The sequence below is a fragment of the Triticum urartu genome, chromosome 7, assembly GCF_003073215.2.
Source record: "Triticum urartu cultivar G1812 chromosome 7, Tu2.1, whole genome shotgun sequence".
Taxonomy (NCBI): domain Eukaryota; kingdom Viridiplantae; phylum Streptophyta; class Magnoliopsida; order Poales; family Poaceae; genus Triticum; species Triticum urartu.
The window spans coordinates 137209612-137281554 of NC_053028.1; the positions used below are offsets into that span (position 1 = coordinate 137209612).

Genomic DNA, 71943 nt, shown 5'->3' on the forward strand with positions numbered 1-71943 from the left:
GGCGTATGAAGAAGTCCTGTGCGTTGAAGCATTTGCCATGAAGGATACAAAATATCAGAGTCTTCATTGTACCCTCGATCTTGGCATTTGGAGAGTGCCCTTTGATAGGCCAGAGAGTCCGCCGGATAATGTGATAGATGGTTCTGGGCAGGTACTCAAAGTCTTCAACGAAGAACTCTGTTGGATAAGGAGCATCGTGGGGAAATGGCTTCATCATGGAGAGCATCTGACTCATATTCGGTTCAGGCCTCTGGAATATGCTCTCAAGAGCTTCAGTGTGTAGTGGACAGCCTTCCTCGAAGAATTCGCCAGGAGTGGGCAGGCCGGTGAGCTCAATGATATCAAATGCATTGGCTTCGTGATGGACATTGCCGGTCATCCACTCCAGGGCCCAAGTCTTCGGATCTCTGTTGTATCCTTTGATGTGGAGGGTGGCATAGAATTGCAGCAGAAGCTCTTCATTCCAGTGCTCTTCATCAGTTACAAACTGCAGCAGACCCACTTGCTTGAAGCAATCCAACGCTTCCTCTAAACAGGGCAGACCAGCAATGGCTTCAACATCAAGGCGCTTGTGCGGGAAGATGCGACCTTGGTTGTATAGGATGCATGAATAGTAGCTGCGCTGAGGATAGCTCCAGAACCTATCTGATGAAATCCGTTCCCTTGAATAGGGGTTCTTGGAGCTGTTGAAGAACGTATTATCTGCCTTGAAGCTATTAATGTTAAAGGAGCCAGGTGCTGATGCAGGACCTGGGAACCTCGGCAGCCTTGGGACTGACTTCTGGACATGAGGCCTGTGCTCAACATGGTAATCAAATTGAGGACCTGCAGCAGACTCAGGAACAGAAGTGTCTGGATCAGTAGCTTCGCTGTCTTCTGAAGCTTTTGGTGGGGAGGGCTCCACATTGACTTCAGTGTTGGTTGTGGCAGCCTCAATATTTTCAGCCTCCGCTTGACGAGCTGGAGGGTCGGTCACAAGCACGTTCTCCTGGAGAACTGCTTCTTGGTGGAGCATAGGAGTGGGCTCTTGTGGTGCTTCTTCTGCGGCTGATGCAGCCGGAATGTCTTCAGCATAGACTTGAGGCCTTGGACCTTTGCGAAGCCTGCGAAATGCAGACGACGCCTGTGGGGTTGGAGTGGGCTAGGCCTCATTGTCTTCTTCCTCTTGAGGGCGATCCGCCCATGAAGCATCCTGTGCAATTGGCGTCAGTGGACGACCAATGCTGATGAGTTCGCTGTGTTCTAATTGAGGAAGGGCTGCATCATCTTCTACATTGTCACGATGACCAATGTCTTCAGCAGCGATGGGATCAGCTGCTGGAATGTCTTCAGGAACAGGAGCCTCTGTGGAAGCAGGCTCATGCACCGTCAGTTGACGTTCTGCGTCAGGGTGAACCATAGAAATAGGTTCAACTATCAAGGGCTCTGTGGGAGCAGCCCGAGATTTCTTGGTCTTTCTCTTTTTCTTGCTGGGGGCAGTAGGAGAGGCTTCAGAGCTTTTCCTCTTCCTGGCTTCAGCCTCAGCAGTTCTTGTCTTCTTGAGCTCTGAAGCTGTTGACTGGCTCTTTGGCTTCGAGCCAGTCGTTGCAGTTGGGAAGACAAGCGGAACTGCTTCCTGCCTTGGTGCCTCTTGTTCAGCTGGAACAGTCTTCTTCTTTTTCTTTGCGGCCATCTTGGGGTCGATGCCAGGACGCCCAAGTGCCTTGCGCTTCTCAGCCTCATTGTAGGCCTGCACACATCTGTCTGCCAGAGTCTTCATTCGCTCCCACGAACCTTGAGCTTCTGCACGCTTCTTCAGAAAGTTTTCCTTTAGTTTGTGCAACATGATCTTGAAGCTCTTCACTTCTTGCACGCTGAGCTTGGCCATATGCTTCTTGAACTGAGCCTTTTCATGATCAATTTTCTGCTTCAGTTCAACAATGCACTGGGCAATTGCAAGTTCTAAAGCAATAGCGCCTTGGAAGGCGACGCTGAGGCCAACGGGCAGCTGCAGATCTTCGAAGCTGATGTTTGGTGTGGCAAACCATTCGTCGATGAAGTTGTGGATGATGGCGACATCAAAGAGAGGCAAATTATTGAAGATTTCAGCTTCTTCTTTGCTCTTGATGAGCTGCTCGAGAGCGTCATCTCCAAGATCTTCATCACTTGACAGATCAATGGCTTCGCTGCGCAGAATGGCAGCAGCTGTGAGCTCTTTGCCGGTGTGTGGCTGAGGCATCTTGGCCTTCTGGGGCTTGGAGACGCGGGATACGTCTTCAGACTGCACACTGTCTTCAGGAGGTGCAGTTGCCAATGGCTTCGCCCTTGAGATTTTTGGTGAAGGGGCCGGCTTTGAAGCTTTTGGCTTCTTTGACTGCTTTGGCTTCGGTACAGCAGGAGGTTCATCAGACTCAGAGTCAGCTGGAGGGTCATTCACGGCAGTCCCTTGGACTAAGATGCGGGTGATGAGGCCCTCGAGGTTGGCATACGGACCGATGATATTGGGTTCTGCGTCGCGTGTGCCATCTGCCCTTGGTGCTGAGGGACCAGGGTTGAAGTCTAACCCAAATTTCTTCTTGTTCTGCTTCGCTGATTGTTGGGCAAACTGGAAGTTGCGCTTGAACAAATTGTCGTCACGACACCAGAGTAGTGACGACGGATGTGCATCATCAGGCTGTGGCCCACGGACCATGCATGGATAGAAGCTTTGGGCAATGGCTTCATCTCTGGACCTGGATACAAGGTTCTTGTATAAGATGTCTCCCCACGGTCTTTTGATGGCACTTTTCTCAGCATACTCTTGGGTTGTGAAGTGGTATTTGAACCATTGTTCTGCCCAATAGCCTCGAATCCATTGGATTCTGGTCTTGCGCTGCCCATAATTCTCTTCAGGATCTGTTTTATACATTTCTGCCAGTTCATCAGGCAGATCTTTGGATGTTCCTCCACGTCGCTGTCTGCACCCCTTCCTTGCTGCTGTTTCTGAAGCCATAAACCTTAACTTGGAAGGCTTCAAGACGTTCAAAGGCTTCAAAGGCTTTCTTTTGCTGGACCAACAGGAACTGGCTTCAGGAGAATTTATGTGATGCTGTAAGAACTCTGCAAATGAATGCAGACTATGAGAACCAAAGGATTCTCCCACGGACATGTACCTGTGACAGCATTAAGGTGCGAGGGAAGGGGAAGAGGTCATATGCATTCTCAGAAGATTTTGAAGATAAATCAGTTTAGAAGACATTGACCTCATCGTGCGAAGACATTCACTCATAGATAAGAAGTTGGTTCCAGATTTGTACAAATCCATAGATCAGTACAAGTGAGGAATCTAACTACTTTGTGAAGCACAAGTGAATATACTAGGCATGTTATGAGATGTAGTTTGAGAGAGATCTAGTTTGTGTGAACAGAAACTACTTGTGGTAGAAAGTGATAGATCAATAGGATCAATGGTGCTGTAAAAAGGGAGTTTTATTTACCACACTGAGAACTGCTAGACGGAGTGGGAGATGAGGCCGAGCAGTTCACTCATCCGTGCCCTAACTTGGTGATGGAGGAGACCTACGGAGACGGCGGAGAGGACGATGTCCGCGGTCGGCATGAAGACGGCGTCGGAGAGGTTGCGGCAGCGAAGCGCTTCGTCGCCGGCGTCGTCGAGAGCTAGCGGTGGCGCTAGGGTTCGTGCGAGGGTGGAAGAAGAGATAGTTACCGCTGTAAGTGTGTATTTATAGGCACAGGGGCGGCACTGTGCTATTACACAGGTGCCCCTGGCGATTCGCATTTGAGTAATACGTGGCCATCATGCGGTATTTTGGGGGCAATTCCACGTCCCACGCACGCCTGGATTGTCGGGTGGTCGTTCCTACTTCTCCAGATTTCATGTGGATAAATGAGCATTGAAAATGAACTTAAATGATGTCTCTGTGTCTTCTGCTAACAAGGACGCAGAGAAGACATTCGACAGTTTCAATAGAATGCATATGACTTGGAGAGATAGAATTTTGAGATAGAGAGCATAGAGAGGTTAGGGTCCGATCACATTCACTTAGTTCAAAAGATTCAACAAGAAGACATAGCTATAAGTGAATGCTGTAGAGGACAGAACACTAGTATATATATATATAATCAACATAGTGAAGATAATTATGAAGACATGTTGAGATTGAAGCCAAACCAAATGTGAAGACATAGCAAGGTAACGCCATGAGAGGAAGTTTTATTTACCACACTAAGAACTGCTAGATGGAGTGGAAGATGAGGCCGAGCAGTTCGATCTTCCGTGCCCTAACTTGGTGACGGAGTACACCTACGGCGACGGCGGAGAGGACGATGTCCGCGGTCGGCGTGAAGACGGCGTCGGAGAGGTTGCGGTAGTGAAGCGCTTCGTCGCCGGCGTCGTCGAGGGCTAGCAGTGGCGCTAGGGTTCGTGCAAGAGTGGAAGAAGAGATAATGACCGTTGTGAAGTGTGTATTTATAGGTACAGGGCGGCACTGCGTTATTACATAGGTGCCCCTGGCGATTTGCATCTGAGGAACACGTGGCCATCATGCAGAATTTTGGGGTTTGTTCCACGTCCCACGCACGCCTGGATTGTCGGGTGGTCGTTCCTACTTCTCCGGGTTTCATGTGGAGGAATGAGCATTGAAAGTGGACTTAAGGTTTGTCTTTGTATCTTCTGCTGACAAGGATGCAGAGAAGACATTCGATAGTTTCAATAGAATGCATATGATTTGGAGAGATAGAGTTTGAGATAGATAGCATAGAGAGGTTAGGGTCCGATCACATTCACTTAGTTCAAAAGATTCAACAAGAAGACATAGCTATAAGTGAATGCTGTAGAGGACAGAACACTAGTATATATATATATAATCAACATAGTGAAGATAATTATGAAGACATGTTGAGATTGAAGCCAAACCAAATGTGAAGACATAGCAAGGTAACGCCATGAGTGAAACACTTCAAAATAGAACATTTGGTGGTGGCGTTACCCACCATATAGGAAGTATTAGACCCAGACACGGCGCACAATTATCGTGGCGCTCCGAAGTCAAATTCCACATTAATGTATTCACACTTAGAATGTATGTCTTCATTGATTGAAGATATACTTTACTTCGTGTGTTGCACATCTAAGTCATCAATATGCATAAGGGTTAGGATGTGTGCCTGATCATAGGACATTTGAGGATTACAGGATATTCAGCTCACACCGTAACTTGCAAAACCTCTTCTCATCCAAGGGCTTGGTGAAGATATCTGCCAATTGCTCTTCAGTGTTGACGTGTATGATCTCAATGTCTTCCTTCACAACATGATCTCTGAGAAAGTGATGACGAATTTCAATGTGCTTTGTCTTCGAGTGCTGAACTGGGTTGTAGGCAATCTTGATGGCGCTTTCGTTGTCGCAGTAAAGTGGCACTTGCTTCAGATGAATGCCATAGTCCTTGAGTGTTTGCTTCATCCACAGAAGCTGAGCGCATCAAGATCCAGCAGCAATGTATTCAGATTCAGCAGTGGAGAGAGATACACAGTTCTGCTTCTTTGAAGACCAACATACGAGTGATCATCCCAGAAAGTGACAAGTGCCTGATGTAGACTTGCGATCAACTTTGTCACCAGCATAATCAGCATCCGAGAATCCAACCAAATCAAACTCTGAGCCCTTTGGATACCATAATCCTAGAGTTGGGGTGTGAGCCAAATATCGAAGAATTCGCTTCACAGCTAAGTGATGCGATTCCTTTGGTGCCGCTTGAAATCGAGCACACATGCAAACACTAAGCATAATATCTGGCCTAGATGCACATAGATAAAGTAAAGAACCAATCATGGAGCGGTATACCTTTTGATCGAACTCTTTACCATTGTCATCAGGACCCAGATGATGTTTGGCTGGCATTGGTGTTGTGAAGCCTTTGCAGTCCTGCATACCGAACTTCTTCAGGCAATCTTTGAGATACTTCTCTTGAGATATGAAGATGCCATTTCGTTGTTGTCGTATTTGAAGACCAAGGAAGAACTTCAGCTCCCCCATCATAGACATCTGATATTGCTCTTGCATCATATAGCCAAACTCTTCACTGTACTTCTGATTGGTGCAGCCGAAGATAATGTCATCCACATATATTTGGCACACAAACAGTTCACCATCATATGTCTTCGTGAAAAGAGTGGGATCTAGGGAACCAGGTATGAAGCCTTTGCTCTTCAGGAAGTATTTGAGTGTGTCATACCAGGCCCTAGGGGCTTGTTTGAGGCCATACAGTGCCTTGTTGAGCTTGTATACCATGTCAGGATATTTTGGATTTTCAAAGCCAGGCGGTTGTGCAACATACACTTCCTCTTCAATCTTGCCATTGAGAAAGGCACTCTTCACATCCATTTGATATAGAAGTATGTTATGATGATTTGCATAGGCCAGCAATATGCGGATGGCTTCAAGCCTAGCCACATGAGAAAATGTTTCATCGAAGTCGATGCCTTCCACTTGAGTATATCCTTGAGCAACGAGATGAGCTTTGTTCCTGACAACTTGACCATGCTCATCTTGCTTGTTGCGATATATCCATTTGGTGCCTATTATGTTGTGCTTCTGTGGATCAGGACACTTAACTAGTTCCCATACATTATTCAGCTCAAACTATTGAAGCTCTTCTTGCATAGCTTGAATCCATTCAGGTTCCATGAAGGCTTCTTCAACTTTCTTGGGTTCTGATATTGAGACGAATGCGAAGTGCCCACAGAAATTTGCTAGCTGAGTTGCCCTTGAACGAGTGAGTGGACCAGGTGCATTGATGCTATCAATTATTCTTTCAATCTGCACTTCATTGGCAACGCGAGGATGTACAGGGTGAAGACTTTGCTCTTGCTGTTCATTGTCGTTGTTGGAAGGAATGTCTTCAGGCTGAGCATTGTCTTCATGTTGATCAGGTGCTGAAATGATAAGTTCTTCTTCAGGATGAGCTTCATAAGGTATAATTTCTCCAGTTCCCATTAGCTTGATTGATTCACTGGATGGAACTTCATCTAGCACACTTGGCAGCTGCTCTCTTTGTGATCCGTTGGTCTCATCGAACTGCACATCCACTGTTTCAACCACTTTGTAATGAAAGAGATTGAAGACTCTGTAGGAGTGCGAATCCTTTCCATATCCAAGCATAAAACCCTCATGTGCTTTTGGTGCAAATTTTGAGGTGTGATGTGGGTCCTTGATCCAGCACCTTGCGCCAAATACTCTGAAGTAACTGACATTTGGCTTTTTGCCAGTAAGTAGCTCATAAGATGTCTTGTTCAGTAGCTTGTGAAGATAAACACGATTGATTGTATGACATGCAGTATCAATGGCTTCGGGCCAGAATTTTCTTGGGGTCTTGTATTCATCTAGCATCGTTCTGGCCATCTCAATTAGTGTTCTGTTCTTGCGTTCGACGACGCCATTCTGCTGTGGCGTGTACGGGGCTGAGAATTCATGTGTGATGCCCAAGGTATCAAGATATGTATCAAGGCCAGTGTTCTTGAATTCAGTGCCATTGTCACTTCTGATGTGCTTTATCTTGGCGCCAAAATTGTTCATAGCTCGATTGGCGAAGCGTCTGAAGACATCCTGCACTTCAGTCTTGTAAAGGATTATGTGCACCCAAGTATATCTAGAATAATCATCAACAATAACGAAGCCATAGAGGCAAGCAGTAGTAGTTAGAGTTGAGTAATGAGTGGGACCGAAAAGATCCATGTGAAGCAGTTCGAAGGGTTGAGTAGTAGTCATGATTGTCTTTGAGGGATGTTTGGCCCTCATCATCTTCCCTGCTTCACAGGCACCGCATAGATGGTCTTTCTTGAATTTGACGCCCTCGATGCCTATGACATGCTTCTTCTTCGCAAGGGTGTGGAGGTTCCTCATGCCAGCATGTCCAAGCCTCCGATGCCATAGCCAGCATTCTGAAGCCTTTGCTAGAAGACATACTGCAAGCTATGGCCCTGCTGAGAAATCTACCACGTACAAATCATCTTTTCGATACCCTTCAAACACTAGAGACTTGTCAGATTCCATTAGTACAAGGCAACGATATTTTCCAAACATTACGATCATGTTCAAATCGCAAAGCATTGAGACAGACATTAAGTTGAAGCCAAGGGATTCAACAAGCATGACTTTATCCATGTGTTGATCCTTTGAGATTGCAACTCTACCTAGACCCAATACCTTACTTTTACCAGTGTCAGCAAATGTGATGTGGCTCTTGTCGGATGGACGTAAGGTTGAGTCCATAAGAAGGCTTCTTTTGCCAGTCATGTGATTTGTACACCCACTGTCAATAGTCCATTCTGAAGACGCTGGTGTCGTACCCTATAGTGCAGTTAGGGGGATAGGCTTCACCAAGAGTATTGTGAAGCAAAAACATTTGACGAACCAGTGGGTTATGAAAGCTTAGATCCAGGTTAGGACTAATAGGGAGTGTAGCAAGTGATTCAGGTACGAAGTACATAGTAAGACCATTTGGGCATTTGATCTTGCGCCCTACAAGATGTTTAAGGTCCCCAGCAATAGCGTCAAAAGATTTTGGTTTTCTGCTGGAGACCTTTCCCTGCAAAAGAGAGTTAAGCCTTCTTAACCACCCACATCTTCAAGGGTGGCTTAGAAGCAATAAGTCTAAGTGCAGCATCTGAGAATTTTGGCTCTGAAGCCTTAGCAAACAATCTTGCAGGTGGACAATAGTACTCATAAGAATAAGCAGAATAGTTCTTGGTCTTATGAACATGGCGGTTTGATGAACCGCTCTCATATTCATATGCCTGAGTATGGTTTCCCTGCAAAATATTTGTGTTAGTGCGACTCAGGTGAGTCCTCTGTTTGTATGAAGCCTTTGGACCGTATGAAGCCTTAGGTCTGAGGTTTGTCTTCTTCAAGTGAGGTGTCATGAAGACATTCACAGGAAGATTTTCCATACACTTTTTCGGAACCCAGATCTTCTTCATAGGCGGTCCATTCCTGCAGTTAGTACCAATGTACCTGGCAAACACTTCACCATTCTGATTCTTAAACAGTATATAGTTTGCATCAAAGGATTCATCAATGATAATGGGGTTAGCACAAGTGAAGCCAGATAAATTGGATGGATCTGCTGAAGGTTCCTTTGCAGCAACCCATGTGGTTTTGGGGTACTGCTCAGGTTTCCAGTAAGAGCCATCTGCATTTATTTTCCTTACGAACCCAACACCCTCTTTCCTAGGGTTTCGGTTCAGAATCTGCTTTTTGAGGACATCACATAATGTCTGATGTCCTTTAAGACTTTTGTACATCCCTGTTTCAAGCAATGTCTTCAACCTAGCATTCTCATCAGCAATAGCAGTGGTATTCTCAGCAGAGGGGTTAGTTACCACATCAATAGTTGAAGATATTGCAACAGCAGTAGTAGTGGAACATTCAGCAACAGAAGTAGCATTATCACGCTCAATGCATTTAAGACATGGTGGTTCAAATCCTTCCTGAGCGGAACTGATCTGTTCGGCGCTAAGTGACTCGTTTTCCTTTTGAAGATCTTCATGAGCCACTCTCAATTTCTCAAGTTCTTGCTTCCTTTGAAGATAATCATAGGAAAGCTTTTCATGAGTGGTTGAGAGAGTATCATGACGATCTTCAAGTTCCTGATACTTAACGTGAAGATTTTTTATGTCTTCAATTAAGGATTCAGATCGAGTCATTTCAGCACCCAACATATCATCGCTTCTGTCTAACAGTTTTTGAATATGTTCCATGGCTTTCTGTTGTTCAGTTGCAATTTTAGCAAGTGTTTTGTAACTGGGTTTTGAATCACAATCAGAGTCATCGTCACTAGATGTTTGATAGTGAGTAGTGCGTTTGTTTACCTTGGCACCGCGTGCCATGAAGAAGTAGGTAGGAGTGGAGTAGTCCTTGTCATTTGCATCGGTGTCGGTGATGAAGTCATTGTCTTCAGTGTTGAAGATGGACTTGGCAACGTATGCTGTAGCCAGACTTGCAATGCCAGAATCAGACTCCTCCTCAGACTCCACCTCTGCCTCCTCAGAAGCGGACTCCTCCTCTGAATCCATTTCCTTGCCAACAAACGCACGTGCCTTGCCATATGAGCCCTTCTTGTGTGATGAAGACTTTGAGGAAGACTTGGAAGAAGACTTTGTGTATTTCTTCTTCTTCTTGTCGTCTGAGTCATATTCCTTGCTCTTCTTCTTCTTTCTGTTCTCATTGTCCCACTGTGGACACTCAGAGATGAAGTGTCCAGTTTTCTTGCACTTGTGGCATGTTTTCTTCTTTTAGTCATGAGCAGAAGCTTCATCATTCCTTGAGCTTGATCGTGAAGACTTTCTGAAGCCTTTCTTCTTGGTGAATTTTTGGAACTTCTTTACTAGCATTGCTAGTTCCCTTCCAATGTCTTCAGGATCATCAGAACTACTGTCAGATTCTTTTTCAGATGAGGAAACAGCTTTTGCCTTCAAGGCACAAGTTCGCCCATAGTTTGGACCGTAGATATCTCTTTTCTCAGAAAGCTGAAACTCATGTGTGTTGAGCCTCTCAAGTATGTCAGATGGATCGAGTGTCTTGAAATCAAGACGTTCTTGAATCATCAGGGCTAGGATGTCAAACGAACTATCAAGTGATCTCAGCAGCGTCTTGACGACTTCATGTTTGGTGATCTCAGTAGCGCCGAGGGCTTGAAGCTCATTTGTGATGTCAGTGAGTCTGTCAAATGTGTGCTGGACATTCTCATTGTCATTTAGCTTGAAGCGGTTGAAGAGATTGCGAAGGACACTGATTCTTTGATCTCTCTGGGTTGAGATGCCTTCATTGACCTTGGAGAGCCAGTCCCAGACCAGCTTGGATGTCTTCAAAGCACTCACACGGCCATACTGTCCTTTGGTCAGATGACCACAGATGATGTTCTTGGCAGTAGAGTCCAGTTGAACGAATTTCTTGACATCAGCAGCAGTGACACCTTCTCCAGCCTTGGGAACGCCGTTCTCGATGACATACCATAGGTCAACATCAATGGCTTCAAGATGCATACGCATCTTATTCTTCCAGTAGGGATATTCAGTTCCATCGAAGACGGGGCACGCAGCGGAGACTTTAATTATCCCTGCAGTCGACATAGCTAAAACTCCAGGTGGTTAAACCGAATCACATAGAACAAGGGAGCACCTTGCTATGATACCAATTGAAAGTGCGTTATATCGACTAGAGGGGGGTGAATAGGCGATTTTTATTGAAGTCTTCAAAACATGGGAGTTATGAAGACAAACAGTGAAGATATGCCTATTACTATGCAGCGGAAGTTAGACTACACTAGGAAAGCTATGGTAAAGTATCAACAGAGTGAAAGCACAGTGACAAATAGCTGTAGTGTAATAAGGATCAAGTAGGAAGATACTATGAAGCCAAACAGATTATACACTCACGTTGTGAAGACAAAAGATAGAACAGACACGCAATGACTTCACAATGAGTGATCAGTAAGTAAAAGGAAGTGAAGATGAAACCAGTGACTCGTTGAAGACAATGATGTGTTGGACCAGTTCCAGTTGCTGTGACAACTGTACGTCTGGTTGGAGCGGCTAGGTATTTAAACCTTAGGACACACAGTCCCGGACACCCAGTCTTGAACACGCAGCTCAGGACACCAAGTCCTCACCGTATTCTCCTTGAGCTAAGGTCACATAGTCCTCGCCCAATCACTCTGGTAATTCTTCAAGGTACACCCCCAAACCTTCACAGACTTCGTTCACTGGCAATCCACAATGTCTCTTGGATGCTCTGAACGCGACGCCTAACCGTCTGGGGATGCACAGTCCTCAAGTGTAATAAGTCTTCAGATCACACAGACAAGAAGACTTAAGTGATGCCCAATGTTCTCTGGCTCTGGGTGGTTAGGGCTTTATCCTCGCAAGGAATTCTCTCTCTCAAAGGCTTCGAGGTGGGTTGCTCTCAAACGACAAAAGCCGTACTCTCAATCTGAGCAGCCAACCATTGATGGTTGTAGGGGGTGGGCTATTTATAGCCACTTGGCAACCCGACCTGATTTGTCCAAAATGACCCTGCGTCACTAAGGAACTGACACGTGTCCCAACGGTCAGATTTCAAACTCACATGGCAACTTTACTTGGGCTACAAGCAAAGCTGACTTGTCCGACTCTGGACAAGATTCGCTCTCATTGTCTTCACTCGAAGACATAGGTTTTTGTATTAGGCATCACTTCAGTCATTCTGACTGGTTCTCCTGGACCCCACTTAACAGTACGGTGGTTCCTATGACTCAACACAACAGAAAAAAGAACTACGTAAGATCTAAGTCTTCGAGCTCCATAGGCTTCATATCGTGTCTTCTCTTGTCATAGTCTTCAATGTGAATATCTTCATATACCACCTTTGACTTCAATGTCTTCATACATTTTTAGGGGTCATCTCTGGTAGTAAAACCGAATCAGTGAGGGACTTCTACCTGTGTTATCCTGCAATTCTCACAAACACATTAGTCCCTCAACTAGGTTTGTCGTCAATACTCCAAAACCAACTAGGGGTGGCACTAGATGCACTTACAGGGACCCTTGAGGGCGGTCATCGAACCTGTCGGGGATATACCCCACGGTGTAAACCGGTCGGAAGTTAACCCGGCCGGACTTGGCGGTTTATCTGAAGACCCCGTTGACACTTGGCGAGTTACTGGCGACCCGCCCTGACCTGGCGGTTTACAAGCAACCCGCCTGGTCATTATGATTCACTGGTAATCCGGCACGCGGGATCGACGGATGACAAGGCCCAAAGCCCAGAAGGCCGGTTCACGTTTAACGGTGGGCCGGTTTAAGAGGAAAGGAATGAGGAACATTATCTTACAAGGAGCTAAGACCTGGACTTGTATCCGGTTTGTATTAGAGATAGACTAGTCCTAATTCTAATAGGACTCCACATGTAAACCGCCCCTTTCAACATATATAAGGAGGGGCAGGGCTCCCCAAAAGGGACAAGATTCACAAGTTCCACAAGTTGGACAAGTTAGGTTTAGACAATAGCTCTCAAGATAGAGCACTCTTGTAACCGTGATCATCATCATCAATATCAATGAAGCAGGATGTAGGCTTTTACCTCCACCGTGAGGGGCCGAACCTGGGTAAAACATCGCGTCTCTCGTCCCGCTCAACCCCTCTCAAGCTACCACATAGCTGCGTTGGCCTCGCGACTAAGTCCTGACACTAAGGACATCTGCTGTGACAATTCCACGACAGTTGGCACCCACCCTGGGGCTTGTGCACGGTGGTGTTGAGTTCTTGAAGGGATTTTTTCCAGGGATCGAAGAGTTTTGTAATTTTTCAGATGAAGAAAGGATCTGCATCAACAACGAGCAGTCGAAAGAGCATATACTAAGATTTTAAATGAAAGAAATTTAGGGTTTTGCGGCCCGTTCGCCGCACCCGTCTTTAGCGATCCGTTGAAACCAACAGAAGATTAATTTTTGCTTTGGCATTACTGCAAGTCGCCGAGTTTGGCAGGAGTTAAAAGGAAGTTAGAGTTTGATGTTCTGTGCGTTGCCGATACGACACGGCCCGTCGAATCCGATTTGGAGATCAATTTTTGCTACGTATCGTCAAGGCTGACAAGAATTTTTCTATAGCTGCACGGCGGGTCAGAATAATCCATATCAGCGCGCGCGTGAGGAGACAAGGACCAAATCCTGAGGCGCTTTCATAAAGTGACCTGTTAAAGTCTGCTGCTGCTACTACTGTTATTCGGATACTTAAATATGGTCTACAGGAAAACTCTGTTTTTTTGGGAAGGAGTAATCTGTACGGCAAGTTTTTCAAAGGAGTTTACTCTGTTGCCGAGTCGCCCGTAGCGAGTAAGCTGCCACCGAGGGTTTGGAGCTCTGCTCTGCGCCGCCGACGCAAGGTGATCCGTCGAATCCGGGTCGATGTGTGTTGAGCTGTCATTAGGTACAGAGGCAAGGCAAATTGTCTGTTCAAATTCCGAGATGATCAGGTGTTGCGGCAAGTTACCCGGAGATTGGGTAAGTTATTACTACTAGTACTCATCACCTGATGGAAACGAGAGGAACGGAAACTGTCTGATCAAAGCATCAGGGAGCCAGCTACTACTCAAAAACGGATATGGCTGTGGCTACGCTTCGAGTTGTTTACTGAACATTAGTCCAACTCGGAGTCAACAGCCGTAAACCGGCTCTTCAAACCGCCAAGCCCCGGTGAACCGGCCTTCTTCTGCACAAGATCCCGCATCATGAGACACCTAAGGCCACTTGCGAGCTGCCTCCGTACACCTCGTCGGCCTCGCCTTGGTGTGCCTTTGGTGTTGCGTCAACGCCCCAAGCCTCCGCTGCACCGGTGCTTTCCAACCCGCCGCCAGTCTCCTAAACCGCCGGGCGGTTTATCCGGCTTCAGCGTCAAATCCTCTGCTAACCCACCGGGCTGGTTGCCATGGAGATAGCGGTGAAATTAGTGCCTTCGCAGGAGATAAGGACATACTGCCGGTAAGCGGGCCCGACCAGGATGAGTGTGGTCTGACAGGAGGATGAACCTTGTGGCCGCCTACCGTGTGCGGAGCAATTGGTATAGTCCGTCTGAAGAAAGATCATAGAGACAAAGCGGAAAAGCAGGCATGCAGAAGTTGTACCAGCACTCGCAACGCGCTCGATCCTTGGTGGACACACGCTAAATTGTTAACCCGGGAGTCTGGTTTGCATGGACACATCAGGTTATCTGGCGGACCCGGTTATCTAAGTTTGGTTTGCACCATCAATATCATCCGATAAAAAATGCCAGGTGATATCCATCCGAGTCTATTTTATCAATACATATTATTTCCATCAGAGAACAATTACTGTGGCCTGTAAATATTATTATGCAGGGCGACTGTTAAAGGGAAAATGGGTGGTGTTGTACCATAGATGCAAGTTCGGCTTCACGCCATGGACGACTCGCCCGCCCGCCCACGCGGCAGGTTCATGTGTCCGTGCCAGCTTACAACATGGAGGATGCCTCGCTCATCTGCACCGGCTTATAATGTCGCGGCTGACTCATCTGCCGGCTGCCGCTGCCGACTCGGACATGATTGATCTTAACTTCACCATGGTGATCATCAACTCCGCAGTGGATAATTACTGGCATGATATATCAGGTGAAACCCATCCAATATATTTTATATTGCCTTCTTTAAAAGAGCAATTACTCCGCTTTGCAAAGTTGTTTAATGCAGGACCCTAAACCACCATATTGGTGCAAATTTAAAGACCGTTGGAAAATTTCCGGCTTAAAAAGAAGGATTCCGGTTTAAAATCCGGTTCAAGGGGAAGATGTCTCCCACAAAGCTTTGAAGCTCTCAATATCCGGTTTAAAAAATCCCGGTTCAAGAAGAATTTTTTTTCCTTGCAAAAAGTTAAAGGGTGCCAAAGAGGACCTGCTGCCATGATGCGCGGTTCAAACATGGGTATCCTGCCTTATTGATTTATCATATTATTGATCACTTGAGGGCTTGGTCGTATCCGAACCATAGCAACACCTTTTGATAGGCGTAAAGCCACAACATCACTTGGGGACTTGTGGTCACGTCTGAACCATGGTCACGCCTCTTGATGGGCGAGAGCCACCAGATCACTTGGGGACTTGGTCATGTCTGAACCAGTCATGCCTCTTGATCGGCCTAAGGCCACAGAATCACTTGGGGGCTTGGTCGAACCCGAACCATGACCATGCCACTTGATCGGCATAAATGCCACAGTTTCATTTGGGGACCTGGCTGACTAGAACCATAGTTACACCTAACGGGAGCTTGGTCGTGTTCGGCCATGGTAACACCATCTGATCAGCTCAAATAAACCTTTTTTTGCAATGGTTTTGTCATTGCATTTGATTTACACTTTTCTTTGAAGGGTTTTTTTTCTTTTTATTGCGTTTTTAAACCGACAAAGTTTTTTAACCAATCAATTGACGGAACACAGTTCACGTCAATCCGGAGACTATTTGCCCGGTTTGATCCTTGTTGTTAACATCCTCTTATGGAGTAACACGGTTTTTATCACAACCCGGCACGGTTTTATCATAAACCGACACAATATGGAAGGAGTTATCAGTACTCGAGATTTGGGTTATCACCCTTACTAAAAAAGAAGTTGGTAAACCAACGATGTGATTCAATGTCATAGGTATGATATATTTCATATTTGATTATTCTAAATGCAGCCTTGGTTATAAACCCAGGTTATATGTTGGGCATTATGACCCGTCCGGTGGTAAACCGCCAGGACACTTTAAACTTGTTGTATGCAGAAATAGGTTGAATAAAGCATGATTATAAATCACCGGTGTTTATTAAACCGGTAGTATGATCCAGTGTTTATTAAACCATCCTGGCTTTAGACTATAAGTCGCCAGTATATATTTGGATTGCGCCATTGGAATCATGTGCTTATAAATCATTGGGTTATATTATTCAAATAGCCAAACTTGGCTGAAATTTCATTATGATATTGAATGAATAAGGTTTTCATACCGGATTATATTATCTTGAATAGCCAACATGGCTGGATTTTTATTATTAAGGTTTTCGAAGTCGCTATAGCACAATGTCTATTATTTTATCAAAGGATATGATTTATTCTACAATGGAAGGAATAGTCCCGAGTTGCTGCAGGCTTACAACCCGGCACTTGGGGGCTACATTATTCAAATTGAGATTACATGCAAGTGTCATGTCGCTGCAAGCATGCATCATGACACTTGGGGGCTAATGCAAAGTCATTTTTACTAGTCTTATTGAAGACCCGATTCATCATATTATAATGAGCCGGCCCTTGGGGGCTACCAATTGCTCCTGTCAACAATTCAAGGTACACAAGTTTTCGTCCATAATATTGAAGGATCCATTGCTCAGTTGGTAAAGCACAAAGCTCTTAACCTTGTGGACGTGGGTTCAAGCCCTACGATGGAAGCTACATTATAAGATGTTATTTTCATTGAAGTATATATCAAGTCCCGGTTCAGTATTATCTTACTAAGCCGGCCCTTGGGGGATACACATCACTGCTCAAGTCTACATGATTATATTTATAAAGTCCCTGCTAATTATTGCATAATGACCCAGCCCTTGGGGGCTACACTGATTGAAGTTTTTATAAGCAATTGCAAGTCCCAGGTTGCTGCAAGCATGACAACCCGGCACTTGGGGGCTATATATATGGAGTATTCAGTTTATATGATTGAGATGAACAAACCGGATTTCTTCAAGGTTGAAACACTTATTGGAGCAAGTCTTAAGTTATCACTATGTTCTCCTCTTAAGACTTGGGGGGCTACAGGTATTATGCATATAAAGGAGGAACATCTTCATTTTATTAGTTTTGAGCAAATCAGGAAGATCAATTACATGACCCGGTGTCGACAACAATTATGACCCGGCGCCATCAATATTTATATACCGGCCATTTTGGGAATATTAAACCGGCAAGTTTTACATCTTTAAACCGGCTGAATATCAGATAAGTATTTTCAGACCCATATTTCTCAAACCGGCGGAGCTGAGTCAAAGGAGTTATTCTTCACAATATTTCTCGGTGACAAGACAATGTCGGCAAACTGATTATGAAGCTGGTCTGTTGACCCGGATTTCCCAGAAGGAGGAAATAACAAGGACTTAAGGATGATCAAGTACCGGTTTACAAAAATTCTTAACCCGGAGCATAACCTGTCAAATTTGTTCTTGTGTTTATTTTGCAGCATAAGTTTACCATGAATAAATCCAAGCTAAACTTGGGGGCTAATGTCGGGGATATACCCCGCGGTGTAAACCGGTCGGAAGTTAACCCGGCCGGACTTGGTGGTTTATCTGAAGACCCCGCTGACACTTGGCGAGTTACTGACGACCCGCCCTGACCTGGCGGTTTACAAGCAACCCACCTGGTCATTATGACTCACTGGTAATCTGGCACGCGGGATCGACGGATGACAAGGCCCAAAGCCCAGAAGGCCGGTTCACGTTTAACGGTGGGCCGGTTTAAGAGGAAAGGCATGAGGAACATTATCTTACAAGGAGCTAAGACCTGGACTTGTATCCGGTTTGTATTAGAGATAGACTAGTCCTAATTCTAATAGGACTCCACATGTAAACTGCCCCTTTCAACATATATAAGGAGGGGCAGGGCTCCCCAAAAGGGACAAGATTCACAAGTTCCACAAGTTGGACAAGTTAGGTTTAGACAATAGCTCTCAAGATAGAGCACTCTTGTAACCGTGATCATCATCATCAATATCAATGAAGCAGGATGTAGGCTTTTACCTCCATCGTGAGGGGCCGAACCTGGGTAAAACATCGCGTCTCTCGTCCCGCTCAACCCCTCTCAAGCTACCACATAGCTGCGTTGGCCTCGTGACTAAGTCCTGACACTAAGGACATCTGCCGTGACAATTCCACGACAGAACCCGTACAAATGGCAACCCTTGGTGGCGGTCACCGGTACCCGTCAAATTGCTCGAGGCGATCTCCACAACCTAATTGGAGACCCCGACGCTTGCCCGGAGCTTTACACCACAATGATTAAGCTCCGAACAACACCAACTGTCTAGGGCGCCAAGGCACCCAAGAGGAACAAGCTCTAGGGTGCCCAAACACCCAAGAGTAATAAGCTTCTCAAACTTCACTTCCACGTATCACTGTGGAGAACTCAAACCGATGCACCAAATGCAATGGCAAGGGCACACGGAGTGCCCAAGTCCTTCTCTCTCAAATCCCACCGAAGCAACTAATGCTAGGGAGGAAAATGAGAGGAAGAACAAGAAGGAGAACACCAAGAACTCCAAGATCTAGATCCAAGGGGTTCCCCTCACAAAGAGGAGAAAGTGATTGGTGGAAACGTGGATCTAGATCTCCTCTCTCTTTTCCCTCAAGAACTAGCAAGAATCATTGGAGGGATTGAGAGTTAGCAAGCTCGAAGAAGGTCAACAATGAGGGAAGAACACGAGCTAAAAGGATTAGGTTCATTGGGGAAGAAGACCCCCTTTTATAGGTGGGGAAAAATCCAACCGTTATGCTCACAGCCCGCACAGAGCGGTACTACCGCTCCAAGGAGCGGTACTACCGCTAGGGCGGAAGTACCCCTTTGAAAAACAACAGCGAGGAGGCAAAAGGCCAGAAGAACCGCCGGAGCGGTACTACCACTCGTCCTCACGGTACTACCGCTCGACCTCACGGTACTACCGCAAATGGTAGCAGAACTACTGCTTGCGAGCGGTTCTAAAAAAATACATCCGGGCCTACCACCGCAAGACTTGGGTCAAGTTTTTGGTCCGAAGCGGTACTACCACTGTAGGAGCCGCGGTAGTACTGCTCTGGAGTGGTAGTAAAAAATTATATCCGCTCCAATTCGCGGTAGTACGGCTGCAGCCTTTTCAGAACACCAAAACTGCCACAACTTTTGCAAACGGACTCCGAATTCGATGAAACCAAGTTTGTTGGAAAGCTAGCAAAAAGGGCTAACACAATCTTGAAAGAAATATCAATAAGAAGCAAATGAGAAAAGGCCCATAAGAAAATGGTGAGAACCCTTCCTCGGAAAAGACCGGTAAAACCTCCAACACCGAAAACATCATAGAAGATGCATGCGAACTCCGTTTTCGATGAACTCAAGCTTGTCATCAAGATGACCATAAGCTCTAAGACTCACAAAGAGAACCAAACAAGAACCAAGAAATATGATGCAAGGATGCAATGGTTTGAGCTCTCTACTAACGATACGATCAAGCTACCAACTTAAGAGCCCCCCTTGATAGTACGGCAAACGATCCTATAACCCGGTCTCCAAACTACCACCATGAGACCGGTAAAATAGAAAACCTATCAAGGGAAAACCTTTGCCTTGCACATGGTCCACTTGAGCTAGATGATGACGATCTTGACTCCCTCAAGTTGGACCACCTTTCTTGATTGCGTTGGCTCGATGAAGACTAGATGATTGCTCCCCCATTGTCAGCACAATGGACGGCAAGCTTCAAGCACTTGATCTCTTCGCGATGATCCACTTAAACTTGCACACGGCAATCTTGATGACGATCACCACTTGATTTCATCCTCTCCATGGGTTGAGTGATATCTTCCTCTTGACACAAGCCCATGAACACGTACCTAACCCCACGTAGAACTCTCACATAGACCATGGGTTAGTTCACAAAGTGCAATGGGCAATGCTTACCATACCATGGGATCACTTGATCCCTCTCGGTACATCTTCTACTCTTTGTGAGTTGATCAACTTGATTCACTCTTGACTTAGTCTTGATCAACCTTGAATCTTTCCAACTCTCTTCGTTTGGATGATGTCTTGAAGGTAAACATGAATGATCACACAATCTTCTTCTTCAAGACATGCTTGCAATAAGCTCAACTCTCAAATGACCAATCTTTGGATAATTCCTTGAATAGCACCTTGGTCGACACAAACTCTCCTTGAAACCAACACATGTACTCCAAGAAAAGCCTATGGACAAAACCTTCAAATATAACTCAAGGAAACCATTAGTCCATAGAGATTGTCATCAATTACCAAAACCAAACATGGGGGCACCCATGTTCTTTCGCCGACCACCCCACATCTCTTTGTTATCACCATGTTTCTCCCTGCTATGAATCAATGAAATAGCCAGCAATTGCTGGACATTTTCAAAAAAAATCATTATGAAATACGTATCTTAAAATAAGTTCTCCAAAAGAAATAAATTTGTGGATTTTCAGCACATGCTCTAAAAGTCCTTGATTCTTTTTTGCAGCTCACAATTCAAGGTATTTCATCGTGAACTCTTACACACATATACATTACATCCTTGTTGTGTGTATACTTGTTTTTATAATTTTCTGAAACTAAAAAAAATGAATTTTGAATGTTCTAAAATTTCAGTCTCCATGGAGCTGGCCTCCAAATCGCCCTTATGCCACCACAAAGATTTTTATATCATAGGCATTATGCAAGACTTCTCTACTACTTAAAGAGAACGTAACCACCTTTCTTTCCACCACCCCTTCGTCCAACCTTCCATATATATGATAAGCAATCACCTTAATTTACTTACCTTCTGAACCAATTCCACTTTAATTTACTTATCAAACTTCTAATCAAAATATAAGTAATTCACAGCCAGATTATTATTTACACAATCGCATTATTATTGACAGGTAAATCACAAGCTAACTTATTAGAATACTTATATCCCGTTGTAACGCACGGGCATTGTTCTAGTTAATTTTAAAAATTAATAAAGATAAGGCGATATAGAGCACTGGAAAAGCTTACGCAGAACACCACAACAAGTCCTTTCCTTCCTCCCAAGAAAAGTCTTCCTCCCGCCAGTGCCGTTGCCGATCCACCTCTTCTTCGATTGCCTTTGGGCCATGGAGGTGCAGAGGACCTCGGCCCCTCGCCGGCGAGGGACCCCGTTCTCGTTCTTATTAGTTTCAACGTCTTGGTTGGGACTGTGTGGCCACGGTTGTGTCCCAAAGTAGGTATAATGTCTCCTTGTCCGTGTCCCAATGGTGTGTCTAGCTTCACTGAAGGGCGTGTGGAGGTGTGTCTCCGTCGGATCTCGCGGGATTCGATCGGTGCTGGTCTTCGATGGATATGTTTGGATCTGGTCTCCGTTTATCTTCGTTTGGGTGTTTACATGTTTGGTCCTTTCAATCTATGACTTCCTTCATCGGTGATGGTTGCTGCTCTAGTGCGATGGTCCTATGGGGTCTTAGCATGACGACTTCTCGACTATCTACTATAAAAAGGTTTGCCCGGCTCCGGTGAGGGAGGGGCGATGACGGCGGCGTGCCTTCGGCTCGTCCCAGTGCTTGTAGTCATCGCTAGGTGGTCCACGGACTTGGTTGTAATTTTTATTATCTTTGGTGTTCCTTGTATTGCCATGATTGAGAATGAATAGATTAGAAGTTTTCTTGCAAAAGAAACACCACAACAAGGCCAGAGAGTAAGCAAAGTCTTAGAGAAAGTCCGTTGTTGAAGGAAAATCATGCATTTTCAACTCTCGGCCTCTCGGGCGGCCAAGCACCATCGGAAATTCATCCGGCCCTACAGCTAAAGAAGATCCCTTGCTCCCTCATCCTGGATGGAAGGGTGCCACACTCAAGAAAGACAAATCATCGCAACCAAGAGCACACGTGAGCATTGGGGAACATGATGAGGGAGGGGGGCAGCGAGCACAACCACTTCACCACACGAAGCTACCCGCAACACAAACTAGAAGACATGACATGTCGAACGAGATCACCCAAAAAACGGTGCAAACTATAGAAGAATAATGCCACCAAGCAGAACAAGAACTCGGGCACACCCTTGCTCGCCTCACAACTGACATGTCAGTGCGCCCATAAAGGGAAATTGTCCCATCTTGCCTAGGATCAAAGGTGTTGACCCCCCCCCCCCGGTTGAGTACCACCCGAGGAAGAGGAGCACAATGTGTCCAATTGGAAAAATACTAGCTAGACGGCCACCGGTTGTACATTTCCTAGAACAGAACTCGTCCACCACCCCTGTTATCCTAAGAAGACATCTCCTAGGAGGGTACAACATTGAAGCATCGTCAAACTTCAATCCCAATATTTGATATTTGGGAGGAGTCCATATTACAACCTTGAACTCTTTCATTTGTCTAAGATTTAACCATGAACTCTGAAACCGTATAATTCATCCTTAAACTAGCAAAATGGCTAGGAATCACCCACCCCTCTCCTGAAACTGGTTTTCTCTAAAGTCGACCATCCAACATATGCCAATTTTGGACGGAAGGTTATTACTGCTGGCGAACCAGCTGGTTGCGGGGATAGGTATGTGACAGGGTCTATCTCCCTTCGTCCCGGATCATTCCAGATCATTGCAGTAGGGGGTGCTGATACGTCTCCAACGTATCTATAATTTTTGATTGCTCCATGCTATATTATCTACTGTTTTAGATGTTTATGGGCTTTATTATACACTTTTATATCATTTTTGGGACTAACCTATTAACCCAGAGCCCAGTGCCAGTTTCTGTTTTTACCTTGTTTTAGAATATCGCAGAAAAGGAAAACCAAACGGAGTCCAATTGACCTGAAACTTCACGGAACTTATTTTTGGATCAGAAGAAGCCCAGAAGACTTGGAGTGCACGTCAGGGGATCTACGAGGAGGCCACGAGGCAGGGGGCGCGCCCACCCCCCTGGGCGCGCCCTCCACCCTCGTGGGCCCCTCGTGGCCCCCCTGACGTATTTCTTCCACCTATATATCTCCATATACCCTAAAAACATCCGGGAGCACAATAGATCGGGATTTCCGCCACCAGAAGCCTCCGTAGCCACCGAAAACCAATCTAGACCCGTTCCGGCACCTTGCCGGAGGGGGCAATCCCTCTCCGGTGGCCATCTTCATCATCCCGGTGCTCTCCATGATGAGGAGGGAGTAGTTCTCCCTCGGGGCTGAGGGTATGTACCAGTAGCTATGTGTTTGATCTCTCTCTCTCTCTCTCTCTCTCTCTCGTGTTCTTGAGGTGATACGATCTTGATGTATCGCGAGCTTTGCTATTATAGTTGGATCTTATGTTTCTTCTCCCCCTCTACTCTCTTGTAATGGATTGAGTTTCCCCTTTGAAGTTATCTTATCGGATTGAGTCTTTAAAGATTTGAGAACACTTGATGTATGTCTTGTCGTGTGTAACTGTGGTGACAATGGGATACCACGTGATTCACTTGATGTATGTTTTGGTGATCAACTTGTGGGTTCCGCCCATGAACCTATGCATAGGGGTTGGCACATGTTTTCGTCGTGATTCTCCAGTAGAACTTTGGGGCACTCTTTGAGGTCCTTTGTGTTGGTTGAATAGATGAATCTGAGATTGTGTGATGCATATCGTATAATCGTACCCACGGATACTTGAGGTGACATTGGAGTATCTAGGTGACATTAGGGTTTTGGTTGATTTGTGTCTTAAGGTATTATTCTAGTACGAACTCTAGGGTTGTTTGTGACACTTATAGGAATAGCCCAACGGATTGATTGGAAAGAATAACTTTGAGGTGGTTTCGTACCCTACCATAATCTCTTCGTTCGTTCTCCGCTATTAGTGACTTTGAAGTGACTCTTTGTTGCATGTTGAGGGATAGTTATATGATCCAATTATGTTATTATTGTTGAGGGAACTTGCACTAGTGAAAGTATGAACCCTAGGCCTTGTTTCAACACATTGTCATACCGTTTACGCTCTCTTTTATCATTAGTTACCTTGCTGTTTTTATATTTTCAGATTACAAAAACATTTATCTACTATCCATATACCACTTGTATCACCATCTCTTCGCCGAACTAGTGCACCTATACAATTTACCATTGTATTGGGTGTGTTGGGGACACAAAAGACTCTTTGTTATTTGGTTGTAGGGTTGCTTGAGATAGACCATCTTCATCCTACGCCTCCTACGGATTGATAAACCTTAGGTCACCCACTTGAGGGAAATTTGCTACTATCCTACAAACCTCTGCACTTGGAGGCCCAACAACGTCTACAAGAAGAAGGTTGTGTAGTAGACATCTGGTACTACACGGTACTACCCTAGTAGAGTAAAATAGAAACAACCCAATGCAAGCAATTCAAAATCGGACCAGTCAAAACAGAAACAATCTACCTTGCTGTGGTGGAGTTGTAACAACTGACATCCAATCTATGATCTAGGAAAAACTGGACTACAAATCGTTCTCATCTTCTTCTTCTATGTGCAAAGTACTACACGGCGGGAGCCTTGGCATAGCAAAATCCCGATCTCGACTCTTGAGGCTGCAAAGATAAGCTGGTCTGGAGAGGGAATGTGACATGAGCGCTGCAGATGTATCCCATGCTCCCAGCTAACACGCGCAACACCAATAGATGATGGTTACCCACAACAAAGACTTCAAAATTATCACGTGAAGGTTGATTATCCAAGGGCAAAAGCTCACAATTGTTGAGCTGGGGGTGTGGAGACAATGGGAACGAGTAGTTCCGCTGCTTAAATTTGAGAGCAACCATGTCCGTTAAGGAAATCCATCCATTTCTGTGAGAAAATTTAGTGGGATTTAGTGTAGATTGAAGAAGGTGAAGAGGGAGAGGTGCTCTCGTGGAGAAGATGGAGCCTGCGTTGTAAGATTTTTTGGGGGAAAAGAACGCTGACGCGGAAAAACGCTGGCCATTGGTAACTGACATGCATAGTCTATATATGTAAAATAGATGCAGAGTAGGAAATTTAGATAGGGACGTGGCAACTTTGTTGAGGTGTAGGGGCTGCATGTAGAGAGAACTAAGATAGTGGGGTTCATCTATTTAGGTATACTAGACGATGCCCTGCACGTTGTTGCGGGAATATTTAGCAATATTTCAATGAGGTTTTTGGTTACACGAAACATCAATATTTGAAATAATAGTTTTTGAAAGTATATAAGAATTTGATTGAGAGCAACTACGTCCGTTAAGGAAATCCATCCATTTCTGTGAGAAAATTTAGTGGGATTTAGTGTAGATTGAAGAAGGTGAAGAGGGAGAGGTGCTCTCGTGGAGAAGATGGAGCCTGCGTTGTAAGATTTTTTGGGGGAAAAGAACGCTGACGCGGAAAAACGCTGGCCATTGGTAACTGACATGCATAGTCTATATATGTAAAATAGATGCAGAGTAGGAAATTTAGATAGGGACGTGGCAACTTTGTTGAGGTGTAGGGGCTGCATGTAGAGAGAACTAAGATAGTGGGGTTCATCTATTTAGGTATACTAGACGATGCCCTGCACGTTGTTGCGGGAATATTTAGCAATATTTCAATGAGGTTTTTGGTTACACGAAACATCAATATTTGAAATAATAGTTTTTGAAAGTATATAAGAATTTGATTGAGAGCAACTACGTCCGTTAAGGAAATCCATCCATTTCTGTGAGAAAATTTAGTGGGATTTAGTGTAGATTGAAGAAGGTGAAGAGGGAGAGGTGCTCTCGTGGAGAAGATGGAGCCTGCGTTGTAAGATTTTTTGGGGGAAAAGAACGCTGACGCGGAAAAACGTTGGCCATTGGTAACTGACATGCATAGTCTATATATGTAAAATAGATGCAGAGTAGGAAATTTAGATAGGGACGTGGCAACTTTGCTGAGGTGTAGGAGCTTCATGTAGAGAGAACTAAGATAGTGGGGTTCATCTATTTAGGTATACTAGATGATGCCCTGCACGTTGTTGCGGGAATATTTAGCAATATTTCAATGAGGTTCTTGGTTACACGAAACATCAATATTTGAAATAATAGTTTTTGAAAGTATATAAGAATTTGATGTAAATAGCATAATAGAATAGGATTTTACATGCATACATGGTTGCATGGTGAAGTGGATTTTTAATATGCATAGTTGCATGTTGAGGGGGCCTTCTTCTATGCATGTTGAATGATGAGGTGGCATGCTTGCATGTTGAGAGAAATATGTTAGTAGGGGCTAGCTATTTAGATATAAAACATATAGGATATGCAAAGTGCTTAGAAATCCGACGTAGCAGGCACCATCGTAGATGCATGCTAGTGGGGAATTCATACTCTTGGAACACCTTAGTATTACTAGCAAAAGGGCATGTGCGTTGCAACAAGAGAAAAAGAAAATCATAATCTCCAATGATCATGATCACATTTTGCTTATCACTCTCAATTTCATGAAATCATAAACATTTTTTAAACTCGTGAACATATTTGAAATCTTGACATTTTTCAAATTCATGAATAGTTAAACAAATTCTCAAACATTTTCTAAACTCAAGAATATTTTTGAATTAATGAACATTTTATACTACTTGAAAACATTTTTTGAAATTATGAACAATTTTTTTACAATTTTCTTGAATCGGTGAGCATTTCTAGAATGGACGAATATTGTTTTGGAAATTGGTGGAACAATTTTTAAAATTCACGAGCATTTTTTTAATTTAACGAACATTTTTTGATCTAGCGAACATTTTTTTGATTTAATTAACATTTTTTGAAATGCATGATCATTTTTTGAATCAATGAAGATTTTATGAATGAGTAAACTATTTTGTAAGTTACGAAGAGATTCTGAATTTTTAGGATATAATTTTCCATTCAGCAATATTTCTCGAATTGGCGAATTTTTTTTTAATTTCTTAAAAAATAATATACGAACTTAAAAAAATCATGAACATTTTTTTATTCGCCGAACTTTTGTTTTCAAAATTTCGAATAGTTTTTGAATAAGCAAACATTTTTTTATAAAATCACGAACATTTTTTGAATCCACAAACATTTTATGATTTATTAAATATTTTATTTTAAAATTCACATTTTTATTTTTTTCGAAACTTTTTTGAAGTATCAAATTATTTAAAGTAGAAAAAACATAACGGACAAGGAAAATAAAAAATAAAATTGAAAAAAGGCCGCCGGGACATGGGCCGGCCAAACGGGGGCGCTGTGTCTTCTCCCAGCATGCGAGCGCAGTATAGGAGGTCCCTACTGCATGGGCCGGCGGAGGCAAGGGATTCCAATGTGTGAAACTTTTTTTATCACTAATAGATGGCATTGGTGGGTAATATTTTGCAACTCTGGTGACAATTTTCGTGACGTACCGCAAGAAGCAATAGTCCATTTATTATTAGGTATAGATTGATTTCATTACCCTTGTTTTACAATCCTTGCATTTCAATACTTTACTTTTATGCACGCTACACCGTTTCCACTATATCACCACTGTTTCGATTTCTCTCAACTTGCAGACATAGCTATTTAAAGCCTTCAAGTGACAAAAGATTGATTCATGTGCTCCCTATGAGATCGATACTCTTATTTCAAAAAGTCTACAACTAAACCATGTGTACTTGCAAGACATCAGGGCACATTCCTTCGCGATGCGACCAGTTACGAGGATGAGCTGCCCTCCGCATCATGTTGTAGCGGTCATGGGTGGACAAGGGCGGCAGTTCCGGATCTGCTGCGATGCCGCCTGTTGCCTGCAACTGCAACGCCGACGTCGGAGCTAACCCTTCCCACCTCGCGTGCAGCTCCGCGTGGGGCAGCTCAATCTGTGACGCCCCTCCATCCACCTCCTCCCCCTTCGGCTGCTGCTCCGGAAGGGCAGCGGTGAGTTTTAGTGTCTGCCAGTGCCGATGACCGGACAAGCAAAGGGACTGAGGAAGTGGTGAAGCTCTGCTGTCACCATCTTTTATTTCAAGTATTCAGTAAGCTAGTTTAAACTTGCATGTAGTTTATGTAGATTATGTGAATTGTGGAATCTTTTGGTGGTCAAAATGTTTATTATATGTGCATTTCAATGTATGTTTGATTTGTACTTACTTTTTATTCACGTTGCATGCTTTAGTATGGATATAAAGTACTGGATTTGAGATAGACGGTTGTGGACGCGACAATTCGTGCCTTGCCCGCCACTATCCGCGGACATGCCTTGACACGTCCGCTGGCGTTTGGGCTCCCGGATTTGGTATCCACGACTGTATATGCTCTTCTAATTGGCTTGGCTGGCGGGAGGACTACTAAGCGAGGCAACATATATTGGTTGTATGATGAATTCGGCTTATCGATTAGCTACTTGAAATACCAATCGTCTGAATTTAGTTCGATTAATAACATAGAAAACATATTATTTTTTCTGTACTGAATAAACAACCAAAAATTCAAAAAAAATCGATGTGGGTTTCGGTTTAGTTTTCGGTTGGTCGGTTTTATGCCCACCCCTGATATGAGGAAGCGCTAGAAGCAGGAGCGTTGGGGCGCCGGAGAAGAAGAAAGCCGGATTCAATACTCGGTACTACTTTGAGATCCATTTTGCCACGCGTTAGCCGCGGGAGAGGGCCTACCGATCAGGAGCAGATGACCTAGTTGTAGAGGATTTTTTCTCTGGCGGCCGTGGTTGCCGATGGGAGGAGGTGAGCCACATTTCATAGGAGCATACAGTGGCAAAGCGGCGGTTAATTGAGCCGTGCATGGGACTGGAGGAGAACTCTTGGAAAAGGGAGAAAATAGAGAGATAAGGGCGGCGTAGCGTCGAGGCGTGCTTCTCCCCCTCACGTGTCTTCAACTAATTAATCTGATTAGAGACTGAAAAACTTCAAAGGAAGCAAAACAGAATTGAGCTAAGGAATAGAGAAGGTAGTATTATCATTGTCGATACAAATAGGAGCTAGCGAGGCCAATGATACTATACACTTATGGACGGACTGCCATGGAAATCATCTACGCACCGAGGTGGAGCCAGCTGATTGGCACTCAATTTTTCGCTTTGCATGAATTACGGCTCACATCGCGGTCTCTTTCTGCTACATCAGTGCGTAGCCATGTTTTCTATAACAGTTGCCCGTAAGTGTATCATTTTTATAGAAAAATGTAAGTGGTTTCAAATGGTGTCTCCTAAGAGAATTCTAACATATAAGGAGGCTAGAGGACCCGCCCTCTCGATTGCTCGCTCGATTTCGCTCAGTTTTGGTTGTTCGATAGGTTTTGGTCAGGTCAACGCAACTGCATCAACCGTTTGATTTTTGCTATATCTGTTTTGACCCAGGTTCTTTCGTGGCTCTGTATGACTGGTGGGCTCAACGAGATCTTTCATTGGCTGGGTTCGATTTTCTCGCGTGAACGAATCCTGAAGCGTCATGTGTCTCACGCGTTGACCGCGTCGTGCGCACGTCATCCGTCGTGGGTGGCCGGCGCATACCCACCCAGATTTGTGCACCCTTGTTTGTGTTCCCCGATGACAAGTGGGCCGGTGTTGCTCCTGGCCTCGCTCGTCGGCTGCGATGGCTGTGCGTCTGTTGCTTCTGGTCCCGCTCGTCGGCTGCGGTGGTTGTGCGTCTATGGGATGAATCCGGCTTGCCTGCTACCTCTTCATGCTCCCATCCATGCTCCCACTCCATCCTACTGCTGTCTTTTTTTTTCTTTTTAATCTAATCATCTCCCTCTGATTTTAAAAGGTGGGATCGAGTCTTATTTTATTCCAATCAAATCATGCTACGTATGTGGGAGCACGGATGAACGCACGCGGGAGCAGGCAAGTCTGGTTCTATGGATGAGGTGGTCGCGTGTGGCCGTGTGGCGTCGCGGTGGTTGGTTGCGTAGACTGCGCAGGGTGGGCTGGCGCATGTGCACGTGGGCCCCTGGGCTGACCGATGCATAGTGCGTGTGTCGTGGGTGCCTCATCTCCTCTCGCGAGCGCGGCTTCAGTTTCCCTTTCTATCTCTTCAATATCCAATGTCGTGCTGCTACCGCCGTCGGCGCCGCCGTCAACGCCTCCGCCTCCGCCTCGTCCTCTCGGTTTCTGATGCTGCCGCTCCGACGAAGGTCGCCGCGCCGCTGGTGCTTAGATTCATGGAGGGGAACAGCAGCCACGCCACACGGCATGCCTCGCCGTGCCGCATGGTGGCCGAGAGGCGGCCGCCCCATGCTCTGCCTGCGCCGTCTCATCGTCTTCATCGACAGGAGGCATCTCTGCCGGCCTTATCCCATCACCATCGCCTCCCTTCCCTACGAGAGCGACGGATCCAATAGCTTGAGCTCGGATCGCTTCCAGGTGCTTGCGGCCGCCGCCCAGCTTGCGCTCACTTGCTGACCTTGAACTCTAGCCGCAGCAGATCGTCCATGAGGTATCTTGCTCTCTTATCGTTCTCAATTTACATCTTGTTTATCACATGTACCCAGGCCAAAGCTAATGCACATTATTTGCCTGATGAAATGGCCAAATAAATGTAACAGTTTCACGTTCTCAATCAGCACATAATAAACTTATAAAAAATTATTTCAATAAAGTTTGTTTTGTACGGAAAATTGATAAGCTCTGTTTACTTGTTTCATTGAGCAATCTGTTCATCGGTGAATTTTTGAATCAGAATTTTAGTGCAGCTTCTGTTCAATATAGTATGTGCATGCATGATAGTCCTGACCGTTCCTTTGCAGTCCAGCTTCTACTCGATCCTGGCGTCCAGGGGTGTGGTTACGATTGCTTCTTCTAGACACATTACCAGGTATATATGATCCTGTTTTTCATTTCCCCCTTTGCTTTCTTTGTTAAGTTTTGTAATAAAAAAAGCTCATGTAGGAATCTGGCTTGAATATGCAGTCTCTCACAATGGAAGAGATCATGTTATGCAGTCTCGCATAATGGAAAAGAGAAGATGATTTTATGTCAATTGGACTCTACATGGATGGAAATGAAAACACCAGAGTGAACTCTTTTTCCTTGCTTAAGACATTAATTCATACAGCATCTCATCGTGTTATTCTGATTTTATACCCTTATGCTCTTGACAATAGTTTCTTAGCTTTCCAAAACTCAGAAGTAATTTACCTTCCCCTCATATTTTAATTGATTTTGTGCAGACTAATATAATACCAAGGCTCAAACCAGAGTTGGACGACCTCTTATCTCTAAACAATAGAAATGCAGAGCAGTCCATGGAAGCTTCCCTACGCTATTACCGCACCGCTTGATATACTGAACTTGATTCCTCGGTGCATATAAAATGATACGACTGTATTTACATTGGAGTAGGCAAGGTAAAACTAGGCTCCATCTCTGCTAATCTGTTTTGCCAATTGGATTTGCACCCTCTGGAGAGAATGTTTATTTACTCATTTTTGTTTTACCTGGCATATGTGAAATGATACAATTTGTATTTACATTGCCACCATCTTGCTAATATATGTTTGCTGCAGTAATGGTTTCTAGAAGATAGACAAGATCAAGGACTCCAACAGGCACACTGGCGGCTCGAAGAACTCACTGGGAAGATGAGCGAGTGCAAGCGGTAAGTCTTGTTGAACGCTGTCGTTGTTGTTCCTACTTGAGCCTGCAATTTCATATCTTCTGCATGTGGCATGATGAATTTTATCAATTTCTTTACTTGGAGAATGTATCACCGCCGAGTTCTTTTTTACGTAGATATATGCCATGGCTTCTTGCAGCTTAATCAAAGAATTTGATTGTGTACTCAAAGATGAAGAGAAAAGGAATACTTCTGAGGCCAACAAACAACTAAATGTCAGGAAGCAATTTATGGTTGGCAGTTTCCTTCATTGACGTCTTTGTTGTGTCATGTTCCACAATGTATAATTTCTATCTTTGTGTGTTATGATAGCTCATCAAGATTTTGAAATACCTAAATTTGTCCTGAAATTATTTGCTTAGCAAAGCTTTCTTTTAGTATCAATGTATTTTGCATAGCATTTCAATGTACACAATCCTTTTTACTTAAATATGAGCAAGGACAGAGCCAAAACTACAATTCAACCTCTATTTACTTGGCATATGTGAAATGATACAATGTTTATTTACTCATTTCTCTTTTACTTGGCACATGTGCCCTTCACTGATAAATCTCAATTTCTTAAATTTCATTTTTCGTACTATTGTAACTCTCTTGGTGCTAATAGATGTGCTATTCGGTCGCCATGATGTTGCAGGTACCAAAGTAGCCTTGCAATAAGAGGATTGAACTATTCGATGCTGGTAATGACCAGGTAGATAACATTGAAATGGCATCATGTAAAATTAAGTACTCCCTCGGATTCATATTAGTTGTCGTCGGTTTAGTACAACTTTAGTACAAAGTTGTACCATACCAGCAACAATTAATATGGATTGGAGGGAGTATCATAATTTTGTGTTACTATTTATTAATCTTCCCCTGAAAGGTTAACATTCTCATCCAACTACCTCATTAGTTTTTGCAGAAATGTCAAATCAACAACTCATTCATTCTGGAATGAAACAAATGGACCAAACAGACCAAGCTATTGAGCATTCGAAAACGGCGCACTGCAAACTTGGATATGTGCAGCTCCCTCCTGGTTTTAGTTTGAGCATGCTTCTCTCCATGGGCCTCTCTATTTAGGATTTGTGTGGATCTTGATTCATAGCAGCACAAACTTGGATATGCTTCTTTTCTCCATGGGATCTTTCAAAAATGAAAAAACAAACCCAGGAGCAAGACTTGGGCAGCAGTTTAAATAATGGTTCCCTGCACATCAGTTTATTTCCTTGCATTGGTTCTTTATGTTATAAGTCACACTTTCCTATTTTGTCAAAGAAAGAGTGGACTCATTCATGGACTTCTACCGTATATATTAACACTGGTATGCTGATCAACCCAGTGATCCTCTGATCCTAAATCATTTTCCGAGAAACACTATGCTTTTCTCTATATCAAGGTAGTACTGTGTCAAAGTGATGCTTCTTTGTGCTACATTCATCTATTTATTTGGAAGTTCGAACTAATTTTGTGTTCATTTTTACTTATTGCATGATTCATCTGTGTAAAACCAAGAAGATGCCTCTTAAATTTTGTGTATTTCTGAAATATGTTCTTTTTATCATCATCAGATACAAAAAAATTCCATTTCATGCCTATTCCTAATTTATTATTTTCTCTAGCTGCAAAATTTTATTAGGACTATGATTCTCACTTTTTGCGTATGGATGGATATGCAGATTGAAATTCAAGTTGCTCCAGGATTCCTTGCTAATGAACAGACAGGCGCATAAAGTGACAAATACCCAATCTGATTGATAAGCTGGCTGTCCATGTACACACAATATTCAATTTTTTAGTCTATGTGCGGAAGTGAAAGCATCTGTGAGTGCATGTAGATATATTTTGTCAACCTTTTTTTGGTTACCAAACTCCGGTGTGTAAGGTATGAGAGGACCATGTAAAATTTCTTTTAAAAACGATTTTCGTTATGCGCACCTCTGCCCAGATTGGGTATGGTGGTTCTAAAAAGTGATGCTCTAATGTTCGTCTATGTTGTGGAGTTGGTTCTTTTGAAGTTGAAGTAGCATGTGTTTGTACGGTAATCTTCTCAGTTTTTAAGCTTCAGCTACAAACATATATGCCATCCACTTTCAGATTTCAGTGTAGGCTTATAGGGGGTGGATCATTGGGCTGTGTTCAGAATTAGGGCTTGAGAGAAAGAAAATAATTAAATACCAGGTTGTATAGAGTTGCTATCATTTTGAATAATAATGATGCTCTTAATGACCCTTATTGCTTATATTGTTTGTGCCCCTCTGAAGAAAAACTAGGACTAAATTAAAAGATGGGCCTAAATGCCACACAACTGATGATTAAAATATAAAAAACTATCGCTTCCATGTTACCCAAATAACACAACAAATTGTGCATGCTAAGTATAAAGAGGGTCACAATTCATGCCATTTGTGCTTACTCAAACCTGAAGCTAATAACAAATGCAAATATTTTCATCGCGGGCATGGCTTTAGCGTGCCTCTGCGCCATTTGGCGCAACGGGTCCACTAGTTATAAGAACAAGTCACTCATCACAGAAACATGACCAAGCAACGGCAACTTCCATACTACAGAAGCCAAGACTAAGATTGCTTAGGCTAATGCCAGCCCTCTCAGGCTTAAAAGTTGCCTCGCTACTCTCAACAACTTGTCTCCCATTAATCGAAATTGCCATGAGATGAACCTTCAGAAACTTCTCAAGTCCAACAGAAACCACGCGACGCGAGAGCTTGGTCACACCATTGGCATCGACAGGCAACCCGTCATGTTCGGAATCAAGTAATTTGACGGGGACATCATCAGTAGAGGTGCCAGCAGTGAATACACTTTGGAAACCAATTGGCCATGACCCACCAATGAGTTTTATACAGATTGTGGCCTCCACAGAGAAACTAACGTGGCTGAATTCAAGTTTCAGCGTGCTGAGCCTGCTAGGGTAAACACCAGTTAGGCAATACCCACTTCTGTAAGTCACAGCAAGATCACTCAGATCTTTATCCTCAGCTTTTGTAGTGCCCTTGACTTTGAGGGAAACCTCAATGTATGAAGGGTCTATTGACACCGCAATAGCTCGACTGGGGCGGTCAATGCAAGATATGGATCCTGCATGATCGAAACAAGTATGTAGGTCAATAATTATGTTTTACTTAATCAGTAATAAGACTGCATCAAGTGGATATAATGCAACAACCAATCTATTATAATATATTCCATGCACTCTCTTCTTGTCAAGTTATAGTGCATATTTTCCAAAGTCAAAATTTTGTAAACTTTAATTAATGAGGCAAGGAGAGAGTGTACAAGAGCAAAATGCATGCAACTTGGGAAAACAAACAAATGGGTAGAAATATACAAACCTCTTCAGTGATGGTCTGGCAGCTATTTCTCGGACGGTGAAAAATAATGTTGCGCTTATTATCCAGGATATCACGTGCAGTAATGATACCAAATACTTGCAGTGGCCAGTGTAAGCACTCCTTGATTGATGTGATCTTGACTGACTTGAACTGTAGAGTATCCATGGGATCGGGCGTGTCACGGGAAGCAGGGAACGTATAACGCATGGCCGGGATAGATGCTGCATTGTTCCATTAATATCAAGTTAGTGAAAGAATGAAACAAAATACTTAATAGTCATGGTAATTACTCCCTCTGTTCCATAATATAAGATATTTTTACAAGCTAAACTAGCTTGCAAAAACGTCTTACATTGTGGGACGGAGGGAATAGGTCTTTATAACCCATTTACGTCATCATATTAAACTTGCTTTAAGAAACTAAAATAACCGCGGAACACAAATAATTAAATTGGGATGATTACTGGTTTGATGGAAGGTGACGCCGCGGCCGCGGCAGGCGTAGAATTTGTTCCAGAAACGGCGGAACTTGGAGGCGAACAGCTCCTCCTCGCACTGCGCCCACTCCGTCTCCTTGTCCTCCAGCCGCCTCGCCTCCTCCGCGGCTTCCTTCGCCTTGGCGGCTTCTTCGGCCATGAGTCTGGCTGTCTTGGCGGCTTCTTCTGCCTCCTTGGCTTTCGCGGTGTCCGTCGTGGCAGCTTTTTTGGCCTCTCTGGCCTTCCTCTTGGCAATCTTGGCGGCCCGTACAGCATCCGCGGCAGCTGCCCTCTCGGCCGCGTAGGCGTTGGCCCTGGCTGTCTTGGCTGCTTCCACGGCTTTCGCCTTGGCAGCTTTCGCCTTGCTTCTCTTAGCCGTAGCCATCGTCGCACGCAGCAGCTAATTCTTCAGCCTTTTGAACAGAATGTAATTCTGACCGCAGGGGACGCAAGGTAACGGAGCCTGTCGGACAGGAGACGCAAATGGTGATTCGCTGGCCGGGCCGCCGTCGGGGGACGGCGAAAACAATACTCGTACAGTCGTACTAGTGTGATTTCTGGCTTCGGTGGACTTCTTCTGACGCCGTGCACGCGTGTATTTATAACAGATGCGGAGCCGCTTGTGGGGTTTCAGTTTAAATCCGACTCGGGAGCCGGCCGAGCGCGTTAGGAAGTCGGAGTCCGACGGGCTGTCCAACGCTTTAGCAAACATCAATCAAACGGGGAAGGGAAGATGTGGAAGATCTGCTGCAGAGGCTCGATCTGCAATGATTTCGTGAGGGAAACAGAGGTGGAAACACCACATCTTCAGGTATGCTAGAAGTGCGCCGCCCTCTGCCTTCCTCTCATGCTCGCGCCCGAGCGGGAAGGCTCCGTCCATGAGCTCCGCTGCTCTTGCGTCGGCCCGAGCGACCTCGCTCCCCTGCCGTCTCCGGTACCGCGCCGGCGAGCGCCACCGCCGGAGCTGCTCTGTCCGCCGCCTGCACGCTGTCTCCGCCTCGGTGCACCTTGCCTCTGCCGTTTCCTGCTCGCGTTCGCCTGATCCCAGCGCGCCGAAGACTCGCCAAGTTCCGCCGCCGCGCCCTTGTTCCTCTGCCGTGGCCCGCGTCATCCCCGGCGAGCAAGCCGCCAGCAGCGCCACAGCCGTCCCCGTCCACGCGCTCGAGTCCTCGAGCGAGGACCTCACTGCGTCCCTGGCCTCCTCCGAGCGCCGCCCTTGCCGTTCTCCACCGCGGTCGAGCCGCCCATCGACCAGCTTCCTCGAGCTCCTCCTGCTCGTGGCCGCCTCCTCCAACGGCGCCTCGACCTCGCCACCTCGTCGTTGCTCCGGCCAACTCCGGCAAGCCGCCGGCGAACTGGCCACCCAGGACGCCCCTACCTCCATCTTCGTTGCCGCCGGCTGTATCGAGCAGCAGCGAGCGCGCCGCTCGACCGGATCCTGCTAGCGTTGACCGATTATTTTTTCTGTACTCAATAAACAACCAAAAATTCAAAAAAAAAATCGATGTCGCTTTGGATTTAGTTTTCAGTTGGTCGGCTTTTATGCCCACCCCTGAGATGAGGAAGCGCTAGAAGCAGAAGCGTTGGGGCGCCGGAGAAGAAGAAAGCCGGTTTCGATACTTAGTACTGCTTTGAGATCCATTTTGCTACGCGTTAGCCGTGGGAGAGGGTGTACCGATCAGGAGCATATATAACCTAGTCGTATAGGATTTTTTTTCTGGCGACCGTGGTTGCCGATGGGAGGAGGTGAGCCACATTTCATAGGAGCATACGGTGGCAAAGCGGCGGTTAATTGAGCCATACACGAGATTGGAGGAGACCTTTCGGGGAAAAGGGAGAAAATAGAGAGATAAGGGTGGCGTAGCGTCGAGAGCATGCTTCTCCCCCTTTAGCTACAGGCACACGGGAATTGTACCTACCCCTGTACCCAGAATTACACGTGTCTACAACTGATTAATCTGATTAGAGACTAAAAAACTTCAAAAGAAGCAAAACAAAATTGAGCTAAGAAATAAGAAGGTAGTATTATTACTGTCAGTACAAATAGGAGCTAGCGAGGCCGACGATGCTATACACTTATGGATGGACTGACACGGAAATCATCTACGCACCGAGGTGGAGCCAGCTGATTAGCGCTCAATTTTTCACTTTCCGTGAATTATGGCTCACATCGCTGTCTCTTTCTGCCACATCAGTGCGTAACCGTGCTTTCCGTAACAGTTGCCCATAAATGTATCATTTTTTATAGTAAAATGTAAGTGGTTTCAAATGGTGTCTCCTGAGAGAATTACAAGAACAAGTCATTCATCACAGAAACATGACAAAGCAACGGCAACTTCCATACTACAGAAGCCAAGACTAAGGTTGATTAGGCTAATGCCAGCCCTCTCAGGTTTAAAAGTTGCCTCGCTACTCTCAATAACTTGTTTCTCATTAATCGAAATTGCCATGAGCTGAACCTTCAAAAACTTCTCAAGTCCAACAGAAACCACACGACGTGAGAGCTTGGTCACACCATTGGCATCGACAGGCAACCCGTCATGTTCGGAATCAAGTAATTTGACGAGGACATCATCAGTAGAGGTGCCAACAGTGAATACACTTTGGAAACCAATTGGCCATGACCCACCAGTGAGTTTTATACAGATTGTGGCCTCCACAAAGAAACTAACGTGGCTGAATTCAAGTTTCAGCGTGCTGAGCCTGCTAGGGTAAACACCAGTTAGGCAATACCCACTTCTGTAAGTCACAATAAGATCACTCAGATCTTTATCCTCAGCTTTTGTAGTGCCCTTGACTTTGAGGGAAACCTCAATGTAGGAAAGGTCTATTGACACCGCAATAGCTCGACTAGGGCCGGTCAATGCAAGATATGGATCCTGCATGATCGAAACAAGTATGTAGGTCAATAATTATGTTTTACTTAATCAGTAATAAGACTGCATCAAGTGGATATAATGCAACAACCAATCTATTATAATATATTCCATGCACTCTCTTCTTGTCAAGTTATAGTGCATATTTTCCAAAGTCAAAATTTTGTAAACTTTAATTAATGAGGCAAGGAGAGAGTGTACAAGAGCAAAATGCATGCAACTTGGGAAAACAAACAAATGGGTAGAAATATGCAAACCTCTTCAGTGATGGTCTGGCAGCTATTTCTCGGACGGTGAAAAATAATGTTGCGCTTGTTATCCAGGATATCACGTGCAGTAACGATACCAAATACTTGCAGTGGCCAGTTGTCGGTGTCAAAACCGGCGGATCTCGGGTAGGGGGTCCCGAACTGTGCGTCTAGGCCGGATGGTAACAGGAGGCAGGGAACACTTTGTTTTACCCAGGTTCGGGCCCTCTCGATGGAGGTAATACCCTACTCCTGCTTGATTAATATTGATGATATGGGTAGTACAAGAGTAGATCTACCACGAGATCAAGGAGGCTAAACCCTAGAAGCTAGCCTATGGTATGATTGTTGTGTATGGAGTTGATTCTGTCCTACGGACTACAACCCTCCGGTTTATATAGACACCGGATAGGGTTAGGATTACACAAAGTCGGTTACAATGGTAGGAGATCTTGAATATCCGCATCGCCAAGCTTGCCTTCCACGCCAAGGAAAGTCCCATCCGGACACGGGACGAAGTCTTCAATCTTGTATCTTCATAGTCCAGGAGTCCGGCCGAAGGTATAGTCCGGCTACCCGAACACCCCCTAATCCAGGACTCCCTCAGTAGCCCCTGAACCAGGCTTCAATGACGACGAGTCCGGCGCGCAAATTGTTTTCGGCATTGCAAGGCGGGTTCCTCCTCCAAGTCCTTCATAGAAGATTGTAATCACCAAGAATAGTGTCCGGCTCTGCAAAATAAGTTTCCACATATTGCCATAGAGAGAATAATATTAACACAAATCAAATCTGCCGACGTATTCTGTAGTGCGCCGTCACACTACAGCCAAGTCCTTTACTCGAATTGTTTTTACTTTTCCACCTCAGCATGTTTTGCGAGGCGGTTCCCTTGGCACGTCTTGTCAAAGCAGAGATCGTGTACCCTTTTTACGGGATTCTCATCAATACGGACATGGGTAACCCAACCGCGCCACTTATCACGGCGCTTGGGAGGCAAGCGAGTTTTACTAGGCAGGCGGGGAAGCACAACCGCATCCGCCCATATAAAGGGACAAGGATCCACCCTTTTTACCTACGCCTTCTTCCTCCCTTGCCTACCCATCTCTCGCGCACCCGAGCTCCAGCGCCCAAGCCCGCACTTCCCACCTCAACTTTCTCCAGCAATGTCCGGAGCGGGAGGCAAGTGGATGGTCTCCTCCGTCACGAAGGGCAAAGTCAAGAAGCTAAGGAAGGCCGAGTATCTGTCCAAGGACATCGCGCACCGGCTTCCCGAAGAGGGGCAGCTCATCCCCACCCCAAGGCCCCATGAGAGGGTAGTATTTCTCCTTCACTTCCTCCGCGGACTGGGTTTTCCACTCCACCCATTTGTCCGGGGGCTCATGTTCTACTACGGCCTGGATTTCCACGATCTGGCTCCGAACTTCATCCTCAACATCTCGGCGTTTATCGTCGTGTGCGAGGCTTTTCTTCGCGTCCGCCCCCATTTCGGCCTCTGGCTCAAGACCTTCAACATCAAGCCCAAGGTGGTGCGCGGCAGCCAGGCGGAGTGCGGAGGCGCCATGGCGGGCAAGATGGCCAACGCCCTATGGTTCGAGGGCTCTTTCGTGGAGACCCTAAAGGGATGGCAATCCGGGTGGTTTTATATCACTGAGCCGCGCGATTCGGAATGGACCGCGGCCCCCGAGTTCCGATCCGGACCCCCCACGCGGCTTGTGTCCTGGAAAGAGACGGGCCTGTCGTGGGGTGACGAAAAAGAGGTGACTGGATTGCAAACATGCATCCAGTCCCTGGTGAACAAGCCAGTCCGGCTTGTTAATATAATCCGGCTTGTTAATATAATCCAGGTTATGCTCGTCCACCGGATCCTCCCGTGCCAACAACGGGATTTTAATTTGTGGGAGTTCGACCCGGCGCAGCATCAAACCCTCAGCAGGCTCTTCGACACAACGTACGAAGACGCCTGGAAGATGCTATTCAAGGGCGCCGAGGCTCCCGCATCCACTTCCGAGGACCGCGGATACAGCTCGCAGCGTCACGCTAGCAAGGTATGCCATCTACACCTTTTACAGGATGTTAAGCTTCTTTCATAGTTTGACTCTATGCGGGATCCAAACTCCCTTACCTTTGATAGGCTTGGCGGGCGATAGCCGAACTGATTAAATGTCCGGCTCCGCTACCCGAAGACCCAGCCCCAGCTCTACTAGTGAAGCTGCTAGCTCCGGCGCCTTATGTGGTGCCGGAGAAGAAGGCCAAGAAGAAGAAGGCCCCGGGGACTCGAAAGAGTACCCGTAATGTGGTGCTGTCGGACTCGTCATCCGAGGAGTCCGAGATGCCCTCTTCCCGTGAAAACGAGGAGGAGGAAGAAGAAACCTCTCCCCCTCCAGCGGGGGGAGGAAAGAAAAGGAAGGCCGCCCCAGGGGGGGGGGGGGCGAAGGGTCCAAGAAGAGGAAAACCCCTCCACCGGACTACGCCCCCGACGCCGACGAGGACGAAGAGGAGTGGCCGGACAGGGCCAGGCGTCCGGCGAAATCGTAAGTGTTCATATACCAGAGTAACTCATGATATTCCTTTTCTTGCACAGCTTTCCCTAATGTCGAATATAATCATGCAGCCCGCCCCGGGCCGAACTCAACGAGTCGTCGAGTGGCTCCCTGGATTCATCGGACGTGAACTCCGTTCCGCCCGCTGTCTCCCCCCGCACTGTGGGTGACACCGAAGTGGCGTCACAATGAGCTCCGGGGCAGGAGGAGGTGGTCCTGGAGGAGCCACAAGGCGACCTCCCGGACTCCAGGAGTAAAGGGGACAAGACCCCCCCAGGGCTCCAAGTCCGGCTTTAAGCCGGACACCGTGCCGGAATCTTCAACAATTCTGGACCGCGGCAGGTGAACTCCTTCCAAGAGGAGCAAGCCTTCTGAGCCGGCAGCCTCCGTCCAACCGGAGGCGCCGGACAATCTGCTGGAGGTGCTTGAAGGCGCCTCCATCGACGAGGAGCACCGTACTATTATGAGTACGGTGATCCAGAAGGTTCAGTCCGCCAAGAGCGGGCTGAGTGAAGCTTGCGCTAGCCTCCTAACAGGCTTCGAGGTAAGTAAAAATATGTAAAAATATTACCGCATAGACAGTAGCCCCTGATGCTCTGTTTGGCGTTCAGAAAGAAAAGACGAATAGAGGATCTATTAAATTTCGCAGGAGTCTAACAACAAAGAGTCAATATGCGTATGCAGGCTTCGCTGCTAGCCACCGCCGCACTGACTGCGGAGGTGGATGCCCTGAAACAAGGACTCGAGCGGTCCGAGCAAGAGCTCGGCCTTGCCAAGCGGCAGCTCGAGGAGAAAGAAGGTAAGAAATACCTTACATAAAAAGGTGCCTATAGAGAGGCGTGATTGCGAAAAAATAACAGGATTGTACTGCTTATTGTAGGGGCCACGACTGAGGTGGTGACCCTCAAGCAGGCGCTGTCCGAGGCCGAAAGGAAAACGACCGCGGAGCACACCGAGCGAGAGAAACTTGGGGCTCAGGTCGGCGAGGTGCAGCAAGAGCTTCAGGCTCTCATGAAAAAACATGAGAGTTTGGAGCTTGAGTCAAAGACCCAAGCGTCCGATCTCGCGGCGGCCCTTGAGACTGCCAAGTCTGCCAAGGCCGAAGCCCAAAAGGCCCTCCGAGAGTTGGAGGATATGAACAACATAGCAGCGGGTAAGGCATTCTTTATGCAAAGCAGAAATTATAGAAGTAAACTACTTGTTACTTACCCGAATCCGGAGTTCTCCAGGGGCATTCGCAGATCTTCCCCGCAGCGTATCTGATGCCGCCGCATTCTACCGAGCTGAAGAGGGTAACTCGACGGAGAAGGTGTTCTGGTCTCAGTATGCTGAGGCCGGACACCCTGTGCCCTTGAGCGACCAGCTGAAACAGCTGGTCGAACTCCACAAGGTGGCCGAACAGGCCATGAAGGGCTTCCTAGTTCGGCTGTGGCCCGGAGAGGCCCTGCCTGGGAGCTACTTTGAGCTGGTGCGGCGGCTGGTGGAGGCCTGTCCAAGGCTCGAGGTCATCAAGCGCTCCGTCTGCATCGAAGGTGCCCGTAGGGCCCTTGCCCGTGCAAAGGTGCACTGGGGTAAGCTAGACGGTGAAAAGCTTGTGAGGGACGGGCCGCCGTCGGGGAAGGAACATCGCAAGCCTGAGAACTACTATAAGGATGTTCTTGCGGGTGCCCGCCTTGTGGCGGATGAATGCAGCAAGGATGTAATTTTTGAATGAACTCGCTCGTGTTTATCCTGTGTGCTGAAAACTTGTTCATATGCACTAAGCAATGCTTATTGAATTTAAAATATTATTTTCTGTGCGGCTGTTTATCAAAAATTGAGAGATGGCCAGTCGTCGGCTTCTGCCCCCGTGCCACTAGTGCTGGGGTGTTCGGTGATAAACCTGGGCGCTCTTTTTCCCATGGTTGGGTCCTTCGAGGTAGGCGCTCAGCACGACGAACCAGGCAATCGGACTATAATGCTTGAACACTCTCACTTAGCCATAGAACTTTATAATTTTAAATTTCGGCGAAGCCCCTAGTTCGGAAGACCGAGTTCGGGGCGCTATCCACGCCTTGGCCAGGGTTATCCAGCTCCTCGCTCGAAGCGGCATAAGCCTTTAGGGACTCGAAAAACCTCTCAAACAGCGATCGATCTCTCGCCTCATCATGACAGTCAGTTTTAGCTTTCTCCACTGAGGTGCTTAACCCAGCTCAACCGGGGCACAATCGCAGTGGTTCTCCTTGTGCTACCTTAGCCGATATAGCGGAACGTAAGGCACCAAAACATAGGAGCCGGGCAAACCCAACTATTGACCCAAATCATGATTCGGAGCCGATGCATATAGTGCTATAAGTTCGGGGTGCCGCACTTGTGAAAGTGTACGGACTTCTCACACCATATTAAAGGGTACTGAAGCCCCTGGCGTACTTGTCGTACCATAGTGTACGGGTGCAACATGTCATTAATGAACATGTATAAAAGAGAGTAATGCAAAAAATAGACAAAAATCTAAGCATTGTTTATAGAGAGGCTATTTATCAAAGCCGAACGATACAAATAGTGCGGTAAGCAAAAGATATTGGACTATTCAGTATGTCCTGACTAGGGGCAGGCCGCGGAATTGTATTTAAAGCAGGTATACTGCTCGTAACAGAGACCACCTGGGAGTTCCATAATGCGGCATGGCTTGTCTGCCTCCCTGGATCTTGCATCGTTTGTGCGGCAGTCGAATTGCCGAGCAGGTCGTCCGAAGTATGGAGTCCTGAAAGTAAGAAAAAATTAAAAAAAGAATCCGTCAGCCCCTAGTACGTTTTAAGCCGTATTTTGGGCGTGCCCTTATTGTGCCCCTTCCCCTGTGCCCATGGTATTTCAAGGGCGTAGTTATGTATGCGAGGTACTGGTTTCGCTATGTCGCGAAAGCTGGGGTTGGGGCTGCATTGCTACGCTTGCTCAGAGTGTGCCAGGCAGTCCTGCTGTCGGTTACTCCGGGCGCGCTTGGCAGTGTCTGGCTTTTTAATGGCCGGACTTGGAGAATTGCCTGAGAAGGCTACTTTGTACCTCCGCTGTGAGAGCCGCCGTGTGCTCCTCCGTACGGAGGGAGCGTTCGGTGTTTCCGTTGACCGTAATTACTCCTCGAGGGCCTGGCATCTTGAGTTTGAGATATGCGTAGTGCGGCACCACATTAAACTTTGCGAATGCAGTTCGTCCGAGCAGGGCGTGATAGCCACTATGAAACGGGACTATATCGAAGATTAACTCTTCGCTTCGGAAATTGTCCGGGGATCCGAAGACCACGTCAGGTGTTACTGAGCCTGTACAGTTGGCTTCTACACCTGGTATGATGCCTTTAAAGGTCGTTCTTGTGGGCTTAATCCTTGAGGGATCTATGCCCATTTTCCGCACTGTATCCTGGTAAAGCAGGTTCAGGCTACTGCCGCCGTCCATGAGGACTCTTGTGAGATGAAATCCGTCGATGATTGGGTCGAGAACCAATGCGGCGAAGCCGCCATGGCGGGTGCTAGTGGGATGGTCCCTTCGATCAAAAGTGATCGGGCAGGAGGACCATGGGTTGAACTTTGGGGCGACTGGCTCTATCGCGTATACGTCCCGTAGCGCACGCTTCTGCTCCCGCTTGGGAATGTGGGTTGCGTATATCATGTTCACCGTCCGCACTTGCGGGGGAAAGACCTTCTGTCCATTGTTGTTCGGCGGCTTGGGCTCCTCGTCGTTGCTGTGCAGCCCCTTGTCTCTGTTTTCGGCCCTTAACTTGCCTGCCTGCTTGAACACCCAACAATCCCTGTTAGTGTGATTGGCTGGCCTTTCGGGGGTGCCATGTATCTGGCACAAGCGATCGAGTATTCGGTCCAAACTGGACGGGCCCTGAGTATTCTTTTTGAATGGCTTTTTCCGCTGACCGGATTTATATCCTTTGAATCTGGCATTGACTGCCGTGTCTTCATTGCTGTTGCTGTTAACGCGGCGTTTTTGCTTATTCCGACGTGTCCTGCCACTTTTGTCCTTGGTATCCGAATTACCAGGGTTCTTTGATAAGTTGTTACTTCGAGCTAGCCAGCTGTCTTCTCCCGCGCAAAAGCGGGTCATGAGTGTCGTGAGGGCTGCCATGGATTTCGGATTTTCCTGTCCCAGGTGCCGGGCAAGCCACTCGTCGTGGATGTTATGCTTGAAGGCTGCTAGGGCCTCTGCGTCTGGACAGTCGACTATCTGGTTTTTCTTTGTTAGGAACAGTGTCCAGAATTGTCTGGCCGATTCTTCTGGCTGCTGAATTATGTGGCTTAAGTCATCGGCATCCGGCGGTCGCACGTAAGTGCCCTGGAAGTTGTCGAGGAATGCGGCTTCCAGGTCCTCCCAAGAACCGATTGAGTCTGTTGGCAAGCTGTTAAGCCAATGCCGGGCCGGTCCTTTAAGTTTGAGCGGGAGGTATTTTATGGCGTGTAGATCATCGCCGCGTGCCATGTGGATATGAAGGAGATAATCCTCGATCCATACCGCCGGGTCTGTTGTGCCATCGTATGACTCGATGTTTACGGGTTTGAAACCCTCTGGGATTTTATGACCCATTACTTCATTCGTGAAGCATAGCGGGTGTGCGGCGCCTCTGTACTGGGCTATATCACGACGCAGCTCAGAAGAGCTATGTCTGTTGTGTTCGGCCCGGCCGGATTTGTTGTATCCGGAGTGAAGATCATTGTCACATGCCGTAGGGCGCCTGCGTGATCCGTAGATCGATCTTGTTTGTCTTGCCTTACCTTCCAGTATGTCTCGCAGGTCGGGCGCATTTTCCCGTGCCTTAGTTGAGCGGCGTCGGGGGATGGCTTGGGTGGAGGGCCGAGAGGCCTCTCTGTCGTGGCCGCGAGGTGGCCGGTCTGCCATGTCATGCGCTGGTGATGTAGGTGCTTCCTCCTCTGATCGGGGTAGCGGCCTGCGCTTCGGGTAACTCTTGGAGGGGCATTCGAGTTCATACTCTTCGGCCACAAGGACTTCAGTCCATCTGTCAGCTAGCAAATCTTGGGCAGCTCTAAGCTGTTGCTGCTTTTTCTTGAGGCTACTTGCCATGGCTAAAAGCCTGCGTTTAAAATGCTCTTGTTCGGCGGGGTCTGATGGTATGACGAATTCGTCGTCATCGAGGCTTGCCTCGTCTTCGGAGGGAGGCGTATAGTTATCATCCTCGACCTCTCGGTCTGCCGCTCTCTCATGAGGGCTGGCTTCTCCATCTTCCTGTGCCGAATCTTGCTGAGGTGGGTGTTCTTCGGCGCTATCCGGGGTAGTATTATCTCCCGTGCCGGAATCACCGTTTTTTGCTTTGGCGGGATTTAGAGCGGCGCCGCTGACGCCGGCACTTTGCCTGTTTCTTGGGGGCGTCATCCCCCACTATTCCATCGCCATCTCCATCTTTTGGAGTATCCACCATGTATATTTCATATGACGAGGTGGCCTTCCAGCGCCCTACAGGTGCTGGTTCCTGTCTGTCTCCTATATCGTCGTCCATGCCGTCGATGTCTTCGGAGCCGAAGTCAAGCATGTCGGTTAAATCGTCGACAGTGGCTACAAAGTGGGTGGTGGATGGGCTTTGAATTTCCTCACCGTCCGTATCCCACCCTCGCTGACCGTAGTCCGGCCAGGGCTCTCCTGATAAAGAGAGAGACTTAAGAGAATTCAGGATGTTGCCAAAAGGCAAGTGCTGAAAGATGTCTGCGGCGGTGAACTCCATTACCGGCGCCCAATCGGATTCGATTGGCAGGGGCGCGGGGGGCTCGTAGTTCGGAGAGGAATCCGGCTCCTTGGAGTCACGGGCCATGCGGAGTGCGGGGCTGGAGTTCGGCTCGATCGCCTCTGAGATCGCAGCCCCTGAGGCAGCGTCCAACCGCTGATCCTCGATCGGCGCAGTAGGCTCCGAATCAATGGTCGAAACCGATGCGTGTGCGGCCTCCAAGGCGCTGTTCGGCGGCAGAGCTATATCGTGCCCATCGAGACAGTGCGGCGCGCTTGGCTGTGGCTCGAATCTGTCGAAGATCAAGTCCCCGCGGATATCAGCCGTGTAGTTTAGGCTTCCAAACCTGACCTGATGGCCAGGGGCGTAGCTTTCGATCTGCTCCAGGTGGCCGAGCGAATTGGCCCGCAGAGCGAAGCCGCCGAAGACGAAGATCTGTCCGGGGAGAAAAGTCTCACCCTGGACCGTATCATTGTTGATGATCAAAGGAGCCATCGGGCCTAAAGGCGACGACACAGAGGAACTCTCAATGAAAGCACCAATGTCGGTGTCAAAACCGGCGGATCTCGGGTAGGGGGTCCCGAACTGTGCGTCTAGGCCGGATGGTAACAGGAGGCAGGGAACACTTTGTTTTACCCAGGTTCGGGCCCTCTCGATGGAGGTAATACCCTACTCCTGCTTGATTAATATTGATGATATGGGTAGTACAAGAGTAGATCTACCACGAGATCAAGGAGGCTAAACCCTAGAAGCTAACCTATGGTATGATTGTTGTGTATGGAGTTGATTCTGTCCTACGGACTACAACCCTCCGGTTTATATAGACACCGAATAGGGTTAGGGTTACACAAAGTCGGTTACAATGGTAGGAGATCTTGAATATCCGCATCGCCAAGCTTGCCTTCCACGCCAAGGAAAGTCCCATTCGGACACGGGACGAAGTCTTCAATCTTGTATCTTCATAGTCCAGGAGTCCGGCCGAAGGTATAGTCCGGCTACCCGAACACCCCCTAATCTAGGACTCCCTCACTAGTGTAAGCACTCTTTGATTGATGTGATCTTGACTGACTTGAACTGTAGAGTATCCATGGGATCGGGCGTGTCACGGGAAGCAGGGAACGTATAACGCATGGCCGGGATAGATGCTGCATTGTTCCATTAATATCAAGTTAGTGAAAGAATGAAACAAAATACTTAATAGTCATGGTAATTACTCCCTCTGTCCCATAATATAAGATGTTTTTGCAAGCTAAAATAGCTTGCAAAAACGTCTTACATTGTGGGACGGAGGGAATAGGTCATAGTGACATTTTTTACAACCCACTTACGTCATCATATTAAACTTGCTTTAAGAAACTAAAATAACTGCAGAACACAAATAATTAAATTGGGATGATTACTGGTTTGATGGAAGGTGATGCCGCGGCCGCGGCAGGCGTAGAATTTGTTCCAGAAACGGCGGAACTTGGAGGCGAACAGCTCCTCCTCACACTGCGCCCACTCTGTCTCCTTGTCCTCCAGCCGCCTCGCCTCCTCCGCGGCTTCCTTCGCCTTGGTGGCTTCTTCGGCCATGAGTCTGGCTGTCTTGGCGGCTTCTTCTGCCTCCTTGTCTTTCGCGGTGTCCGTCATGGCAGCTTTTTTGGCCTCTCTGGCCTTCCTCTTGGCAATCTTGGTGGCCCGTACAACATCCGCGGCAGCTGCCCTATCGGCCGCGTAGGCGTTGGCCCTGGCTGTCTTGGCTGCTTCCGCAGCTTTCGCCTTGCTTCTCTTAGCCGTAGCCATCATCGCACGCAACAGCTAATTCTTCAGCCTTTTGAACATAATGTAATTCTGACCGTAGGGGACGCAAGGTAACGGAGCCTGTCAGACAGGAGACGTAAATGGTGATTCGCAGGCCGGGCTGCCGTCGGGGGACGGCGAAAACAATACTCGTACAATCATACTAGCGTGATTTCTGGCTTCGGTGGACTTATTCTGACGCCGTGCACACGTGTATTTATAACAGATGCGGAGCCTCTTGTGGGGTTTCAATTTAAATCCGACTCGGGAGCCGGCCGAGCGCGTTAGGAAGTCGGAGTCTGACGGGCTGTCCAACGCTTTAGCAAACATCAATCAAACGGGGAAGGGAAGATGTGGAAGATCTGCTGCAGAGGCTCGATCTGCAACAAGATGGAGATGATTTCATGCGAGAAACAGAGGTGGAAATACACATCTTCAGGTATGTTAGAAGTGCATATAAATGTGTTATTTGTTTGAGATTAGTACTAGCTTCGTCTAGGTTTTTTTCTTTTGCGGGGGTAAAAGGGTTGTATTACTCAAGATCATAGAAGTTCATCCCTACACAGGCTAGGAATATTAGCCGGGCCAGAGCGGAGCCAGACCACCGTACAGTTCTCCGTTCTACCAAAGTTTGCTAAAACATGGCTTACATTATTTTGCTCTCTAGAGATATGAGTAACACTAGACTCCCTAGAACCCAAAAGAAGCTTGACCTCTGAAACCACCATTGCATGTTTGGATCGGTCTTGTCCCGTCGCCTTGATCAACGATATTGCCTGCAGGCAATCGCATTCGAGGGCGATCAGTAGCTCAGTCCACTGTAAAGCCAGTGCGAGTCCTTCCCGGCACCCTTCCAGCTCGGCATGAAGTGGGTTAGGGCTCGAACGCAGGGCTCGACATGCAGAGAAGATGATGGCGCCATCATGATCGCATAGAACCATGCCGGAGCCCGCCCTACCATCCTCGTGGGCGAAGGAACCATCGACATTCAGCTTAGCCCATCCATGCAGCGGTGGGTGCCACTTCCGAGTAAGCTTTGGTCCCGTCGACACATGTGAAGATCGCTGCTCCGCCCCTTCATGCTGCAGAACCATCTTCCCCTTATCCCAGTCTCCTGTTGGGAATTGTTGTACACCCAACAGCGAGGAAACATAGCTCTGTAGGAAGCGTCGAGAAACCTCCATAGGTGGTGGTTCCTTGTCATGTTGGATCTCATTATGTATGAACCAGCACCTCCACATCACCATGATGACTCTGATACGGTCACCCTCGTCACACTCCGCCAAGAGGTTCAAGAACCATTCCGTCCCCGTGTTCCGTATGGAGTGACTTCAGGAATTCTCCAGACCTCCGCCATGGTACACCATAAATCCACAGCCCGTGGGCACCTACAAAACACATGATATGTGTCCTCTTGCTCGAGACCACATAGTGGACATATATCAGATACCTCCATATGGCGATCAAATTTGTTAGCCCAAGTAGCAAGTGCATTTGTAGCCACCCGCCAACCAAATACACGCACCTTCGGAGGAGCAGGGCACCTCCGTAAAAATGCACAGACGGCACGTCGCCCGTCCGGTGCCTTGCTCGCCGCGACTAAAGAGGTACTCAACTTGTCCTCGAGCGCCAGCCGGTATCCGTCTAGGTTTATTAGAGCATCTATAGGTGGACTAGGTTAATCCGGGCCCTCAAACGTCCGCACGTGCCCACCGGGCTCGTCTGCGGGCACTAATCGATCGCTCCTCAAATCGCGTCGTCCATATCCGTGTACCTCATATTCAATCCTCTATATCCATATTAAACCATGCAACATCGATCAAACTACGTAGATCATCAAACGGACATAGAAACGAACATAGCCAAGCACAATTCATTCACCAAAAGATCACCAACGGATGTTCAAAAGACCGCCAAAGTTCATATAAACGACGGACAACTTTAAACTACATCTAAATACTTGAAATTAAACTAGCAAAAAAATACCACACGGCCCTAACATAATAACCATGACTCAAGACCCCAATAGGTCCATTCTTTATTTCAACATGGCATCTTACCAGTCTTGCCATTTATCCTTCTTCCCACTCTCACCGATGGACATGCATGGTTATAGATGGTTTCTTTCGCCTCCAATTTGTTTTTGTTAAGGTGTTCATTCAATTTGAATTAGCACCAGTACAAAAAAAGACGGATCATCCACTACTGATTAACATTCCATCCTAAACAACATTTAAAGAATTATTGACATGTGAAACAACATCATATTCAGATTCTACATATATTTACAGTATAACATGTTAAAATTGGAGTTAGGCTTTAAAAGACATGAATATTTTTACAACATTTGAATCTGTCCCTAAACAACATTTAAAAATGGTTAACGGATAAAATAACATCATGTTCATATTGTAGACATCTTTCTAATCAATTTTCATATATAACATTCTAAAATTGGAGTTACGGTTTAAAAGATACGAATATTTAAGAAAAACATTTGAATCTATAAAAAAAGGTTATTTTCTAGACGGGCGGCGGCTTAATTAACAAAAATCTCAGGGAGGGTTTCTGAATAAATCAAAGAGTTTTCTGTTCCCACTTAAAATAGGACTGTGGGTTAATTAACTGAAACCTTAGGGGTTTTTATGCAAAACATGAAATGTTTTTCTGCTCTCACTTAAGTTGGGACCGCATGTGGGTTGATTTCACAAAAGTGCAGGGGCTTTTTTGAAAAATGTACATGACGGACGACCAGAAGTAGTCACTGCTTTATTATTAGGGGTAGATTGAAGAAAGCGGATCTTCACCACTTCCTCGCCGACCCTTTCCTCTTCTGGTCGCCGGTGCAGCTGTAACCGTCGGCGGATGGTGAAGGATCGTCTGAGTTGTCGGACGAGGCGTCGTCGTCGTCATGGTCGGAGGAGGAGGAGACGGTGATGAGCCCTTTGAGCCGCCAGACAGCCCGGTCCTACTGTCGCTTGAGCTCCGCCAGCCGGGCCACCTCCGTTGCCTTCTCCTTGGCCTCGCGCTCGGCCTGCTTGACGGCAGGCCGGAGTGCCCTCGTGTTCTTCCAGCGGAGCAGCCGAGGATCGTCTCCGCCATCGTGAGCGACCGGCGATAGACCCATGCGAGGAGCCACTCGTCCTCATCGGGCTCCGCTGGTAACCCACGGCGGCAGTGGATAGAGCTCTCCGCCACGTCCCTCTCCCTTGCCCACTACCTCTCGCGACACACGATGCGCACCTCCGACTCCTGTGTGCGCCTCCGAGCCAGCTGGGCGCGCACAAGCACCCACCGCTGCCCGCGTGGGGGAGCAGCAACCAGTGGGGGCAGGGGACAACATGGGGGAGGCACGGACTATGCATCCCTCGCGGAGCTGTGTGCGGGCCGGGAAAAGCCAGCGCCGGCGGGGGAGAGGCGAGGCGGCCGATCCGAACTGCCCCCCGTGTCCACCTTGGACCTCTCGGGGGCAATGCAGAGGGTTGATGTCTACTACACAACTTTATTCTTGTAGACACGTGTTGGGCCTCCAAGCGCAGAGTCTTGTAGGACGGTAGCAATTTTCCCTCAAGTGGATGACCTAAGATTTATCAAGCCGTGGGAGGCGTAGGATGAAGATGGTCCCTCTCAAATAACCCTGCAACCAAATAATAAAAAGTCTCTTGTGTCCCCAACACACCAAATACAATGGTAATTTGTATAGGTGCACTAGTTTGGCGAAGAGATAGTGATACAAGTGTAATATGGATAGTAGATATTGATTTTTGTAATAGGAATAATAAAAAACAGCAAGGTAGCCATTGATAAAACGGAGCACAAACGGTATTGCAATGCTTGAAAATGAGGCCTAGGGTTCGTACTTACGCTAGTGCAATCTCTCAACAATGCTAATCTAATTGGATCATATAACCATCCCTCAAAGTGCGATGAAGAATCACTCCAAAGTTCCTATCTAGCGAAGAACATAAGAAGAAATTGTTTAGCTATTCTTTCCGTTCGATTTATCCAAGAGTTCGTACTAAAATAACACCAAGTTATTCTTTCAGATCAATCTATCAAGAGTTCGTACTAAAATAACACTAAGTTAATCTTTCTGACTGATCTATCAAGAGTTCATACTAAAATAACACGAAAGCAAATTCAGATTCATAATACTCTATCGAACACAAAGAACCTCAAAGAGTGCCCCAAGATTTCTACTAGAGAAACAAAAGACGAGAACGTGCATCAACCCCTATGCATAGATTACCCCAATGTCACCTCGGGAATCCGCGAGTTGAGTGCCAAAATGTATACCAAGTGAATCAATATAATACCCCATTATCACCACGGGTATTCATATGCAACACATATATCAAGTGCTCTCAAATCCACAAAAGTATTCAATCTGATAAAAATGAAATCACAAAGGGAAAATGATAACCCACAAGTATAGGGGGTCAATTTTAGCCATAAATAAGAGTGTCGAACCCAATGAGGGCTAAAGGTAGGATTTGTATTCCCTTCAAATTCTATCGACCACCGATACAACTCTACGCGCACATAACGTTCGCTTTACCTAGAACAAGTATGAAACTAGAAGTACTTTGTAGGTGTAATAGGATAGATTTGCAAGATAATAAAGAGAACATAATTAAAATATAGGGGCTGTTTAGATAAATACACAACTACTTTAGTTTTAGTAGAGAGCTTTTTGTCACAAGAAAGTTATTTGTCCTTAGGCAACCGATAATTAGACCAGAAATCATTATTGTAATTTTATATGAGGGAGATGCATAAGCTAACATACTTTCTCTTCTTGGATCATATGTACTTATGATTGAAACTCTAGCAAACATCTATAACTACTAAATATCATTAAGGTAAAAACCAACCATAGCATTAAAGTATCAAGTCCTCTTTATTCCCATACGCCATAACCCACTTATATGTGTTTGTGTTTCTATCACTCATGCAACGCAGACAATAAGCAAACCATGAACATATTGCAAACCCTACTGCGGGGATCCCTCATGCTTGCGTGACACGGAGAGCACCATAGGACAGCACCAATAATAAAACAAGCAACTCAAACCAATCACGATCATCAATCAACCCATAGGACAAAACGGATCTACTCAAACATCATAGGATAGCCATACATCATTGGAAAATAATATATAGAGTTGAGCACCATGTTCAAGTAGAGATTGCAGCGGGGAGAAGAGGTGTTACACCGCTTCATAGAGGGCGGAGAGTTGGTGATGACGGCGGCGAAGTTGTTGGTGTAGATCGCTGTCATGATGATGGCCCCGACAGCGTTCCGGCGCCACCGGGAGAGAGGGGGAGAGAGAGCCCCATCCTTCTTATTCCTTGACCTTCCCCCTAGGTGGGAGAAGGGTTTCCCCTCTGGTACATGGCCTCCATGGCGGCGGAGGGGCGGGAGCCCCTCCGAGATTGGATATGTCTCTCTCTGTTTCCTTCTGTTTCTACGCTCCCAGATTTTGGCCTTTCACCGTTTCTTAAATTCCCGGAGATCTGTAACGCCGATTGGTCTGAAATTTTAACACAATTTTTATCTGGATATTAGCTTTCTTGCACCAGAAGAAGGGCACCAACCTCCTTACGGAGTGGCCACAAGGGCCTAGGGCACGCCCTACCCCCTGGGGTGCACCCCTCACCCTTGTGGGCCCCTCGGGCATTGTATTGCATTGATTCAATTTCCCAAAATTCACATATATTCCAAAAAATATCCATAACTTTTTATCCCGTTTGGACTCTGTTTGATATGGATTTTCTGTGAAACAAAAAAATGCAACAAACAGGAACTGGCACTGGGCAACAGATCAATATGTTAGTCCAAGAAAATCATATAAATTGTTTCCAAAAGTATGTAAAAATTGTAGAATATTGGCATGGAACAATAAAAAATTATAGATACGACGGAGATGTATCAGCATCCCCAAGCTTAATTCATGCTCGCCCTCGTGTAGGTAAATGATAAAAAAGATAATTTTTGATGTGGAATGCTACATAGCACAATCTTGATCATATAATCTAATCACGGCATCAATATTAAGACACGAGTGATTCAAAGCAATAGTCTATCATTTGGCATAAAGACAATAATACTTCAGGCATACTAATAAAGCAATCATGTCTTTCTCAAAATAACATGGCCAAAGAAAGTTATCCCTACAAAGTCATATAGTCTGGTTATGCTCCATCTTCATCACACAAAGTATTTCATCATGCACAACCCCGATGACAAGACAAGCAATTGTTTCATACTTTTAATGTTCCCAAGCCTTTTCAACTTTCACGCAATACATGAGCGTGAGCCATGGATATAGCACTATGGTGGAATAGAATATGATGGTGGAGATTGTGTGGAGAAGACAAAAAGGAAGAAAGTCTCACATGACGCGGCTAACCAGGAGCTGTATTTGCAAAAGTTGCATATTTTAATGTTGTATTTGCAAAAGTTTGTTATGTATTTGCAATTAATTAGTATATGTATGTATACAATAGATCTCTTAGTCCTTTAATAAGGGATTTATCAAGAATGCCCCCATTATGGATGTGCACAAGTTGATCCAATTTTTCTGATGTCATCTACGTACCCTTCTATATGTCACGTTGTCTAGTGTCAAAAGATTCAAGAAAACCATGGCTTCATCATTAGCCAGAAGTAACAGGCGCATGATGGTACAAAGCTCTCCAAAGTTGTTTTGGAACGGAGTTCCTGATAGGATAATTCGCTTTTTGGTACGAAGTTCAGCAAAGGCCTTCCAAATAGCGATATTCGGAAGGCTCTTGGTGAACTTCGTACCAAAAAGCTAATTATCCTATCCGAGACTCTGTTCCAAAACAACTTTGAAGAGATCTATACCATCATGCGCCTGTTACTTCCAACTAATGATGAAGCCATGGTTTTCTTGAATCCTTTGACACTAGACAACGTGACATATAGAAGGGTAGATGAGATCAGGAAAAATATGGACCATTTTCTGCACATCCAGAATGACGCCATTTTGTTAAATCCCTTAAAGGTTAAGAGAATCCATTATGATTCTGAATCCTATTTCTAGCCAAGGACTAAAGGTTCCTCGTATATAATAAATCAAAATCCAAGCATTTAAAAATGTTACATTTTCATAGAATTTGTTCTCGACGTCAACGATGCCCGGCCCACATCCTCGTCGTCGACTCATTCATGATGATGTCCTGCTTCTAGGGCGCCATGTCCGGGATTGGGCTCCTCTGGACTGGCACTGGGAGGTGCTACCTTCAGGGGCGCGCATCTTGTTGAAGAACCCGGGTCCCGTCGTCGACCCAAAGCTTCTTTGGTGGCGGGCGCGTGGGCCACATTCGGTGTGGAGGCTGGCGTTCCCCGCGGAGCTGGTACGTCACCGTTCAAGGTAGGAGGACGAGCACGCCCGTCGCTACATGGTTGTGTTGGACGTCAGGTTCTCCAATACCTAGCAGGTTCTTCAGGGATCTCAGCAAAGCTATGATCTTGTGATGATTCCTTCTCTTTGGGTGTCCACCGCGAGTGAACTAGATTCTTCGATAATATTCGATCTGTATTAGCTAGTGATGTATTCGAGAAAATATTCGAGACGATGTATTCGAGATTATATTATTCAATAATAGTCGAGACGATGTATTCGAGATTATATTCGATGATGCATATTAATTATCTAGATTACTCGAGATGCATATTATCTACTCTGATTCAATTTTTCCTTATTGATTGCATGCATGCATTCTAATTTGAATAATTTTTTGATATTTATTCTGGATTAGTTAAATAAAATCTATGGACAATACCGGCAGAGAAGGAGAAGAGACTTTTCGACATTGATACGTCTCTGTCGTATCTACTTTTCCAAACACTTTTGCCCTTGTTTTGGACTCTAACTTGTATGATTTGAATGGAACTAACCCGGACTTACGCTGTTTTCAACAGAATTGCCATGATGTTGTTTTATGTGAAGAAAACAAATATTCTCGGAATGACCTGAAACTCCATGGAACATCTTAGAAAAAATAATAAAAAATCCTCGCCAAAGATGAAGACCAGGGGGCCCACACCCTTCTCACGAGGGTGGGGGGAGCGCCCCCCTAGGGCGCGCCCCCTACCTCGTGGGCCCCCTGGATGCCCTCCGACGCCAACTCCAACTCTATATATTTGCTTTCGGAGAGAAAAAAATCAGAGAGAAGAAATCATCACGTTTTACGATACGGAGCCACCGCCAAGCGCTAAAACCTCTCGGGAGGGCTGATCTGGAGTCCGTTCGGGGCTCCGGAGAGGGGGATTCGTCTCCATCGTCATCATCAACCATCCTCCATCACCAATTTCATGATGCTCACCGCCGTGCGTGAGTAATGCCATCGTAGGCTTGCTGGACGGTGATGGGTTGGATGAGATTTATCATGTAATCGAGTTAGTTTTGTTAGGGTTTGATCCCTAGTATCCACTATGTTCTGAGATTGATGTTGCTATGACTTTGCTATGCTTAATGCTTGTTACTAGGGCCCGAGTGCCATGATTTCAGATCTGAACCTATTATGTTTTCATGAATATATGTGAGTTCTTGATCCTATCTTGCAAGTCTATAGTCACCTACTATGTGTTATGATCCGGCAACCCCGAAGTGAAAATAATCGGGACCACTCCTCCGAAACCATCCAAGAAAAAGGATGATGAGGATTTTGAGCGCTTTGCTGAAATGATTAGGCCCATCTTTTTGCGTATGCGATTAATTGATGTGCTCAAAACAAATCCTTATGCTAAATATATGAAGGATATCATTACTAATAAAAGAAAGATACCGGAAGCTGAAATTTCCACCATGCTTGCTAATTATACTTTTAAGGGTGGAATACCAAAGAAACTTGGAGACCCGGAGTACCTACTATACCTTGCTCCATTAAAAGAAATTATATTAAAACTGCTTTATGTGATCTTGGAGCTGGTGTTAGTGTTATGCCTCTCTCTTTATATCATAGACTTGACTTGAATAAGCTGACACCTACCGAAATATCTTTGCAAATGGCTGATAAATCAACTACTATACCTGTCGGTATTTGTGAGGATGTGCCTGTTGTGGTTGCAAACGTTGCTATTTTAACGGACTTTGTTATTCTTGATATTCCCGAGGATGATATGTCTATTATTCTTGGAAGACCTTTTCTTAATATTGCAGGGCTGTTATTGATTGCAACAAAGGCAATGTCACTTTTCATGTTAATGGTAATGAGCATACGGTACACTTTCCGAGGAAACAACCTCAAGTTCATAGTATCAACTCTATTGGAAAAATTCCATCGATTATATTTGGAGGTTTTGAATTTCCTCTTCCTACTGTCAAGAAGAAATATGATATTCTTATTATTGGGGATGTGCATATCCCCGTTGAGGTAACTTAGTGTTATTCGAAATTTCTCCGGTTTCATGATTATCGGAATGAGTTTGTTAACAAGACTTGATCAACCTTGTTAGTGGATTCTTTTTGATGAGCATGAGATGGATGAAACTAGAAGCACAACCTTCTGTACCCCACTTTTACTTTCTGTTAATTAGTAGAAATAAAGTAAAAATAGTATTTTTTTGTCTGTTTCCTGACTTATCTGTGTAACATAAAAATATCCCGAAAATAAAAGTCCTCAGAATGCCATGCCAATTTAATATGATTTTTTCGGGAATATTTGAGGACTTACTGTGCAAAAATTACCGCGGGAGGAGCTGCCACTTGGCCACGAGGGTGGTGGGCGCGCCCCCCTTAGGGCGTGCCGCCTGCCTCGTGGGGCCATGGTGGCCCTCCTCCACTTATCCCAGCACCTATCTTCTTCCTCTGTCTCACACAAACCCGAAAAACCAACTCAAGCACGAGTTCCAGCCACTTTTGCTGTGATTTTCGATCTCCTTGCTCAAAGCACCTCTCGCAAAACTGCTTGGGGAGATTGTTCCTTGGTATGTGACTCCTCCATTCGTCCAATTAGTTTTTGTTCTAGTGCTTTATTCTTTGCAAATTTGTGCTGCATAGGTGACCATGTTCTTGAGCTTGCATGTCGAATTTATATGGTTCCAAGTAGTTCTAATGCTTGATTTAGGCTCTAGGCACTTGTAGGAGTAGTTGCTATCAGTTTTATTGAAGTTGGTTCACTTTTGTTTGAAGTTACTAAAAATTTCAGATTATTTCAGAAAAATAATGAGGAGATTTTTGAGGGGATCATCGAGCCAAAGCTCAAAGGAAAAGGCACCGAAGCCTAAGTATAATTTGCCACGCACCGCGGAGATTCGGGCGTGTGAATGGCCTTCTGATGATTTCTTAAGAGCAGCCGGTATCTATGAAGATTTTCATGAATTGGCTCACAATGCAGGCCTCACCGCTTTCCTCCACGACCAATGCGATCAGTATCTCTTACTCACAAATACTTTTGTGCAAAACTTTCATTTTCATTCTAGGAACTCACCACCTACCGTGGAGTTTCATTTATATGATGAGCATAAAGAGATGTCACTTTATGATTTCTGTCGGATTTGTTTAGTCCCTTTTGGGGGCAAGACAGAAGAACCACATCATGTTGATGTGGCTGGGTTTATTGATACTATCACTGTAGGAGAAACTAGGAAGGTTTCCGATGCACGAATCACTAGCATACATTTTCCTGTTTTACGTTACTTTGCATTATTTGCTAGTCGTTGTTTAATTGGACGCGGAAACTGTGGAAACCTTAGTATCCCTGATATAATTATTCTGCACCACGGTTTATATAGTGATAACACTTTTAGTATGGGCGGTATTATTGCTAGACGGTTAAGTATGAACCGTACCAAAGGCCCCATCTTTGGAGGCATCTATGCTACACGCCTAGCTGCACATTTTAACATACCTATTAGGCATGCTGAGAAGGAAGAAAAGGTGCTGCCCCGTGTTTATCTAGATCATAAAAATATGGTGGCACATGATTTTCTTGTTAAGGACAGGAATGGAGAGCTCAAATATAAGTTATACTTTGATAAACATTATCCTGGAACTATTACGTTGCCTGCTCCTTCTTTGTTTAATTTTGTAGGACCCTACCTCGTTACGTGGGCTGCCGTCCAAGTTTACAAGAATCCCGCACCAGCCCCGGAACAGGAACCACAAGATGAGCCTCCACGACAATCTATTTATTCTTGGGATCCAGAGATGACTGTCAGCCAGTGGCAGTCAGAGTCTTCTTCTTCATCACAGTATGATCCCAACTATTCTTCATCACAGTACGACCCCAACAACTATTATTATGGATATCCGCCAGGCCAGCCGTGGCCATAGACCAACTTAGGCCAAAAGCCTAAGCTTGGGGGAGTACGTATTTCTCACCGACATTACATTTATGTCCACACACACTCATTACTAGATGTCGGTGCTCATACTTTTTCACTGTAATATCCATTCTAGTTTATTTTCTTTTTCCTGTTTTCTTCTTGTGTGTTTGTTAAACCTTAAGAAAAACCAAAAAAATTAGTAGTAGTTTATTTTTCTGCTGTAGTAGTAATAACTAAAAAGAAAACCCAAAAATATTTCCCGTTCTTCTTTTTCTTGTTGGGAGCTTTCCCGTGTAAATAGTTTTAATTGTTTTCTTTTCTTTGGGGGTCAGTAGGAGAAGACCATAATTAAATTGTTGAAGTGGCTCTTATATGCATTATTGTTGATTTAACCAAGAGCCCATATTGCCTTGTCTTCTCCTGTTTATTGAATGCTTGCAGATTCCAGCTTAGTCCAATGCACATACACTCTTATTATTATTCACACCGTTCGGTCGTGCCAGTGAAAGGCAATTATGATGATATATGATGGGCTGACTGAGATGAGAAAAGCGGCTATGAACTCGACCTCTTTTGTTTTTGTAAATATGATGAGTCCCTCGTTCTTGATTCAGCTTATTATGAATAAACATGTTCGCAATGACAATTAGAGATCATAGTTGCTTGTGCATGCTTGATTATCTATGAGTTATAATGATTTACCTCGTGTGCCAACATGCTATTGAGATGGTTATGATGTGGTATGATGGGGTGGTATCCTCCTTTGAATGATTTAAGTGACTTGACTTGGCACATGTTCACGCATGTAGTTGAAACAAAATTAACATAGCCTTCACGATATTTATGTTCATGGTGGATTATGTCCTACTCATGCTTGCATCCAATGTTTATTAATTTTAATGCATGTACATGGCTGTTGTCGCTCTCTAGTTGGTCGCTTCCCAGTCTTTTGCTAGCCTTCACTTGTACTAAGCAGGAATACTGCTTGTGCATCAAATCCCTTAAACCCCAAAGTTATTCCAGATGAGTCCACTATACCTTCCTATATGCGGTATCTACCTGCCATTCCAAGTAAATTTGTATGTGCCAAACTCTAAACCTTCAAATAAACATTTTGTTTTGTACGCTCGAATAGCTCATGTATCAACCAAGGCTGTCCTTATCTTCCGTGTTAGGCGGGTTATTCTCAAGAGGAGTGGACTCCGCTCCTCACTCACGAGAAAATGGCTGGTCACCGGGATGCCCAGTCCCATGCTTTATGCAAACTAAATCAAAATTAATTGCACAAAAAAACTCCCCCTGGGACCTGATGTATGTTGGAGGCACTCGTTGTTTCGAGCAAGCCATGGATTGATGCTTGTTGGTGGAGGGGGAGTATAAACTTTACCATTATGTTTGGGAACCGCCTATAATGTGTTTAGCATGGAAGATATCGCCATCTCTTAGTTGTTACGTTGACAATGAAAGTATACCGCTCAAAATACAATTTATCTCTATTTCAAAACTGAGCTCTGGCACCTCTACAAATCCCTACTTCCCTCTGCGAAGGGCCTATCCATTTACTTTTATGTTGAGTCATCACCCTCTTATTAAAAAGCACTAGCTGGAGAGCACAACCGTCATTTGCATTCATCACTGTTAATTTATATTGGGTATGACTATGATTGGATCTCTTTTACCATGAATTACAATGTCTAGTCACTCCTTGATCTTTAAAGGTGCTCTGCATTTATGTTTTGCGGTCTCAGAAAGGGCTAGCGAGATACCATCTTGTTATATCATATTATGATTGTTTTGAGAAAGTGTTGTCATTTGAGATTTATTATTATGGCTTGCTAGTTGATTATGCTATTGATATGAGTAATTGTGAGACATGAGAATTATTGCAAATGTGGTTAGTTATGATCTATGCTGAAAACTTGAATGCTGGCTTGACATAGTTACAACAACAAGAGCAAACAGAGTTTGTAAAAGTTTTTCTTTCTTTCTTTCAGTTTGTCAAATGAATTGCTTGAGGACAAGCAAGGGTTTAAGCTTGGGGGAGTTGATACGTCTCCGTCGTATCTACTTTTCCAAACAGTTTTGCCCTTGTTTTGGACTCTAACTTGTATGATTTGAATGGAACTAACCCGGACTGACGCTGTTTTCAGCAGAATTGCCATGATGTTGTTTTATATGCAGAAAACAAATATTCTCGGAATGACCTGAAACTCCACAGAACATCTTAGAAAAAATAATAAAAAATCCTCGCCAAAGATGAAGACCAGGGGGCCCACACCCTTCTCACGAGGGTGGGGGCGCGCCCCCCCTAGGGCGCGCCCCTACCTCGTGGGCCCCCTGGATGCCCTCCGACGCCAACTCCAACTCTATATATTTGCTTTCGGAGAGAAAAAAATCAGAGAGAAGAAATCATCGCCTTTTACGATACGGAGCCGCCGCCAAGCCCTAAAACCTCTCGGGAGGGCTGATCTGGAGTCCGTTCGGGGCTCCAAAGAGGGGGATTCGCCGCCATCGTCATCATCAACCATCCTCCATCACCAATTTCATGATGCTCACCGCCGTGCGTGAGTAATTCCATCATAGGCTTGCTGGACGGTGATGGGTTGGATGAGATTTATCATGTAATCGAGTTAGTTTTGTTAGGGTTTGATCCCTAGTATCCACTATGTTCTGAGATTGATGTTGCTATGACTTTGCTATGCTTAATGCCTGTCACTAGGGCCCGAGTGCCATGATTTCAGATCTGAACCTTTATATTTTCATGAATATATGTGAGTTCTTGTTCCTATCTTGCAAGTCTATAGTCACCTACTATGTGTTATGATCCGGCAACCCCGAAGTGACAATAATCGGGACCACTCCCGGTGATGACCATAGTTTGAGGAGTTCATGTATTCACTATGTGCTAATGCTTTGTTCCGGTTCTCTGTTAAAAGGAGGCCTTAATATCCCTTAGTTTCCAATAGGACCCCGCTGCCACGGGAGGGTAGGACAAAAGATGTCATGCAAGTTCTTTTCCATAAGCACGTATGACTATATACGGAATACATGCCTACATTACATTGATGAATTGGAGCTAGTTCTGTGTCACCCTATGTTATGACTGTTACATGATGAACCGCATCCGGCATAATTATCCATCACTGATCCGGTGCCTACGAGTTTTCCATATACTGGTTTACGCTTATTTACTTTCCCGTTGCTACTGTTACAATCACTACAAAATACCAAAAACATTACTTTTGCTGTCTTTACTTTTGTTGCCGCTACCACCACTATCATATTACTTTGCTACTAAACACTTTGCTGCAGATACTAAGTTTCCAGGTGTGGTTGAATTGACAACTCAGCTGCTAATACTTGAGAATATTCTTTGGCTCCCCTTGTGTCGAATCAATAAATTTGGGTTGAATACTCTACCCTCGAAAGCTGTTGCAATCCCCTATACTTGTGGGTTATCAAGACATCATACGCTCCCCGAGCCCAGATGGGAATGAAGAAGATGATGGCTCGCAATATCTGAACCCTACTAGTGAGGGTATGATAGTTTAATGAAGACAAATGAATAGATGAAGTCCAGAACAATGATGACAAACGAAATGTTGTTCTTCAAATAACAAATACCGGCGAGGTATATTTATATAAGGAGCATCTGGTGATCATCACATGTTTTAATTGATATATATATATATATATATATTAACAAATCGATCTTTCTTCTTTTAGCCCTCTGGATCGGGCAAATCTTCTACAAGCAGCAGGAACCTCTGGATCGGGCAAATCTTCTACAAGCTGCAGGAATGTTCGAGGCCCGACCAGAAAGTTGGAGGATGGCGTAAAGTACAACATCAATGCCATCAAACCTAATGGCGAACCGCGCAAATCTAAGAAGAATGTGAACAAGTTCATTCGTCAATGCGGAGTTATTGTCAGGGACCAAATCCAGTCTCCATTCAAGAATGGAAAAAGCCAGCAAAGGAAGATCTAGATGTTACTTTTGTCAACCAAAGAGCAAAAGATCTGCTTTGGGAATCTCTCATGTCACATTTCACCCTACCAGATCATTTGACAGATGCAGATCTAGAGAAAGTCAAAAACTGTGCTATTAAGAAGATGGCGATAGCATTCAACAACCACAAGAAAAATATATGGGCCACGTACGTTAGAGCAGGAAAGTAGACTCCAGAATTCAAGGGAACACTGGAGAAGGCAAGAGATCACTGGGGTGCTTTCATGAACTTCAAGGAATCGGAAGTAGCTCAGGAACGGTCGAGAAAAAACAAGATTAATGCCGCGAAAAAGCAGTGGCACCATAAGCTAGGGCCAGGTGGCTACGAGGTGGCCCGTGTCGGTGTCAAAACCGGCGGATCTCAGGTAGGGGGTCCCGAACTGTGCGTCTAAGGTCAATGGTAACAGGAGACAGGGAACACAATGTTTACCCAGGTTCGGGCCCTCTCGATGGAGGTAAAACCCTACGTCTTGCTAGATTAATATTGATGAGTATGGGGGTTACAAGAGTTGATCTACCACGAGATCGTAATGGCTAAAACCCTAGAAGTCTGGCCTATCTGATTATGATTGTCCCTACGGACTAAACCCTCCGGTTTATATAGACACCGGAGAGAACTAGGGTTGTACACAGTCGGTTACATAGAAAGAAAATAGTACATCCAGCCGCCTAGCTTGCCATCCATGCAAAGGAGAGTCCTATTCGAACACGGGAGAAAGTCTTCTATCTTGTATCTTCACGGCCCAATAGTCCGGCCCATGTCCAACAGGCTGGACGCCCGAGGACCCCTTATTCCAGGACTCCCTGAGTAGCCCCCGAACCAGACTTCAATGATGAGGTGTGCGGCGCGCAGATTGTCTTCGGCATTGCAAGGCGGGTTCCCCCTCCAATTACTTCAAAGTCCCTGACTTAAAGAGTGTTATTCGTCTTTTCCATTTAATGTCGCGCCCATCGGCTTCCACGCCTTCCTGACTCCAGCTTCCACGTGGCGAGCGAATACGAGAGGTCGGGGTATTTCTGCACATACCACGCTGACCATACAAGAGAGGTGCCTATTTAAAGAGAATAGATCTCAGATCCATTCCACACCCTGCAAAAAAAAATCCTCAGAGCTTGCTAGGAGGAACCACTCCAACATGGCTAGCACACCCAGCTCTTCCTCACGTCCCCACGGCTCCAAAAAAGGTGATTGGGAGAGATGTTCCGTATCGCACGGTCAGCTGGTGAAGCTGCAAAAATAGGGATTTCTCCCCCTCCCCGCGGATCTAGTCCCCGTTCGAGAAGGATTGTCGTTGTAATGCCCTCGATGCAGCTATATCTCCCACGTGTCGAAGCACGACTTAGAGGCATAACCGCATTGAAAGCAATGTCGCAAGTGAGGTAATCTTCACACAACCCAGGTAATACAATAGGGGAAAAAGATACATAGTTGGCTTACAATTGCCACTTCACACAATACATGAATAAAGCATTACATCATCCAAATACAATCAAGGTCCGACTACGGAACCAAAATAAAAGAAGACTACCCCAAATGCTATACAGATCCCCGATCGTCCCGACTGGGCTCCACTACTGATCAACTAGAACGAAACAACACAAAGGACAAGATCTTCATCGAGCTCCTCCTGAGCTTGGTTGCGTCATCTGCACGGTTCAACGACACCTGCAAGCTGGTTTTGGAAGTATCTGTGAGTCACGGGGACTCAGCAATCTCGCACCCTCGCGATCAAGACTATTTAAGCTTATGGGTAAGGTAAAGGTATGATGTGGAGCTGCAGCAAGCGACTAGCACATATGGTGGCTAACATACGCAAATGAGAGCGAGAAGAGAAGGCAAAGCACGGTCGATAAAAGTATGATCAAGAAGTGATCCTAAAACAACCTACGTCAAGCATAACTCCAACACCGTGTTCACTTCCCAGACTCCGCCGGAAAGAGACCATCACGGTAACACACACAGTTGATTCATTTTAATTAAGGTCAACTTCAGGTTTTCTACAACAGGACGTTAACAAATTCCCATCTGCCCATAACCGCGGGCACGGCTTTCAAAAGTTCAAAACCCTGCAGGGGTGTCCCAACTTAGCCCATGACAAGCTCTCATGGTCAACGAAGGAATAGACCTCCTCCCGAGACATTCCGATCAGGCTCGGTCTCCCGGTTCTACAAGACATCCTCGACAATGGTAAAACAAGTCCAGCAAAGCCACCCGAATGTGCCGACAAATCCCGATAGGAGCTGCACATATCTCGTTCTCAGGGCACACCGGATTGTCCAAACTTCGGTAGGCCAGCCTAGAGTTGCCCCTGGTGGCCACAGCGGCTGACAAGGTGGACCAACACTCAGAGGAGCACTGGCCCGGGGGTTTAAATAAAGATGACCCTTGAGCCGGCCGACTCAAGGGAAAGAAAAGGCTAGGTGGCGAATGGTAAAACCAATGTTGGGCCTTGCTGGAGGAGTTTTATTCAAGGCGAACTGTCAAGGGGTTCCCATTATAACCCAACCGCGTAAGGAACGCAAAATCCGGGAACATAACACCGATATGACGGAAACTAGGGCGGCAAGAGTGGAACAAAACACCAGGCATAAGGCCGAGCCTTCCACCCTTTACCAAGTATATAGATGCATTAATTAATAAGAGATATTGTGATATCCCAACAAGTAAACATGTTCCAACAAGGAACAACATCTCCATGTTCCAACAAGGAACAAACTTCAATCTTCACCTGCAACTAACAACGCTATAAGAGGGGCTGAGCAAAGCGGTAACATAGCCAAAAAACGGTTTGCTAGGACAAGGTGGGTTAGAGGCTTGGTTCAACAATATCGGAGGCATGATAAGCAAGTGGTAGGTATCGCGGCATAGGCATAGCAAAAGAGCGAGCAAGTAGCAAGCAAAGATAGAAGTGATTTCGAGGATATGGTCATCTTGCCAGAGATCCCGCAAGGAAGAAGAACGAGTCCATGAAGAAGTCAAACGGACGTAGTCGACCGAATCCTCACACACACGACGTTATCGGAACCAACCCGGAGAAGCAACACCGAAAAGAAGCAAACAACATAGTAAACAATCACGACATGAACATGGCATGATGCACAATCAAGCATGATGCATGTCCGGTTTAATGAAGCATGGCATGGTAAAGTGCACAAACAATCCTACAAATTAAGTGGAGCTCATTATGCAATGGAGTTGCATATTGAAGAAAACACCACATGACTTATTTAGTTCTCTCTCGTTTATGTACCCAACAAGATTAAATTTTGCTAGCATGGCAAGAGATGAAGCATAAAGAAACTACACATCTAGTCAAGGTTAATGAGGCCGGAAGCAACGAACAACAAATCCGGAAACTCCTCATGTGCATATATTAGGTTAGGTCCTGTTCTGCCCTAAACCATATTTTAGAGTTGTTTAACATGCAAAACAATGTCACCATGATAAACTAGGCAAAATTCTACCCCATTTACATATAAAGTTTATTAAATTTCGAGTTACGGTAAAATAGTTATGAATTAAAGCATTTTAACATGACATAGGAGCAAATTTAATCAAACAGCATTTTAAACATTTCAAACATAGATGAAAGTTGGATATTATGAATCTAGACAAAATTCTAAGCAAGTTTCATATATAACTTATTTTAAACCGATGCACGGTTTGTGAGATATTATATGCATGATCTAGAAGGACTTCTCTGCAAACTGGTGTTCTCCGGAATAATAGATAAATTCGTTCAGGGAAAAAAATGTCCTGGGCCGAAACAGAGGTTGGCCCGATAGGGGAAGGGAAAAAAAGAGGGGCGCTGGATCTGGCCTCACCATGGGCCTTGGGCCGTTCGGTGAAGAGGTGGGAGCTGCAAAAGCGAGGCGAGGCCGGCCCAGTCACAGTCAACGTGTCTGTTTCCATCGACGCAGGGAAGCAGGGGATCGAGCTCGTGCTCGTCAGAAGGCAGCGACGATGCAAGGGGCGCGTGGGACTCTGGCGAGCAGCGGGATGGCGCGGCTCCGGTGATGGGCGTCTGGATCTGGGGCGAAGCAGGCAGCGGCACGATGCAGCGGCGACTGGCTGCTGTAGAAGCTGCATACATGGCACGGGGCGGGCAAAGGAGAAGCAGAGGAGGACTCCCGCGGCAGCAAGGCGCAGAACCCGCACGGGGGCGAGGACGACGGATGACGCTGATGAGCTTGCTTGGGGACGAGGCGGCGAATTGGAGGATGTCCGCGGCAGGAACTTGGCGTCCATGGCGTCGGCTGGAGGAGTCCATGGCGCTGCTCATGCGTATCAGAGAGAGAGAGGTTAGAGACAGAGGCAAGAAGAACGGGAGGAAGGCGGGCACGAGGAGGCCTGGCCTAGATCTGGCGGCGCACGGAGAGGTCCTGTTGGCGCTGCTGCTCATCACCGGCGGGGACGGCTGGCTCCAAGGAAGACCCAAGAGCGAGGGGATCCAGGCGCGGTTCCTACCGATCCAAAAGGTGAGGGAGGCTGCGAACAGTTGGGTGGATCGATGGATCGAGGGGAGATGGCTGGTGGTTGCTGCAGGGGGAATGAGAGGATCCCGAGGTGGGGAATGAGTGCGGCGGCGGCTAGGAGGATCCCTAGAAATTAGGGATTTGGTCTGAAATTAGACTAGGGGTGGACTATATATATACATCACGGATTAGGTTAGGGGCTATCTCGACCCTACGATCGCAATTGGACGATTCCGGATAAAATAGCTAGGGAGTCCAAAAAACAAAACGGTGATGTTTTGCAGACGTTTGGGGATGATCCAGACACAACGGTGGCGACAGTCCGGGTCGGGTTCGGGACAACTTTTGGACGCGCGCGAGGAGGGCTGCAGGCTGACGAGAGAGGTTAGGTTGGACCTGGCGGTAGGTAGTGAGCTGTGTAGATGGTCTCAAGCTAAGAGAAGATAAGAGAGGGAGGCCCGGCGACTGTTTTCGGAGACCGAAAACGTCCGACGTTAGACCGGCTATACTGCCGCTATAGTTATCCGTTGGGGCATCAAACAATCTCCGGATGTGATGAAACTTGACAGGCGGTCTACCTACCCTATAATAAGACCACACGTCAACTCTCATCCCATTCCGAGAACATTTTCTGGCCACTTATAAAATGCTATTTCGGACATGTTGCGGGCGCGTGCAAGTGTGGTAGGGCTCAGAACGGACAATGGAGAGAACGAGGAGGCCGGGACGGCTGCAAGTTTTGAAAACATGATGATGCAATGCACATGATGACATGATAAGATGCAACACGCAAGAAAATGACATGGCAACGACAGCGAATAACTGGACGACACCTGGCACATCGGTCTCGGGGCGTTACAACACTCCACCACTACGAGAGGATCTCGTCCCGAGATCTAGAATGGCACCGGAGGGAAAACGGAAGAGAAAGAGAAGAGGTAAAACTAAGTTGCTTCTTTGACAAACGATTGAAATCAAAGAACCTTGAGAAGTTGAACAAATTGAAAGAAAGAATGTAATGGAGATGAACGAAGTTGAAAACACTCCGTTAGAAAAGAGGAAGAAGGAAGAACAACTTCAGGCAGCACTCCGATTGAAAAGAAAAGGAATTGAATAAGAACTTGATAAGATGAGAAGACACTTGATGAAATCACAACATACAACCTCCGGAACTATTGAATGAATGGAACAAGGGGTAAGAAAGATCTCAGACAGCACTCCGGTTGAAAAGAGAAACAAGGCTTGATAAGGAGAAAATAACTTGAGAAAAAGGGCACAACACTCCGGTTAAATGGATAGGCATGAAAAGAACACGATCCAAGATGATGAGAGAAAAGAGCAACATCACAATGACTCCGGAACAAAAGAATAGAATTGAATGGGATGAACGAAGGGAAACAAGATCTCGAGGGAGCACGCTTACAACAAAAGCTAGAACGGAGTTGTTGGAAAACCAACAACGAAAAGAATAAGCTTGATATGGTCTTATGGAATACATCTCAAATTATGAGGTGACAACCTGCCACTCATGGAAAAAGAATTGGATTGGAATGAACAAGGAGACAAGAAACTTATTTCGCTGGAAGGATAAAGAAGAACTTGGGTCATTTAATATATCTCATTGTTAACAACATGTGAATCATGAAACATGACTCAAAATATCAAGAATGACATAATACCACCTCCAATGATACGGAAGGAAGAATGCACTCCGTATTGCAAGATGAAGAATGCTTGAGCTCCTTAGAAAAGAATCTCAATGAACACTTTGAGAATGAATTAAATCATAGATGAACCATCATGTAGAACCTCCGTGAAGAACTCCGGTAACAAAAGGATAATGAGAAGAAAAGGGAAGTTGAAAACACAAGGTGAAACCTTGTAATGCTTTAGGTGTATCTCCGTGATGATATAATTGCGAGAGCTTGGAACTCCGGAAAAGAAAGATGAGCTATTGAAACCAAGAATTTTTGATGAACCTCCGGAATAGGGAATTGAGTTCACTCGATGAAACAAGAATAAGAATTACATTATGCTTATCCTTCACCAATTAAATTGATGACAATCAACGGATTTGGCATATTACTTATTCTCGTAGAAAAGATTAAGAGAGATATGGCGCCAACTTGAGAAGGTCTTCAACTAACCACCGGTGGAATCGAAACAACGAATGAATTGGTATGATAAAGAAGGAAGAGAAATCTTAAACGAACCACCGTAAGGATTGAAAAATAACGAATAGAAGATAACAAATCACCGGGAAGAATTATGAAATGAACGAAGATACTTGAGAGAATCTAGATACATGAGAACCAAAAAGATGTTAGGTGGGACGGGGTTGCGCTTGGCGCCGATGCGAGCAAGGACATCCACCGCTTGGTTACTCTCGAGCCACATGGTGAAACTCGAGCCCCTCGAACTGAGTTGAAATTTTGAGAACGACGTTACGGTAAGCCGACATCTTCGGATCCTTGGCATTGAAATCTCCATTTATTTGAGATATCACGAGGTTCGAGTCCCCACGCACTTCCAGGCGTTGTATGCCCATGGAGACAGCCATCCGAAGACCATGCAATAAGGCCTCATATTCGGCTGCATTGTTGGAGTCTGTGTATAATATTTGGAGTACGTACTGAATCTCCAGTGGGGTATGTTAAGACAACGCTCGCCCCTAAGCCCGCCAGCATTTTGGAACCATCGAAGTGCATGACCTAGTTAGAATATGTGCTGTACTCTTTAGGGAGTTCGGCTTCTATCCATTCGGCCATGAAGTCTGCCAGTACTTGGGATTTGATGGCCCGGCGTGGCTTATATGTTATATCGAATGGAAGGAGCTCAATGGCCCACTTGGCAATCCGGCCCATGGTGTCGGGATTGTTTATTATGTCGTTCAGTGGAACTACGGAAGCCACTGTGATCGAGCACTCTTGGACATAGTGTCGTAGCTTCCGGGATGCCATGAAGACCGCCTATGCTATTTTTGATAATGGGGGTACCGGGATTTGCATGGAGTTAGGACGTTGGATACGTAGTATACCGGCTTCTGGAGCGGGAATTTATGTCCGTCCTCCTCTTGTTCGACGACGAGTACTGCGCTCACCACCTGGTGTGTTGCAGATATGTATAATAACATTGGTTCGCTTACGCTTGGCGCGGCTAGGATTGGGTTGCTTGCTAAAAGAGCCTTTATTTCTTCCAATCCGACCGTTGCTGCATCTGCCCACTCGAAGTGATTGGTGCGTCGGAGAAGTCGATAAAGTGGCAATGCTTTTTCTCCTAGACTGGAGATAAAGCGGCTTAAAGCTGCCATGCATCTAGCTAGTTTTTGGACCTGTTTAAGGTCTGTTGTTGTAGCCAATTGTGATAAAGCTCAGAT

General features: G+C 45.8%; 3 protein-coding genes, 1 long non-coding RNA gene and 1 pseudogene across 4 annotated transcripts; 2 read left to right on the forward strand and 3 right to left on the reverse strand.

Moving 5' to 3' along the window:
• The first annotated feature begins 30149 nt into the window (after positions 1-30149).
• On the forward strand, positions 30150-31364 carry LOC125519873. Its single transcript, XR_007288353.1, has 3 exons — positions 30150-30637; positions 30948-31015; positions 31090-31364. It is a non-coding gene; the product is annotated as an uncharacterized LOC125519873 (long non-coding RNA).
• Positions 31365-31431: 67 nt separating this feature from the next.
• On the forward strand, positions 31432-33792 carry LOC125518556 (annotated as a pseudogene).
• A 136-nt stretch (positions 33793-33928) lies between these two features.
• On the reverse strand, positions 33929-35361 carry LOC125518557. Its single transcript, XM_048683374.1, has 2 exons — positions 35229-35361; positions 33929-34900 (listed from the first exon to the last, which is right to left on the reverse strand). Exons 1-2 carry the CDS (start codon positions 35359-35361, stop codon positions 34323-34325), a joined length of 711 nt encoding a protein of 236 aa, XP_048539331.1. The 3' UTR covers positions 33929-34322.
• On the reverse strand, positions 35051-36015 carry LOC125519872 (histone H1, gonadal-like). Its single transcript, XM_048684647.1, has one exon. The coding sequence runs from the start codon at positions 36013-36015 to the stop codon at positions 35575-35577; it is 441 nt and encodes a 146-aa protein (XP_048540604.1). The 3' UTR covers positions 35051-35574.
• A 1915-nt stretch (positions 36016-37930) lies between these two features.
• LOC125518558 lies at positions 37931-48786 on the reverse strand. The gene is made up of 4 exons (XM_048683375.1): positions 48405-48786; positions 48047-48149; positions 38764-38896; positions 37931-38509 (listed from the first exon to the last, which is right to left on the reverse strand). Exons 1-4 carry the CDS (start codon positions 48784-48786, stop codon positions 37931-37933), a joined length of 1197 nt encoding a protein of 398 aa, XP_048539332.1.
• Positions 48787-71943: the final 23157 nt, after the last annotated feature.

What these genes read in the sequence shown, in the direction of transcription:
- LOC125518557 (XM_048683374.1), bottom strand. Translation starts at nt 35,361, where the DNA reads ATGCGTTATACGTTCCCTGCTTCCCGTGACACGCCCGATCCCATGGAT. An exon ending in ATTTGGTATCATTACTGCAC is followed by an intron (nt 34,901 to 35,228) that starts GTGATATCCTGG and finishes TCGATCATGCAG; the next exon opens with GATCCATATCTTGCATTGAC.
- LOC125519872 (XM_048684647.1), bottom strand. Translation starts at nt 36,015, where the DNA reads ATGGCTACGGCTAAGAGAAGCAAGGCGAAAGCTGCCAAGGCGAAAGCC.
- LOC125518558 (XM_048683375.1), bottom strand. Translation starts at nt 48,786, where the DNA reads ATGGCTACGGCTAAGAGAAGCAAGGCGAAAGCTGCGGAAGCAGCCAAG. An exon ending in CATCACCTTCCATCAAACCA is followed by an intron (nt 48,150 to 48,404) that starts GTAATCATCCCA and finishes GGAACAATGCAG; the next exon opens with CATCTATCCCGGCCATGCGT. An exon ending in AAGATCACATCAATCAAAGA is followed by an intron (nt 38,897 to 48,046) that starts GTGCTTACACTA and finishes CCCCTACCCGAG; the next exon opens with ATCCGCCGGTTTTGACACCG.